At 42.3% G+C, this 72,089-nt stretch overlaps 4 protein-coding genes across 5 annotated transcripts in view; 2 read left to right on the plus strand and 2 right to left on the minus strand.

Moving 5' to 3' along the window:
• The window catches only part of sos1 (son of sevenless homolog 1 (Drosophila)), a 38,046-nt gene extending 17,685 nt beyond the window's left edge, over nucleotides 1-20,361 (minus strand). For both annotated transcript variants that reach the window (XM_028456626.1, XM_028455861.1), the window contains exons 1-8: nucleotides 19,934-20,361; nucleotides 19,572-19,697; nucleotides 19,377-19,508; nucleotides 14,466-14,630; nucleotides 13,995-14,204; nucleotides 8,635-8,778; nucleotides 2,119-2,229; nucleotides 1,735-1,833 (exon numbers count right to left, since the gene is read on the minus strand). In XM_028456626.1, coding sequence (XP_028312427.1) covers nucleotides 1,735-1,833; nucleotides 2,119-2,229; nucleotides 8,635-8,778; nucleotides 13,995-14,204; nucleotides 14,466-14,630; nucleotides 19,377-19,508; nucleotides 19,572-19,697; nucleotides 19,934-20,020 — 1,074 coding nt within the window. In that variant the 5' untranslated portion in view covers nucleotides 20,021-20,361. The remainder of the gene's footprint in view (nucleotides 1-1,734; nucleotides 1,834-2,118; nucleotides 2,230-8,634; nucleotides 8,779-13,994; nucleotides 14,205-14,465; nucleotides 14,631-19,376; nucleotides 19,509-19,571; nucleotides 19,698-19,933) is intronic.
• A 16,645-nt stretch (nucleotides 20,362-37,006) lies between these two features.
• On the minus strand, nucleotides 37,007-39,579 carry tmem178a (transmembrane protein 178a). The gene is made up of 4 exons (XM_028435077.1): nucleotides 38,976-39,579; nucleotides 38,416-38,529; nucleotides 37,706-37,843; nucleotides 37,007-37,558 (listed from the first exon to the last, which is right to left on the minus strand). Exons 1-4 carry the CDS (start codon nucleotides 39,466-39,468, stop codon nucleotides 37,317-37,319), a joined length of 987 nt encoding a protein of 328 aa, XP_028290878.1. The 5' UTR covers nucleotides 39,469-39,579; the 3' UTR covers nucleotides 37,007-37,316.
• A 12,108-nt stretch (nucleotides 39,580-51,687) lies between these two features.
• Nucleotides 51,688-57,292, plus strand: LOC114459263 (uncharacterized protein CXorf40 homolog). Its single transcript, XM_028441786.1, has 3 exons — nucleotides 51,688-51,735; nucleotides 56,315-56,581; nucleotides 56,643-57,292. Exons 2-3 carry the CDS (start codon nucleotides 56,323-56,325, stop codon nucleotides 56,849-56,851), a joined length of 468 nt encoding a protein of 155 aa, XP_028297587.1. The 5' UTR covers nucleotides 51,688-51,735; nucleotides 56,315-56,322; the 3' UTR covers nucleotides 56,852-57,292.
• Nucleotides 57,293-59,657: 2,365 nt separating this feature from the next.
• aars2 (alanyl-tRNA synthetase 2, mitochondrial (putative)) overlaps nucleotides 59,658-72,089 on the plus strand; it is a 13,789-nt gene continuing 1,357 nt past the window's right edge. Inside the window, exons 1-16 of the mRNA XM_028457883.1 lie at nucleotides 59,658-60,041; nucleotides 60,606-60,794; nucleotides 61,058-61,203; nucleotides 61,270-61,461; nucleotides 61,537-61,681; nucleotides 61,749-61,894; nucleotides 61,973-62,081; nucleotides 62,166-62,204; nucleotides 62,274-62,388; nucleotides 62,467-62,594; nucleotides 62,657-62,789; nucleotides 62,855-63,024; nucleotides 63,242-63,355; nucleotides 63,430-63,567; nucleotides 70,745-70,882; nucleotides 71,981-72,084. Coding sequence (XP_028313684.1) covers nucleotides 59,835-60,041; nucleotides 60,606-60,794; nucleotides 61,058-61,203; nucleotides 61,270-61,461; nucleotides 61,537-61,681; nucleotides 61,749-61,894; nucleotides 61,973-62,081; nucleotides 62,166-62,204; nucleotides 62,274-62,388; nucleotides 62,467-62,594; nucleotides 62,657-62,789; nucleotides 62,855-63,024; nucleotides 63,242-63,355; nucleotides 63,430-63,567; nucleotides 70,745-70,882; nucleotides 71,981-72,084 — 2,213 coding nt within the window. The 5' untranslated portion in view covers nucleotides 59,658-59,834. The remainder of the gene's footprint in view (nucleotides 60,042-60,605; nucleotides 60,795-61,057; nucleotides 61,204-61,269; nucleotides 61,462-61,536; nucleotides 61,682-61,748; nucleotides 61,895-61,972; nucleotides 62,082-62,165; nucleotides 62,205-62,273; nucleotides 62,389-62,466; nucleotides 62,595-62,656; nucleotides 62,790-62,854; nucleotides 63,025-63,241; nucleotides 63,356-63,429; nucleotides 63,568-70,744; nucleotides 70,883-71,980; nucleotides 72,085-72,089) is intronic.

Consider the following 72,089-nt stretch of genomic DNA (forward strand, 5'->3'; position numbering starts at 1 on the left):
CTACGAGGTACAGACAAAAAGCTGGAATCAAAAGAACTAACAACACGGACTGAGTTATTCTTAGTTAGTCAGACACAACCGTTCGAATACTGAGCAGGTGAAGATGATTAAAGCTGATCACGTTTTCACGGAGCGCCGCTGCACTACACAAAAAACAGGCGGAGCTTTACAGGCACAGCAAAGTTTAACGGGCACTGGCGGCTCTGTATTTAGGAGTCAGTGATGATTTGCGTTGTTTTAAACGATGTTTGTGGTGATTTAAGATGAGTTTAATGCAGCCAAGGCAGGAGGAAGGAGGGCGGGGCACCTAAGCGGTCCCCGGAAACATTTCCCCATAAAAAAAAACGTTCTTTGCCCCACAATGACGGCGTTTCATGCCAATTTTGTCCATTTCCACGTTTAACTTTTTTTATTGGTTGATTCCTCACAGCGCCGCTGCATTGAAGACCATGCGGAGCCGAAAATCCCCTGGGGAATAACGAGGGCATTCAGGGCCTCGCCCTTCACGTTTGTCTGCTTTTACATGCAATGGCACGGGCGGTTTTACTGTCCTCATGTGATCAGACTTCTGCCCTGGAGGCTGGTACCACTTGATAAGCCTGTCTGCACTACGGGAGTTTCCATATCCCATAGCGAGACAACTCAAGAAATATTATTAAATAAAACTTTAGGTTATGTATATAACCCAAAGTTCTATGAGTAATATGAGTGAGATGTCCCACCAGGCTACCCTTCTTGCTCGAACAAGGAGAAGAGGTGCTTATTTTGAATGGTGCGCGTCTGTCCGTGTCCTCCTTTTAAAGGAGGTGGGTCTCCCCTAGTGGACGGACGTGCTTCACCGGCCAATGAGGATTAGCACTTTGAAATAAATGCTTCTGAGGAATGCAGACAGAGGTTGCATCCCATAGTGAGACATCTCACTCATATTACTCATAGAACTGGAGTTATATACATAACCTAAAGTTCTATAGGTATGTTTCATAGATCTATAAGTGTGTTTTATAGTTCTATGGGTGCGTTCTATAGGTAGGTTTTATAGTTCTATATGTTTGTTTTATACTTCTGTAGGTATGTTTTATAGTTCTATAGGTGTGTTGCACATGATGAGTCGATTGATGAACATAGTTATACTTTTTGGTCGCTTCATCTCTTCATCGCTACAGTGACATGACGACCAGTGAATAGTATAAATAGTATGAATGGTATGTGTCTGCAGCACTGAGAGGGTCGTGCATTTGCAGCACTTATCATTAAAGATTAAAGATTAAGATTAAATTGGGGCTTTCGCCTTTAATTGGCCATGTAATGTCCTCTGCATTTAACCCATCCCTGAGGAGCAGTGGGCCACAGTGATGGCCCAGGTGAGGCTTGAACCGGCAACCCTCCGATTACAAGCCCAGCGTCCTTAACCACTAGGCCACCACTCCACTGTACTTACTGTGTAAATGCTCTACTTACAGAGTTACTAAAGGATGAGTTCACTCACTCACTTTCATTTGGCCCCAGTAAGTTGGGGAAGTGTACAGTCCTCTCAGTGACGTAAAGAGAACTCATCACTGATGGATGGAGCAACACAGCGTCACTGGAATTGCGTGAATCGCATCTCTTGACAGCTGCATTACTGCAAAGCAAGCTGGAAAGCTTCACCAGGTGAACAAGGGACCAATCAGCCTGTGAGCTGAGTGACACACACACTTGTCAGCGTCAGTAAAACACACACACACACACACTGACCTTGAGTACTTCGAACAGGTGCAGGCAGTGATAAACTGGAGTGAGGAGCAGCCGAGGAAGAACGTACTGAACAGCTTCTTTAAAGCCTTCACAGATGGACTGAAGACACACAGAGATCATCATCATCATCATCATCATCATCATCATCATCATCATCATGATGCTATAATCAGAGGGTTGTTGGTTCTAATCCTGGTCCTAAACTCTAACTGATTGTGTTCTACATCACTTTATCTTCATCAGTCACCAGTTAGAATGAGGACCAAATGTAGTGCTACACCAGCAGGACTATTTTTTCCTCTACATTTGAACCTATGTCTCTACACATCTTTCCAGCATGTTGTTTTTCTCCTGTGACGTCACCGTAGAGGGGGTGGGGCTTACCTGCAGGTGAAAGGATGCTCCCGGTTTGGTCACTTGACCCAAGAAGTGCTCGTTAAACCCAGAGCGCATCACGTCCTGAGCGTACGCCTCGTAGGGGTCAAAGGCCAACTCCTACCAATGAGACCACACATGAGACACAAAAGACCCGCCTCTAACGTCCAACCCACCAATCAAAGGCAGGCCTTCAAACTAATGCTGAACGATTAACCTTAATCGATATTGAAGTTTTCACTCCTGCTATAACGTAACCTCAGACGCTGAGATTTTTTCTTCCGTCTCCATCATTTGAGTGATATATATGTTCAGTAGGGATGTAACGATTCACTCAACTCCCGATACGATTCGATTCACAATACTAGGTTCACGATACGATTTTCTCACGATTTATTTTACAAAATGGGACTGTTTTTTGGGGGAAAATACTGTACTATTTTCCTTTTATTTTTCATTGTCAAAAGAATCCCTTGATAAACTATGCAAAATGATGCAATTTAACTAAAAATAAATCTTGAATGAAATACATAAAGGAATAATACAAATGAAGAAGAAACCTATTAATTTAAATTCTGGTTCTATAGTAAACAATTCAAAACTGCATAATAGTTCTTTTTTTTTTAAAAGTGCAACTGAAAATGTATTTTGTGCCTTAACAATTGGACTTTAAAAAAAAAAAAAAACCCAGTCATTTTACTGTATTTACGTCAGATATTTGTTTAGACCAGCAGAGGGCGCTGGTAACCCAGTGGTCGGTTGGCATGCAGTTATTCCACCAGTGAAGAAGAGAAGCTATGCTAGCAGACAGAGCTAATAGAAAAACGTGACTTTTACAGATATTCACGTAATATTACAGATATTCTTTCGGTGCTAAAGGGGTAAAGAATCATTCATGAGCATGTTTAACAGTAAGAAAGAAAGTAAAGAAAGAAAATAGTAGCAGATTTCCGCCCCGTCATGTCCGCTTCTGGAAGGATTAATAAATAGCCCTCTGCTGTTTAAAAAAAGTACTGCGATTCAATTTTCAGAGCATCGATGTGAACCGTGGTACCTATGAATCGATTTTTAACTGCCTTACGATTAATCGTTACATCCCTAATGTTCAGCAATCAGAATCACCAAGAACTGCCTTCCAGGGCTGCTGGCCAATCAGAGATGGTTACAGGACACATGCTTGTATGCACTGCAGCGAGTCCCTGAGTGCGCTAACAACTACACTAGGGTCTATAAAATACACGTTAATGGAATCACGAAATTGACCAATGAAAACGGAATCTACCGCTGAACGTGGAAATGGATAGAATCGGGTTGAAATGCCGTCACCGTGAGGAAAAGGACGTTTTTTTATGGGGAAATGTTTCGGAGATTGCTTATTAGATGCACCGCCCTCCCCCCTCTCGTCCTGGCTGCTTCAAACACCGTCTGAACCACACTACACACTGTCTAAACTGCCAAAAATACTACGCAAATCATCACTGACTCCTAAATCAGAGCCAACCAGTGCCCGTTTAACTTTAAAATGTCTGTAAAAGCTCCGTCCGTTATGTAGCGCTGCAGCGCTACATGAATACATAAGTCAGCTTTAATCAAACAACATCTCATTTTAGCCATAGACATTATATACATAGACGCCGCATCGACTGTGGAGGGACGCATCTACAGCACCGCCATCTTAGAACGGTGCTGGTGGAGGCATCGGTGCATTGTTATAGCTCGGACAGTACGAACAGAACCATTGATGTTATGGATCTAGCGTTCCTATAGCAACAGCCTGGTACACAGAAAAAAAACACTTACTTCAGTAATCGATGGGTTAGAAAGAATACAGCATCTATTAGAGCTAATAATAGGCCTAATAAAAGATGGAATTATTTTTGTTGTAGACTTTATCTCTGGCTACATTGCTCACATGTTTAAGGTTTCCCATAGACATTAGTTTAAGGAGACAATGGGAACTGGCAGTGATGACTTTAACAGGACAGGCTGAGACAGGAAGTCAAATACTAAATACTCTAGTTAGGGATGTAACGATTAATCGTAAGGCAGTTAAAAATCGATTCATAGGTACAACGATTCACATCGATGCTGTGAAAATTGAATCGCAGTACTTTTTTTAACCAGCAGAGGGCGCTACCCAGAAGTGTTGGCAGCGAGCGAAATCTGCTAATACTTTCTTTCTGGCTGCCTTCTACTCCTAAACATATTCATAAATGATTCCTTACCCGTTTAGCGCCGAACGAATATCTGTAATATTACTTGAATAACTAAAAGCCACGTTTTTCTATTAGCTCTGTCTGCTAGCATAGCATCTCTTCTTCACTGCAAAATATCTGCATGCCTCCCGACCACTGGGTTACCAGCGCCCTCTGCTGGTTCAAACAAATATCTGACAAATCAGTGAAATGACTTTTTTTTTTTAAGTCCAATTGTTAAGGCACAAAATACATTTTAGTTGCACTTTTAAAAAGAAAAATAACTATTATGCAGTTTTGTATTGCTTACTATCAAACCAGAATTTAAATAATAAGCTTCTTCTTCATTTGTATTATTCCTTTATTTATTTCATTCAAGATTTATTTTTAGTTAAATTGCATTGTTTTGAATAGTTTATCAAGGAATTCTTTTGACAATGAAAAATAGTATAGTATTTTCCCAAAAAAATAAAGGAATATTTTTCAGTCATTTATATACAGTCCCATTTTGTAAAATAAATTGTGAGAGAATCGTATCGTGAACCCAGTATCGTGAATCGAATCGTATCGGGAGTTGAGTGAATCGTCACATCCCTAATTCTAGTACATAGTTTAGTTTATGTTCTTGTTCCCTGAATATATCAGTTCTTTGGCTACAATAATAAAAAAGATGAAGATGATGATAGAATATAATATTAATAGTGACAGTAATAAAAGTAATGTTATAATAATAATAGCAATAACAAAATAATATAATAAAAATCCAGTAACTATAATACAATAATATTGACAATAAACAATATTTCATAATAATAATAATAATAATAATAATAATAATAAGGCAATATATCCATCCATTCATCCATTTTCTTCCGCTTTTATCCGGGGCCGGGTCACGGAGGCAGCAGTCTCAGCAGAGATGCCCAGACCTCCCGATCCATGCACACCTCCTCCAGCTGTTCTGGGGGGACCCCGAGGTGACACCAGGCCAGCTCAGAGACATAGTCCCTCCAGCGTGTCCTGGGCCACCAGGAGGCATCCAAAACAAATGCCCGAGCCACCTCAGCTGGCTCCTTTCAACGTGAAGGAGCAGCGACTCTACTCCGAGCTCCTCCCGAATAAGGTAATATAATAATATAGCAATAATAATAAAATGAGAATACCAGTAATTATAATATCAAATATTAATAATATAAAATTATAATACGATAATATAATAATTATAAGACTAGCACTAACAATAATACAATACAATAGTACAATTTTACAATAACAATAATTGTCAAATGCAATGTACAGCCTTAAGCAATGTTGTCAATAAAAACCTGAGCACATCTGAACGTTTTCTGGATTATTTTCGTTCTATTTCTGTCTGTCTGTGTATCTGTGTCTGTCTGTCTGTCTGTGTGTCTGTGTATCTGTCTGTCTGTGTATCTGTCTGTCTGTGTATCTGTGTGTCTGTCTGTCTGTGTAACTGTGTCTGTGTAACTGTGTGTCTGTCTGTGTATCTGTCTGTCTGTTTGTCTGTCTGTGTATCTGTGTGTCTGTCTGTCTGTGTGTCTGTCTGTCTGTGTATCTGTCTGTTTGTGTAACTGTGTCTGTGTAACTGTGTGTCTGTCTGTGTATCTGTCTGTCTGTTTGTCTGTCTGTGTATCTGTGTGTCTGTCTGTCTGTGTATCTGTGTGTCTGTCTGTCTGTCTGTGTATCTGTGTCTGTCTGTCTGTCTGTGTAACTGTGTGTCTGTCTGTGTGTCTGTGTATCTGTCTGTCTGTGTATCTGTGTGTCTGTCTGTGTGTGTGTGTATCTGTCTGTCTGTGTAACTGTGTGTCTGTCTGTGTATCTGTCTGTCTGTGTAACTGTGTGTGTATCTGTCTGTCTGTGTAACTGTGTGTGTGTCTGTTTGTCTGTCTGTGTGTCTGTCTGTGTATCTGTCTGTCTGTCTGTGTGTCTGTCTGTGTATCTGTGTGTCTGTCTGTCTGTGTATCTGTGTGTCTGTCTGTCTGTCTGTCTGTCTGTGTATCTGTCTGTCTGTCTGTCTATCTGTGTGTCTGTCTGTCTGTGTATCTGTCTGTCTGTTTGTCTGTCTGTGTATCTGTGTGTCTGTCTGTTTGTCTGTCTGTGTAACTGTGTGTCTGTCTGTCTGTGTGTCTGTCTGTGTATCTGTGTGTCTGTGTATCTGTGTGTCTGTCTGTTTGTCTGTCTGTCTGTGTATCTGTGTGTCTGTCTGTGTGTCTATCCAGTGCTTTCTAAGCCTGGGGGGCCACCAGGCTTTTCTTTCCCCTCCGTGAGGCAAAGCGTCACTTGTTTATTTATTTGAAATAGGGTTTTTTATGGTTCGATCATTGTTTTCAAGCTGTGAATGTCAAGCTTATTTTCTTCAATGCTTGTCCAACTTGAAAGGACAGAAGTAAGACACGAGGTCACCTCAGCTTTTAAAATGTATTCAGTTTTGTAGCAGGTTGAAAACCTTAAAAGGTGGAAAAACAGAGAAAGGAAGAATGAGCTCTATTCAAATGTTTTTAAACAATTAACCACCTGAGCTTCTCCTATTTTAAATAATTTATTCATTAAATAAGTGAAGCTTCTGCAATTTAATATTTAATGTTTTTAAATCAACCTACAATGTTTAACTTTTTCTTGTCATGTGCTTTGGTGTACGTATTTTAACCGTTTTAATTAAAAATTAACAATGTATTTTACCCATAAACTTATTTATTCATTTTAGTATTTACAGTAATTTAAGGGCTATAAAACACACTCTTTTATTGGCCACATTACAATAATTTATCAATTTAAGAAAAATCCACATGAATGCCACGTTGAAACATAGGCCACACCCTGTTGGCTGATGAGGGTGCCCTTCAGACAACTTGGCCAATCAAAACGGGCAGGTAGGCGGGCTGCTATACTCATGTTAGGTTGCAGTGAAATGTCTGTGTTTCAACTGATAAGTTTCCTTTATTACATGAAGTCTCCTCCTCACTGCTCCACGTCTACATATCAGTACATTTACAGTTTTTTATGGTCATTTTTACTGTAACCACTGATAAACCACTTCATCTGCTCTTACCGTGAACTACCACAGAGTAATCACAGAGAGTCAGACTGAGTCAGAATACAGACGTCATCACTTCTGAACAAATCCAACGTGGTGATTTGGTAACTTCATGCTGTTATGTTATTACAAACTGTCTGACTTTTACTGTAGATGGAGATCAGAACATCCATATATCCATATATCCAGGATGTTCTGATCTCTGCTCAGTCTGTCTGTCCTCCTTATGGAAGCGTCTCCATCAGCCTCAGAGTCCAGGGGGCTCATTTATAAAAGTGTGCCTAGTTGGAATGTAACGATTAATCGTAAGGCAGTTAAAAATCGATTCATCACGGTTCATATCGATACTCTGAAAATTGAATCGCAGTACTTTTTTCTATTTATCCATTTATCCTTCTCTTGTCCAGAAGCGTAGGCGGCGGGCGGAATTGCCTACTACTCTTAAACATGTTCATAAATGATTCCTTAGCCCTTTAGCACCGAAAGAATATCTGTAATATTACGTGAATATCTGCAAAAGTCACGTTTTTCTATTAGCTCTGTCTGCTAGCGTAGCATCACTTCTTCACTGCTAGAATAAATGCATGCCAACCAACCACTGGGTTATCAGCGCCCTCTGCTGGTCCAAACAAATATCTGATGTAAATACAGTGAAATGACTGTTTCAAAAAAAAAAAAAAAAAAAAAAAACTCACTGTCCAATTGTTTAAAAAGAAAATGAACTATTATGTAGTTTTGCATTATTTACTATAGAACCAGAATTCAAATTAATAGGCTTCTTCTTCATTTGTATTATTCCTTTATTTATTTCATTCAAGATTTATTTTTAGTTAAATTGCATTGTTTTGAATAGTTTATCAAGGGATTCTTTTGACAAAGAAAAATAAAAGGAAAATAATACAGTATTTTCTAGTTTTTTTTCCCCAAAAAAAATAAAGGAATATTTTTCAGTCATCATTTGTCTACAGTCCCATTTTGTAAAATAAATCGTGAGAGAATCGTATCGTGAACCCAGTATCGTGAATCGTATCGGGAGTTGAGTGAATCGATATATCCCTAGTTTCCTCACTTGAGGTAAAAACTATTATTTTCTGAAAAAAATGATTAATATTTCTAAAAAAAAATTAACATGGAAAACACGGAATTTGGGAAAAAAAACAAACGCATATGCATTTAGTTGTATGAACTATTTTTAAGAATAGTAAATCAAATCGCAATATGTCAGAAAAATCGCAATTAGGTTTTTTCTCAAAATCGTGCAGCCCTACTTCAAACCTCAGCTAGGTCCTCAAAGCAGCTCCCAACCAATGGGTGAGGACTTCCATCATCTGTCATCTCCACGGTGTCCTCCATCAGACCAATCAGCTTCACCGTCACCTCGTGTACATCCACAATACGACTGAAGATACTGTCCAGGTCCTAAGGGACACACAGACAGACAGCTTCTTAAAGGGACAGACAGACACACAGACAGACAGGTTATTAAAGAGACAGACAGGTACAGCCAGGTATGTAAAGACAGAGCTCTACACTAACTTTTCCAGTGGTGGCACCTTTTTTTGAGATGGTGGGGGTGTACATCATAGACATACATGCTGATGAATAGCTGACTAAACTGGCGTACTGTAGTTTTGTATGAAGTAAAGATTGACAATGACTTGAGATATATTTGCAAAATGTTTTCATGCTTTAGTGTCAATATTAAGTTTTTCTGCAACAAACGGTGGCTGATTTAAGTATTATGTCAATGTACAGTCATGGTTAAGGTCTATAGATATTGTTTTGAGAATCACACCACAGAATATTTTGTTATGCGTTTTTCAAGGTAAATGTACACACTTTGATATTATTATCCTGCTGGGTAAAATGTCTACTTTTAAAGCTAAAACTATATCAAATGTATGTATAAAACACTTTTAGAATAGTTTATCATTAGTATATGTTAGAAACAATTATAGCAACAAAATAACTGAGCATGAAAAAAAATGAATTGTTTACTTACTTAAGTTACAGATATAGTTATTAGGTGGACTTTCTTAAAGGTGTGCCATTTGTTAAGTTATAAATGTTTTGGTATTTTTTGTTGTATTTATTTTATTGATTTTTGATTAGTGTTATTGATTTTATTTTATTTTTCTGTTATGTTATCAGAATCAGAATTCTTTTATTAATCCCAGGGGAAAATTGCTTTTGTTACAGCCACTTTATGAAAACTAAAATCACAAATAAAAGAATAAAACGTACATTTTTGTTTACTTTGTGCTCCATTATTTATTTCTATTTTGCTTTCCTGTCACAACACTATGAATGTGTGGATGATTGTGGTATGACTGTCTGGGGGAGGGGTTGGGGTGGGATGTTTGGCTGGAAGCCTGTTTTGTTATTTTATTCTATAAATAAATAAGAATAAAAAAATAAAAAAACACAAAAAAGCAGTGGCTGAAATAACAGGTCATTTATTTTATATAATTTTAGACATAACAATTTTTTTTAAATAACAGTAGATCATAACAACAGGTTACATTTATTCTGTTTTTTATTTTACAGAAATGCTGTACATGAATTAAGTTAACAGTAACATAACCAACTTATCAGGGTCCAGCTCTGATAGTGGGGTCTCCTAACCATCTTCCCCTGGAGAACCACAGCTGAACATCTGGCCTGGCATCATAGTCCATCATTTGTGGCCCCTTGATGTTGGTTCTGATGAGGTCCTCCACAGTATACGGCCCTCATATCTGACTTCATCCCATTTTGTGTTGAGAAGCCTCTCATGTAGACTGCAGCTGATATTGGGTGGAATCATGTATGCGCTGTGCATGTACGCTCTATCACTCCGCCCCCCGCCCACTATCCCAGGTCTGATAAGTGCGCCCCACATGCGCTCCGCTCAGAGCGCTCTGTAAAGCCTGATTTAAGGTTCTGCGTAAAATCCTCCGCCGTAGACGTACGTAGGCCTAGACCCCCGCCCTTGTGACCTTACATGCACCTCCCAAAAATCCTGACTACCCGTCAAAGCACTGTGATTGGTCAGCTCCAAACCTCAGCCCTGGTCACTGCCTTTTCCAGTCACACCGCCATGTTTCACCTTTTAGCGTAGCGATACAAAAGGTGTGTGTTTCCTGTTATTATCACTGTGTGTGTGTGTGTGTTACATGAACAGTAAACAATGACTAACATGCTGTAGAGGCTGATAGACATGACGTTATGTTTAAAGTGATCTATACAACGCTGTCCCACTCCAACTCTCCACTTCCCGTGACCGTAGACCAGGTTACCTCGCTGCTCTCTCTCCGCTCTACGGGGGGTCGTGGTCTCCTCACCCCCGATGAGACTGTTGACCAGAGCAGTCGACAGTCCACTAGATACACTTTTATAGTTTGTTTACGAGTTTCTTATGTCTATATTGAAAATAAAGTGCCCGTTTTGAAACCGTTGTTGTAATGTTTGTGTCCAACTAAACACACATAGTTAGGTACAGTAGGTCAGTAATAATCCAGAAATAAATTACATTTTAAGATGCTTAAAAAACATAAAACATGTTTTTCTGACTGGAAGAAATTTAAAACGAACTTTTGTTTTTTTCCAGAGAGTCACTACAGCTGCTGATGTCAACTTCTGGATGTCCCAATGGGGTAATGACATCATCTGGTCCTCACATGGCACAGAAAAGTCAGCTGGAGTTACTACATTGAAAGATACATTTGGAGGTATTGTTCTACACTCAAACAGCGACTCTGTAGGTCACTACACTTATCTTGTGATAGACTTTAATCACTCAATATTTATCATTATTAATTTATATGGCTACAATACAAAACCTGAAAACGTTAAACAATTAGATTCTATAGAAACTAAATTATGCTTTTGGCTCTATAAATATATAACTTCAACTCTTTTAATTGGGGGGACTTTAATGTTACTTTAAATATGGTAATAGATAGATGGCCCCCAAGAAAAAGCTCAACATTAAATACAAGATTGAGGGAATTAATGGGTGAAGAATACAGTGCGCAGCATCGACTAGCGGCTAACAGGTAAAGCTAATGCAAACCGCGGTGTGAAATGGCCGACTTGGAAGTGAGTCTGAGTGAAGTGAGAGGATTTCAACAAGAGAACAAAGAGCAGCTTGAGAAAATAAAAGAAAAAATCAAAAAGGTGAATGTCTGACTGGACGAGACAAGAAAGCAGAGGAACGGATCCTAAACATGGAGGAGGTTATCACGGCAATGCTAAAGCTGCACACCCACATGAATATACGGGGTAACGGAGGGAGCCGAGAAGGAATCCACGATGCTTGCCTCATTTGTGATTTATTTACTCTGCAAAAGTCTATGACTGACCGATGACATGCCCGACCTGCAGACTGAACAAGCACAGAGGTCGACTAGTCCGCAGCCGCTGGACTACATTATAGTGAAGTTTCTACGCTGTGACAACCATCACACCTCCAGGGACGCTCATGAAGCATACTTCCAATGGGCACTGTACTAGTTGATTTAATGACAATGAAGTTGACAACAATAGATCTCGGGGGTCGCTCCGGGTGGTGGTTTCTTACCGAAGCTACGGTTACGCTCGTTGGATGTGTAGTTCAAAGCCCTTCGGTTGCACGAGCTCCCTACGCAGGAGCCCCTCCTCTAATGTTGGCACAGTTTCTTTGTCCTGTTTGACCACGTTATAAATCCTTAAGTTCCACCGTCTTCCGTGTCCCTCCACTTTCAAGTGGATGAGAGATTGTCTTGGTAACTCTACTTTTTAACAGCAGTGGGGTACTGATGTCTTACTCTGAATTTTTAACCACTCGTCAATTTCCAGTTACACCCAAACAATACACTGTACTTTTCCATCCAATCCCTGCTTCACCCTGTATAAAAGTATAAAAGTGTACAGTTGCCTTCACAAGTATCTGTTTTTCTCCCCTATGCACTTAATTCGGAAATAGGGAAAATATGTTTTGCTCATTATAAAAATTGTAATAAATATACTTGTGCTTTATTACAGAAAGATCTTGAATCTATTCCTCATATTGTATCCTACTGGACTCACTTTGTACAGAATATTTTATGGGAAAATGTTTAGACACTTCCCAACAAATTTCTGATAACAAAGTGAAAGAAGTTTCATACAAAATCTTCCATAAACATTATCCTGTTTATCATTTTATGACAAAATTCAAAAGGGATATTGATATGAGCTGTTCTTTTTGCAGAGATCATCCAGAGACAATACAACACCTGTTTTAGAAATGTTCTTAATCAAAGTATTTCTGGAAGGATTTCTGCAGCTTCGTAATTTGAAATCTATACAAAGACTTTATCTTAAAATGGGAAATTATTATACTTTGTTTCTTCAGAAGGAAAAGTTATGAAGACATATTTAATTATTCATTTATTATTAATTTTTTTGCAAAAATGGTATCTTCATAAATGCAAATACTCCAAACAGAAACCTAATTTTACACTTTTTTATAGTGATACTCTCTTATATGAAGATTATGGAAGACTCTAATAACAAAAAGGCTCAATATTTGTTCAAAATACATCATATTTGAAATTGTATAATCATGCGATTTATATTGTAATCTAACCCCTGGCATATTTGTATACATCTGTATACTTGTTGTTGTTAATAAAAGAAAAGAATAGAAAAAAAAGGTCCTGATGCCAAACCTTAAACCAGGCTTAAGGAAGTGGGTGTGGTCATAGTGCTGCTGTTTCTCAAGCCAAACAGAAAAAAACATCATATCCCATGAGCCAAGCAGTATCAAAACAAACATGGCGGCCAACACGGAGAAGACATTCGGAGCTGCGCTCTGCTCTGTTTTAAAAGACCTGGATGTTTTGTTGAAACCACAACAGGAAGAGGCTTTAAAAGTCTGCACCGTACTGCAACACTGTATTCATCTGCTGGCTCTGTTTAGGGAAAAAGAAATACGCTTGTTGCGCTATTCTCGTCAGGTCCACTCATCGTTTGATTGGTTAATCTGCGCGCGGACTCGGGCGGAGCAGGCCTTTCCACCGACACCTCAAACTCATAACATTCATTTATTTCTGTTTTACACGGACTTTAAACATCCATGATCAACTTTTGTGCTTCATTAAAATGTGCTTGTGTTAGATATATTATGAATATTAATGTGCATTGATAAAACTAAATATATAACCATAATCAACTACAATCAAACCACATATAAATGATGTAAATCATACAGATATGTTCCAGTACCAGACAGCATTCTACAGAGGACTACTAACAGACCACACCCCCATACTACTGCTATATTATACGTTGGTACATTTTACACTGGGAAGAGGTAAACTGATAATGATGCTCAATTCTTTGTCATCATTACCATGGATACCAGATTTTAACTTGTAAATGCATCACGCAAATAAAAAATAGGTGAGAAAATACATCATGCTAATAAAAGTACCAAAAATCACCATATAGCATCATTTTTGCAAAATTTTCTGGGGGGGCCTGCCCCCAACCCCAGTAGTTGTTTTTGCGCGCCATCGGCCCGCAGTAGCAGCATTGCCGCGGTGATTTCTCGCCGTCGATTGGACAGGTTCTTAAAGAGACAGACCGACAGACAAACAGACAAGTTGTAAAAGGGACAAACAGAGACGTACGTGCTGGGAGAACAGCAGGGGGCAGCAGACGAACGGCTCCCTGAACACTTTGATGATGAGGTTCAACTGTCTGAGGTACTGACGACCGTCAGCCATGATGCTCCTCACAACCTCGTAATAACTCTGGTCCTCATTGGCCAACGGCTCCTCGTCCGTCAGAGGAAAACCACTGATGTCATCCTCATCCTGGTGGAACATGTCTTTCAACACCTGAAGTCAGACGGGCAGGTTAGTTAACTAACTAACTATCTACCTATCGACCTACCTGACTAGGTAACGAGCTAACTAACTAGCTACCGAACATACTAATGAACTAACTAGCTAACTAATGAAATATCTAGCTAACTAACTAACAAACTGACTATCTAATTGACTACCTACCTACCTAGCTGGCTAGCTAACTAACTATTTACCTAACAATCTTACTAAAAGAGAGAGTGTATGTGTGTGTGTGTGTGTGTGTGTGTGTACCTTGTCTGCACACATGGCCACAGTGATATCCTGCTGAGAGATCTCATAGTGTCGGATGTTTCTCACATAGTTTCCCGCCAGTTTCAGAATATCAGCTGAGATGTACTCCAACACGGCCACGATGTAGACCGACACCATATGGTCAACCTTATAGCCCAGAACTTCCTGAGAGGACCATAACATCACATAACATCACGGTAACGTCACATAACATCACGGTAATGTCACGTAACATCACGGTAACGTCACGTAACATCACGGTAACAACATGTAACATCACGGTAACGTCACATAACATCACGGTAACGTCACGTAACATCACGGTAACGTCACGTAACATCACGGTAACAACATGTAACATCACGGTAACGTCACGATCACGCAACATCGCGGTAACATCACGTAACATCACGGTAACAACATGTAACATCACGGTAACGTCACACAACATCGCGGTAACGTCACGTAACATCGCTGTAACGTTGCGTAACATCACAACACATAACATCACAGTAACGTCATATGACATCACGGTAATGTCACATAACGTCAAATAACATCACGGTAACATCATAGTAACGTCACATAACATGACGGTAACGTTACATATCACGATAACATCATGTAACGTCATAACGTCACGGTAACATCACAGTAATGTCACATAACGTCACAGTAACGTCACAACAACATCACAGTAATGCCACATAATGTCACGGTAACATCACAGTAACGTCACATAACATCACGGTAACCTCAAAGTAATGTCACATAACATCACGGTAAAATCACAGTAATGTCACATAACGTCACAGAACATCACGGTAACATCACAGTAATGTCACATAATGTCAAATAACATCACGGTAACATCACATAAAGTCACAGTAACATCACATAAAGTCACACTGAAATCACGGTAACGTCACGTAACATCACGACAACATCATAGTAACGTCACATAACATCACGGTAATGTCACATAACATCACGTAACGTCACATAACATCACGATAACGTCACGTAACATCACTGTTACGTCACGTAACATCAACGGTAACATTACATAACATCACAGTAACGGCACGTAACATCACAGTAACGGCACATAACATCACGGTAATATCACAGTAACATCACAGTAACGACACATAACATCACAGTAACGTCACATAACATCACAGTAACGTCACAACAACATCACAGTAATGCCACATAATGTCACGGTAACATCACAGTAACATCACATAACATCACGGTAACCTCAAAGTAATGTCACATAACGTCACATAACATCACGGTAAAATCACAGTAATGTCACATAATGTCAAATAACATCACGGTAACATCACAGTAACGTCACATAACATCACAGTAACGTCACGGCAACAACACAGTAACGCCACATAATGTCACGGTAACATCACGGTAACATTACAGTAATGTCACATAACATCACGGTAACATCACAGTAACGTCATATGACATCACGGTAATGTCACATAACGTCAAATAACATCACGGTAACATCATAGTAACGTCAAGTAACGTCACATAACATGACGGTAACGTTACATATCACGATAACATCATGTAACGTCATAACATCAGGGTAACATCACAGTAATGTCACGTAACGTCATAACATCAGGGTAACATCACAGTAATGTCACATAATGTCAAATAACATCACGGTAACATCACATAAAGTCACAGTAACATCACGTAACATAACTGTAACATCACATAAAGTCACACTGACATCACGGTAACATCACTGTAACATCATAGTAACGTCACATAACATCACGGTAATGTCACATAACATCACGTAACGTCACGTAACATCACTGTTACGTCACGTAACATCAACGGTAACATTACATAACATCACAGTAAGGGCACGTAACATCACAGTAACGGCACATAACATCACGGTAATATCACAGTAACATCACAGTAACGACACATAACATCACAGTAACGTCACATAACATGACAGTAATGTCACGACAACATCACAGTAATGCCACATAATGTCACGGTAACATCACAGTAACGTCACATAACATCACGGTAACCTCAAAGTAATGTCACATAACGTCACATAACATCACGGTAAAATCACAGTAATGTCACATAATGTCAAATAACATCACGGTAACATCACAGTAACGTCACATAACATCACGGTAATATCACAGTAACGTCACATAACATCACAGTAACGTCACATAACATCACAGTAACGTCACATAACATCACAGTAACGTCACAAAACATCACAGTAACGTCACATAACATCACATAACATCACAGTAACGTCACGGCAACAACACAGTAACGCCACATAATGTCACGGTAACATCACGGTAACATTACAGTAATGTCACATAACATCACGGTAACATCACAGTAATGTCACATAACATCAAGGTAACATCACAGTAATGTCACATAACGTAACATAACATCACGGTAACATCACAGTAACGTCACATAACGTCATGGTAACATCACATAAAGTCACAGGAACGTCACATAACATCACATAAAGTCAGAGTAACGTCACGTAACATCACATAAAGTCACACTGACATCACGGTAGCGTCACGTAACATCACGGTAATGTCACATAACATCACAGTAACGTCACATAACATCACGATAATGTCACAAAGTCACGTAACATCAATGGTAACATTACATAACATCACATAACGTCACGGTAACATTACAGTAACGTCACATAACATCACGGTAACATCACAAAACATCACGATAATATCACAGTAACGTCACATAACATCACAGTAACGTCACATAACATCACGGTAACATCACATAACGTCACGGTAACATCACAATAACGTCACATAACATCACAATAACGTCACGGTAACGTCACATAACATCACGGTAATGTCACATAACATCACGATAACGTCACATAACATCACAGTAACGTAACATCACAATAACGTCACATAACATCACGGTAATGTCACAGTAACATCACAGTAACGACACATAACATCACAGTAACGTCACATAACATCACAGTAATGTCACATAACATCACGGTAACATCACATAACATCACAGTAACATCACAGTAACGTCACATAACATCACAGTAACGCCACATGTCACGGTAACATCACAGTAACATCACATAACATCACAGTAACGCCACATAACATCACGATAACGTCACATAACATCACGGTAACATCACGATAACGTCACGGTAACGTCACAATAACGTCACATAACATCACAGTAACGCCACATAACGTCACGGTAACATCACGGTAACGTCACGGTAACATCACGGTAACATCACAGTAACGTCACGGTAACGTCACGGTAACGTCACATAACATCACAGTAATGTCACATAACATCATGATAACGTCACATAACATCACGGTAACATCACAGTAACGTCACATAACATCACAGTAACGTCACATAACATCACAGTGACGCCACATAACGTCACGGTAACATCACAGTAACGTCACATAACATCACGGTAACATCACGGTAACGTCACAGTAACATCACAGTAACGTCACATAACATCACGGTAACATCACAATAACGTCACATAGCATCACGGTAACATCACAATAACATCACTGTAACGTCACGGTAACATCACATAACATCACGGTAACATCACAGTAATGTCACAGTAACATCACATAACATCACGGTAACATCACAGTAACGTCACATAACATCACGGTAACATCACAATAACATCACTGTAACGTCACGGTAACATCACATAACATCACGGTAACATCACAGTAATGTCACAGTAACATCACATAACATCACGGTAACATCACAGTAACGTCACATAACATCACGGTAACATCACAATAACGTCACATAGCATCACGGTAACGTCACGGTAACGTCACGGTAACGTCACGGTAACGTCACATAACATCACAGTAATGTCACATAACATCATGATAACGTCACATAACATCACGGTAACATCACAGTAACGTCACATAACATCACGGTAACATCACAGTAACGTCACATAACATCACAGTAATGTCACAGAACATCATGATAACGTCGCATAACATCACGGTAACATCACAGTAACGTCACATAACATCACGGTAACATCACAATAACGTCACAGAACATCACGGTAACATCACAATAACATCACGGTAACATCACAATAACGTCACATAACATCACGGTAACATCACAATGACATCACGGTAACGTCACGGTAACATCACAATAACGTCACGGTAACGTCACATAACATCACAGTAATGTCACATAACATCACGGTAACATCACATAACATCACGGTAACATCACGGTAACGTCACATAACATCACGGTAACATCACGGTAACGTCACATAACATCACGGTAACATCACAGTAACGTTACATAACATCACGATAACGTCACATAACATCACGGTAACGTCACATAACATCACGGTAACATCACATAACATCACGGTAACATCACGGTAACGTCACATAACATCACGGTAACATCACGGTAACGTCACATAACATCACGGTAACATCACAGTAACGTTACATAACATCACGATAACGTCACATAACATCACGGTAACGTCACATAACATCACGGTAACATCACATAACATCACGGTAACATCACGGTAACGTCACATAACATCACGGTAACATCACAGTAACGTTACATAACATCACGGTAACGTCACATAACATCACATAAAGTCACGGTAATGTCACAGTAACAATCTCAGATTCATGTTCCTATGAATCAGGAAAAAGTTGATCATGGGTTGATGAATGTGATAGATGCGTTGGATGTGATGGATGCGTTGGGTGTGTTGGATGCACTGGATGTGATGGATGCGTTGGATACCTTGAGCAGAGGGTGGATCTTATCCACAGGCAGAGCTAATGGGTTCCTCCTCTTCCTCTTATCAATGGCAGCCTGAGCATCAGCGATAGCCCACTTATCAATAGGATGAGGAAAACTCTTCTGGACACGTTCCTGAAACACACACACACTCAGCTACTGTGTGTGTGTTTGTGTGAGAGTGTGTGTGTGTGTTACCTCCACATCCAGCACAGTGCGAGGCTGACTCTGACACAACATGCTGAGCAGCAGCAGAATCAGCTCCTCTATGTACTGCAGCGCCTCCTGCTGGGAGACCAGGTTAGGATGGACCTGCTTTAGCACCTGTAACACACACACACACACACACACACACACACACACATCAGGACCTGCCACTTAGAGAAAAATCAGCCACACAGTGTGTGTACAGTAAACACACACTGTGTTGTTCTGTTTGACCCACAAACTCTGTATGTGTGTGTGTGTATGTGTATGTGTATGTGTGTGTGTGTGTGTGTGTGTATGTGTGTGTGTGTGTGTGTGTGTGTGTGTGTGTGTGTGTGTGTGTGTATGTGTACCTTCTCTAATGAGGGGACCAACAGGCCCCTCCATTTCGGAGCGTTGTCCGCGGTGAAGAAGTCGTACTGTAGCGGCACCGCCTGCATGTCTGTCGGTCTGTGTGTCTCGGTCAGTCCGCTTCACAGGGACGTGATCCGGGGGGGCGGAGCCTGAGAGCCGGGCCGGTCCTCCGGAGCGACCATCGTCGGCCTCCCTCCGCGGTGAGCCTCACCGTCACCGGGAGCAGAGCATGGTGCTCCAGCAGCTCAGCGGCTCTCCTCCATCAGCGGCCCCGGGAGGACCGGAGCTCTGTGTCCGCCTTCTGAGCGCCTCACAGCGGCCTCTCACTGCGGGAGTCCCGCTAACGTGACCGGGAAAAACCGACCGAGCCCGGACACACGGACACTCAGCGCCGGTTGTTGTGGTTTTGGTGACGGTGTAGGGCCTGCGCATGCGCAACCGGCAGCAAATGACGTAGTTTACGCGGTGTTTCTGACGTCACGTTCTTTCTTTCCTTTTTTTTTCAAGCAACAAACAGAAAGTAATGCAAGTGTTTTCAGTAATCAGATTCCTTTAGAACAAAGTTTATTACGTGTAATGGAAGCCCATTCCTATGAGACAGTTAGGAACATTATTCAGAAAAAGCTAGCTCTCACACACATATGAAAGTGCTTATGCACATAAACAGTCTCCTCCAAAAGGATTGAACAACAAGGTCAATTCCTTTGTTTTTGTTGTTGACTGAAGATATTTAGGTTTCAGATCAAAACATGAATATGAGACAAAAGTTCAGAATTCCAGCTTTTATTACATGGTATTTACATCTAGATGTGTTAAACAACTCAGGACAGAACACATTTTATTGATGATGTCACTCATGATGGTAGCAGCAGAATGAATTCTGAAGTCTACAAAACCATTTTGTCTGGACATTTACAGAAAAATACATCCAAACTAATCAGGAGAAGTTTAATCATGAAACAAGTCAAAGACCTTAAACACACTGTCAACACTACAAAGGACTTCATCAAAGGGAAAAGTAGAAGGTCTTAGACTGACCGATCACTGGACCTTCACCCAATAGAACATTTTAGCTCCTGAAGAGGAGAAACCTCCAGAAACAAAGAAGTTAAAGAGGCTGTGGTAAAGGTCTGGAAAAGCATTTCACATGAAGAACGCAACAGTCTGGTGACGTCAATGGGTCACAGGCTTGATGCATTTATTGCAAGTATGGGTTATGCCACCAAATATGAAATGTTATTCTTTTTAAGTTAATTTAGTAATGTCTGTTAGAATACTTTTGCTCACTTGAAAAAGTGGGTGTGGTCAAACCAAAGGTGTTCTGTCCTGAATTGTTTAACACGTCTAGATGTAAATACCATGAAATAAGAACTAGAATTCTGAACTTTTGTCTTATGTTCATGTTTTGATCTGAAAACCAATGTCTTCAGTATAAAACACAAGCAAAGGAAATGACCTTGTTCTAATACTTTTGGAGGAGACTGTATGTAAGGCAAGACAAATGTATTTGTATAGAACATTTCATACACAATGTGCTTTACATGATCAAAACGTGCAACAGAAAACATTCAACAGCTTAAAATCTACAAGAACATTAAAGTCAGTAAAAAAAAAATTAAATCATTAGTAAAATCATCAACAAACACATGACATCATCAACATGACCATAAATCTCTCTCTCAATCATATGCAGTAGATAAAAAAGTTCCTTTAACTTTGATTTAAAAATGTTCACATGTGATGCTGACTTCAGCTCTGCTGCAGTTTGTTCCACTTCTTTGCAGCATAACAACTAAACACAGCATCACCATGGTTACTGTGAGCTCTGGGCTCCACTATCTGACCTGTGTCCATAGATCTCAGAGACCTGCTGGGTTCATACCTGACTAACATCTCACTGATGTATTCTGGACCAAACCCATTCACACATTTATAACCAGCAGCAGAACTTTACAGTCTCCTCTGAGGCTGACTGGGAGCCAGTGTAATGTGTTCTGACCTCTTTGTTCTGGTTCAGACCTGAGCTGCAGCGTTCTGAACCAGCTGTAGATGTTTGATGAAGACCATTACAATAGTCCAGTCTGCTGGAGATAAAAGCATGGACCAGTTTCTCCTGATCTTTCTGAGTCATTAAACCTTTCACTCTGGAGATGTTCTTTAGGTGGTAGAAGATGTTTTTGTGATAGATTTGATCTGATGCTGAATGTCAGATCTGAGTCAATCAGAACACCAAGGTTTTTGACTTGGTCTTTATCTTCTAAAGATCCAGACTCAGATACTTGCTGACAGCAGTCCTCTTTTCCTTGTTACCAAAGACAATCACCTCCATCTTGTCATGGTTTAGTTGAAGGAAGTTTTCACTCATCCAGCAGTTTACTTTTTCTAAACAGTCACACAACACCTCAATGGGACCATAGTCATCTGGGTTCAGTGATAGATATAGTTGTGTGTCATCTGCGTAGCTCTGATAATCAGAATCAGAATCAGTTTTATTTACTAGGTAAAAGCCACTGTCTGCAGAAATTTCTTGGTGATAAGAGATGAATAATAATAATAATAACAACAATAATAATAATAATAATAATACATTTTATTTGTAATGCACTTTACATTTGATGCCAAACCTCAAAGTGCTACAGGATTAAAACAATAAAACAACATATATTAAAAGACAGGACTAAAAGAGGAATTAACTGTTAAAATAAGTTTCTGTAAAAAGGTGATATTTAAGTTTTTTCTTAAAAATGTCCACCGTTTGTGGGGCCCTGAGGTGGTCTGGGAGGGCGTTCCACAGGCAGGGGTCAGTGGCTTCAAAGGCCCTGTTGCCCATGGTTTTGAGCCGTGTCCTGGGTGTGACCAGACGGTGCTGTTGGCCTGACCAGGTCTTGGTTGACGTGTGTGGTGTGAGCAGTTCAGTGAGGTAAGTGGGGGCTGCACCGTGCAGACAGTGATGGGAGTGCAGGAGGGTCTTATATTCTATGTGGGACTGAATGGGAGCCAGTGCAGTGTACGGAGGATGGGGGTGATGAGCTCGCGTTTTCGCACCCTCATCAGGACCCTGGCAGCACTGTTCTGAACATACTGGAGCTTTTGGAGGCTCCTGCCAGGGTTCCTGATGAGGAGTGTGTTACAGTAGTCCAGCCTGGAGGAGACAAAGGCGTGGACGAGCTTCTCTGCAGCAGGAAGGGAGAGGGAGGGGCACAGTTTGGAAATAATACAGAAGTGAAGGAATAAAGTTTTGCAAATGGAGGTGACATGATTGTCAAAGGAAAGGTAGGGGTCTAACCATTGAAGGGCGGAGCCAGAGAGACCTGTGTAGTGCTGAAGTCGGTGCAGGAGGAAGTGGTCTACAGTGTCAAACGCAGCAGAGAGGTTGAGAAGAAGGAGGAGGGATGAGGAACCCGAATCAGAAGCCATCAGCAGGTCGCTGGTGACTCTGATGAGTAGGGTTGGGCATCGTTTGGATTTAAATGATTCTGACTCTGATTTCGATTCTCAATTTTGATTCCTGTTCTAAACGATTCTCGATTCTGATTCTTTGAGTTGTGCAGGTCAATAGGTCACAGATTTCACAGGATATTTTTTTTATTTGAAAAAGCCTTTACACAGGCCAGTTTTATTAATTCATTTAGTTGATACAGTTTCCAGGTTTCCAACTGTAACTGTGAAAGTGAAACTTTCTGAAATACAACTACAAACAAGTTGTCATCAGTGTAAAAAACATAGATCTACAGGTAGATGTGAAACTAAATAAAACAAACTCAAACCCTGGAAAAGTCATGTGACAAATCAATCAATAGTTCTTGTTGAGAATTATTATCATTATTCTGGATACAGTGGAAACAGAAACTATAAAAAACAATTATATTATGAACATGTTTATATTGTAGGGAACATATTATATACATACATGTAATTGGAGTCTAAAGACACAAAAACACCACTTTAAAAAGAAAATAGACTAATATAAGACCTCTTTACAGTTATTTGGGTCATTCTGCGCTTGCGTGACTTGTGGCGATGACGCGCTGGTGACGACATAACCCAAGATGGCGGCGGCCCGGACTACAGCCGACATTATGTAATAAAGCCTTAAAAGACATGGATATAATGAAAAGAATGGACAGATGCATAAACATGTAGACTTTCACACAGACACACACAGACTTATTAAACACACACGGACCTTGGTAAACGGAACAGGCTTCATCGACTGGCAGGCACTAGGACTATATATATATATATATATATATATATATTATGGCAAGCAGTTCAGGAAATAACTATATATATGAAAGTCTGAACATATATAAGAAAAGTTTATATATGTATGACAGTGTATTTATATATATATGAAGATTTTCTTTAAAGATAGGATACAGGGTTTTCCGACGTTCGTTTATTTCTTGAGGGAATTGATCATTCATGTAAAATTGCGTACCTTTAAGTTCCCGACCTTTACTTTTAACCTGGATTTTCTGTTGAAAGTGTTCAAATTTGTCAATGATAGGGCGTGGGTGGATTACCTCTACGTAGACCGAGAGATGGACACGGCGAAAGGTGATGTTTTTCACGGTTTCTGCCGATATCTTTTTTTTTTTTTTTTTTTTTCCTCTTGTCTGCACATTCTGTCGAAGGTTAACACTACAAGAAGTGCAATCTTTTAACAGCAATGCATATTTTGTTATTGCAATTAAATAAATTTATTTATTTCATTGCATAATTGTGACCATCACCAGCCCTCCCTAGGGAAGGGTAAGAAATACTTTATTAAAGGGAGGATGTAAAAAAAGAGAGGGCAGTGTTACACCAAGGTGAGGGGTTGGAGAGGGGTGGGGAAGTTAACAGGGAAGAGGAATACAAGATAGGAAATGGAATGGGTGGGGAGTAGTCGATAGATTTCAAGTGATGCGATGTGAAATTGTGGTTGTGTATATTGTGCTTATTGTTGAGTTATCAAGCCAGTTTGGTGACCTGTGTGCGGCTTAGGAATAATGGTGGTGGCTGTGAGCAGAGGAAGAAGTGAGTGGAAATTCCATAAAACAGGTATTTGGGAACAACGTGTCTGTGGTTGAGCCCAGTATGAGTGTTATCCCACAGCCCAAGGCCAGTGCATCCATGACAAATGTATTTCCAAGAACCGCCACTGCAAAACCCACGAGCCGCCCCCGGGCCCCGGAAGCAGCCAGGCCAGCAGCAAGAGCGGGCAACCCGGGGGCTCCCGGCGACCACCACACGGCCAAGCAGCCCCCCGAACGCCCCCAAGATCCCAAACCGAGAGGCAACCATCGCCCCCCCCCCATACACACCCGAGAAAGCCCCAAGGAGCCAAGGACCCAGCGCACCACGCCACCAATCCAACCCCCAACCCCCAGACCCCCCACCCCATCCCCCCCCACCCCCCCCACACCCCCGCGCCCAACCCCCCGAGGGGAGGGCCCAGAGAGCTCCCCGCCCGAGACCCCAGCGGAGGAGCCGAAGCCCACGCCCAGCAGACGACCAGAGCCACGCCGAACGGGCAGCCGGCGGGCACCCGCCGCCGGGCCCAGAGCTAGCAGGGACCCGACCCCAGGCCAGAGGGACCCGGAATGAACGCAGCACCAGGAGCAGCCCGCCCAGGGAGGACGACCACACCCCAAGCCGCATAAGGCACCAGGGGGCCGCCGGGAGTCTCCCCGTCGGCCCCCAGGCACCCCAACCTAGCCCCCCATGGCGCCCCAAATCACCTATTGTTGATGTCGCCCGCGCCACGGGCTTTAGTTTTTTTTTATTTTTTATTTATTTTTTTTTTTAAAAGCCAGGGCCCCCTCCAAGGGCCAAGCCAGACCGCCTTGTGCATCCCCAGCACCCTGCCTCACGGGGCACTGCCCAAGCAGGGGCCGTACCATTAGGTATGCAAGGGCGCGGCACGCGGCACCCGCCCCGAAAGACCCCCGCCAGGACCGGCCCGGCCAGCCAGCCAATCACCCCGGGCCCCAGGAGCACCCCCCGGGACCAGGACCCCCCAAGGGCAAGTCCCCGGGCCAAGCCCCCCGGGACGCACCCCCCACCCCCGCCCAGGACCCGGCCACAGCCCAGCAGGACCGCACAGCCCCGGACAGCCCAAGGCCAGCAGCCCAGGGCCCGCCGCCCCCCGGGCAGCGCCAGCCACGGAGCAGCGCCACCCACCGGCCCGCGAGCAACCGGCGATCCCCACCGCGGGGACGGAGGCACCCCAAAGGCACACATCAAGTGCGGAACCGCAGCCCCGAGCCAAAGATGCCCCGGACCCACCCACCAGTCCGCAGATGGCAGGACAGACCCACCAGGCGGCCGACAGCAACCTCCACCACCGGAACAGCTAGCGCCGCCCCCCAGTAAACAGCATCGCTCCGAGGCACCTAGCAACCCCGCCCCAACCCCGGTGAGGACACCAGCACACCCCCAGCACACCCACCCCCCAAACCGGCGAGGCAGGCCGCCCCAGGCCCGCACACCGCGGGGCCCGCCCCCAAGGCCACCAGCCGACGAAACAAGCACCAAGCCCCACCCAAGGGGAGGAAGCGTCCCCGCGCTCCACCAGGCCGACACCGCCCGGAAAGACCCCGCAAGGAGAGACCCCAGCAAAGCCCCCCCGAGACCCACCGCCACGCCCGACCACACCATCCTGATGTATTTTCACTCTATGTAGTGGCCCAGCCACCAACAGAGGGGCCAGGCCCCCACCGGAGAGGCCCAAATATGTGAGCCAACCCACCACCCTGTTATGGTGCCTCTCCATTCCCCAATGGAGAGGCACTTCCCTATCCCCTGTGTGAGTGTGTGTGTTCAGTGAATGTATGGGGTGTAATTAAAAGAAGGGGGATGGAGGGGAGCGGTGCTCCCCATCCTACCTCTGTGGATATACGTGTATGTGGTGTAATAGGCCGGAGGGTGTAAGTGAGGGTACACCCTCCGGGGGGTGGCATGTTGAGGTGTGATTAAAATTGGAGGGATTAGTAGGGTAACTAGAGGTGGGAGTGCCGCCCCCACGCCACTACATAGTGACACAGGTGGCGGCCCCCTCCACCCCCAGTCCCACCATCCAGCCCCCCAAGGGTTGGGTATGGGTGTGTGGTGCATATTGTGAATGGGCCAGACCAGCTGGGAGTGAGGTGAAGTGTACATGTAGGAGGACTGTCCGGTGCGAGCCGGGCCCGTCCGCGTGGCGGGCCACGCGAGATGGTAGAAGGTGCAGACGGGCAAGCGGCACTGTGGGCGCCGGAGCAGCAAAGCCGGAGACCCCCCCCACGGCACCCCCCAGACTGCGACGGCCCCGCGGAGCACAGCGGCACCCCCCACCCCCGGGCGCAGCCAGGCACCAACCCCGTCCCCCGGTGCCCCAGGGAGCGACCCCCGCCGCACGCCGGCCCAGAGCGACGCCCCTCCGCCGCCAAGGAGAGCGGCCGAGCAGGGGGAGGCCCGTGCCCGCACCAGGGCCAGCACAGGCCCACCCGGCGCCACGACACAACACCCTCCACCAGAAGGCGGCCCCGGCCCCCCCCGACGAAAGAGGACACCATCCACCGCCAAGCAGGGCCACCCCGCCAGCCATGGACCGGCAAGCCCGAGTACCGAAGCACCCCCAGCCCGGTACCGCCATCCCACACCAACGGCGCCAGAAGAGCCCCCCCCCCCCCACGGAGGGGACCCCCGACGACCCACGCACCGGCACGAGACACCCCCCCGACGCCAGCGCACCCCGGACGACAGCGGGCCCCAGGCCACCAGCCCCGCCCCACCCAAGGCTGCGCAGCGCGCCCACGAGCCGCGGCCGGTCCCCGGGCAGATGACAGGAGAGCACGCCCCCGGACACCCAGACCACGGATCCACCCCCGGGACACCCCCGCCCCGGAATGGCGCCCACGGCGCCCGGTGCGCCCAGCCAGCAGACCAGCCAATCCCGACGCGGATCCACCAGGCCAAGAGCCACGCGCCGCGCCCCCGCACACCCACCCAACACGACCCCCGGGGAGGCCCCATAGCACCCCCCACCCCACACCCCCAGCCGTACTGGCCACACCGGAGGGGGGCCCCGCCCGGCCCGTCACGCAAGCGACATCCCTGGCGAAGGCGCGCCCCAGGGAGCCAAGCCGAGGACCCGCAAGGGCCGACGGAGCAACCCACGGCCACACCCCGCCACCCAGCAACCCAGGAGGCAATCGCCGACCCCGGGCAGCAGCCACCCCCAAAGCCGCCCACACCCCGGATCCCCCCGGACCGGAGCCACGGACCCCACCACCCCAGGCCCCCCAACGGGACCACCCCCCAGCCAACCCATCCGGCACGGCACCGCCCGCCCCCCAGGCGGGAGCAACAGCCCCCCCACCAGCCCCCAGGCAAACGGGAGCCCCCCAAACCCAGCCCAACCGGATGGCGGGCACAAGAGCAAAGGAGGAGGGGGGGGAGGACGAGACAGGGGGACAGGGAGCAAGGGGAAGGAGCGGCAGAGGAGCACGCAGGGCCCCAGCCCCAGAGGCCAACCAGATGCGCATGCAAGGGGCAACAGCGCCAAATCGAACAGCCCTGGGACCCTGTGAACACCCAGAAGGAATGCACACCCGCGCCGAGGCAGCCAGGCACCCCGGGAAACCCTCCCCAGCCAACCCGGCCAGGACTACCCCAGAGGCCCAAGGGCGGCCCAGGCCTACAGTTGGACTAGTGCGTTAGTAAAAAGTGGTGCTGGCAGTCGCTTGCAGGCTAGATCATGAGGCTTTAAAAATTTAGATTTAATGCAATTAAAAAAGGAGTCCAACGCTCCTCAAAGCACATTATTTTTTTTTGTTTTCTGAGAGCAGACATCTTTTCCATGGAGATAAATTCTGTGAGGAGATTTTGCCATTGGTTTATGTTTAAGGATTTTTTGTCTTTCCAATTTAGTAATATTGTTTTTTTTGCTATGGCTAGTGCCGCAAGGATTGATTGTGATCGGTTTGCGGGAAGTTGAAGCATTGTCAGGTCTCCTATCAGACAAAGATTTAGAGATAAAGGAATTCTGCAGTCCAAAATGGAGGACAGTTTTTCAGTAACTAGAATCCAAAAGTGTTGCACTGGGGAGCAAAGCCATAAGGCATGTAAATAGGAATCCGCTGTATTCTGGGTGCACTGAGAGCAGATGTCTGTTGGGGAGAAGCCCATTTTATGCATTTTCTGTTGGGTAATGTGGGATCTGTGGAGGACCTTGTATTGAATTAGCTGAAGATTTGTGTTTTTCGTCATCTTAAAAGTATTACGACAAATTTCTGTCCAGAAATCAATGCTCGGGGTGATTGAGAGTTCGGCCTCCCACTTAGCGATTGGTAAGTAATTACAGTTGGTGATCGAGAGAGCTCTGTATATTTTTGAGAGTTTTTTTGATTTTGTTGAGATTTTTTTCATATATATAGCCAGTTCTGGAGGTTGTAAAGTAGTTAAGTCTAGTGGAGTAGTTTTCTTTATTGTTTCTGTTACTTGTAAGTACTGTAGAAAGTTACATTTATTTATACCGAAAGCTTGGGTTAGATTATTATATGTCCTAAGCTTGTCATTTTCAAAGAGGTCTTGGAGATGAGTGATTCCACTCTCTTCCCATGTCTTCAGATAAAGTGGTGTTTTTTTATTTTTAAAGTCGGGGTTGTGCCAGATTGGAGACAGTATACTAGTTTTTAATTGAACATTTGTGATGTCCAGGGCTTTCCACCATGCAGTCAGTGTGGAGGCAATTAGTGGGTTTTTAAAGCAGTTGTGATGTTTGAGGGTCGCAGTGATAAAAGGGAGATCAGAGAGTTTAATGTGTTTGCAGTCTAACTGTTCTATTTCTAGCCAGGTGTTGTAGTAATCTTTTGGTTTTAGCCATTCTGTTAAATATAATATTTGGTTTGCTAAGTAATAATGCATGAAATTAGGGGCTTCTAAACCACCCTCGTCTTTGTTTTTTTGAAGGGTTGAAAGGCTTATTTTAGGTTTTTTATTTCTAGCATAGAATTTTGTAGTTGCAGAGTCTAGTCTTTGAAACCATTGTTTTGGTGGTTTTAGTGGTATCATTGAGAACAGGTAGTTTATTTTAGGTAAGATTTTCATTTTAACTGAGGCTATCCTGCCAAGTAGTGAGATGGGGAGATTGTTCCATCTCCGCAGATCTTCTGTGACTTTGTCCAACATCGGATCATGATTTAGTTTAATTAATTCATTTAAGTTTGGTGATATATTTAAGCCTAGATATCTAATTGTATTTGTGGTGGAGGGGTGTTGTGGATTTTGGTTTGCAGGATTCCATGAATTTTTTGTCAAAGGGAGGATTGATGATTTTGTCCAGTTAATGGAATAGTCTGATAATTTAGAGAAGCTGTTTATTAGATTAAATACTTCCTCCAAAGAGGATTGTGGTTCTTCCAAATAGAGTAAGATGTCATCCGCGTAAAGATTAATTTTGTGTTCTGAGATGGATGAGTGGATTCCTTTAATAACAGAGTTCTGACGTACAGCTGCTGCGAGAGGTTCAACGAATATTGCAAAAAGCAAAGGTGAGAGTGGGCAGCCTTGTCTGGTTCCCCTCTGCAGTGTGAAGCTTTGGGATGTTATTTTGTTTGTGGTTACTGAAGCCTTAGGTTTATTGTACAGGGTGGAGATCCATTGGATGAATGATTCTCCGAAGCCAAATTTGCCAAGGACAGCTAGGAGGAACGACCAGTTGACTCTATCAAATGCTTTTTCTGCATCGAGTGACAAGATTATTTTTTTCCTTTTAGAGTTCTGTGCCATGTTGATCACATTAAACAGTCTTCTCACATTGTCTGTGGAGTGTCTATTTTTAATAAATCCTGTCTGGTCTTGGTGTATAATTGACTGTACTACTTTCTCTAACCTGGATGTGAGTGCTTTGGAAATAATTTTTAAGTCTGTGTTAATAAGTGAGATGGGACGATAGCTTGAGGGTAATATGGGGTTTTTGTCTGGTTTAAGTAACAATTTAATGTTCGCTGTATTCATGTGACCTCCTACATGCCCTTTATTTTTGATCTCTGTTACTACTCTGAAAAATAGTGGAGCCAGCATTGACCAGAAATGTTTTAGGAATTCAGCAGGGAACCCATCTGGACCTGGTGCTTTGCCTGTTGACATGCTGTCTAAAGCATTTTGTAATTCTTGTAAGGTTAATGGTGAGTCTAAGGTGGTTTTCTGATCTATAGTGAGCTGTGGTAGGTTTAGTTTATTAAGAAAGGTTTTAATATCTTCCGGGTCAGGGTTTAAATTTGATGAGTATAAGTTTTGATAATAATCATGAAAAATGTTATTAATGTCCTGAGGTAGGTTTAAAGTTTGACCTGCATTATCAGAAATTGCTGCTATAAAGGAATTTTCTTTATTGTGTTTGAGCTGATTTGCTAAATATTTGCCTGATTTATTATTGTAGTCAAAGTTTTTGTATCTTAATTGTTGCAAAATGAAGTCGGTTTTTTTAGATAAGATGATATCCAGATTAAGTTTTGTATTTTGGAGTTTTTCCCATAAAAGTTCAGACGGGTTAGCTGCGTATTCTTCCGTAAGTTTTTTGATCTTTTCTTCAATCGTTTTTTCTGCTATCTGTTCCTGTTTTTTCTTAAAAGAAGAGTATGATATAATCTTCCCTCTAATGACAGCCTTGCCAGTTTCCCAGAGTAAGGACGGTGATATTTCCGGGGAGTCGTTTGTCAATAGAAAGTCCTCCCATTCTTTTCTTATAATTTTTTCAAATTTACTGTCATTAAGTAATGAGGTGTTAAAGCGCCATAGAGAGGATACTTTCTGATTAGAGTCACACTGCAGGGAGAGGGATATTGGGGCATGATCGCTAATAATTATAGGATGTATTTTAGAGGACATCTTATGTACGATGGAATTATTTGAAAGAAAAAAGTCAATTCGGGAGAAGGATTTATGCACGGGGGAGAAGAAGGTATATTCTTTTTTAGTTGGGTTATTCAGTCTCCATACATCTCCTATTCCAAGATCTTCCATGTAATCCATTAATACTTTAGCGGATCGAGATGGTTTTGTATTTGAGCACTTACTAGATCTGTCCAATGATGTGTTGAGCACCAGATTGAAGTCACCTCCGATGATTAAAGATGAGTCTGCAGAAAGGTCTGAAAGCTCTGAGAAAATTCTATGGAAAAAATCAGGGTCATCATTATTGGGGGCATATATATTTAGAATTGTGAAACATTTGTTATAGATTACTACTTTGATAATAATATATCTACCCTCTGGGTCTATGACGGAGTTGATTATGTTAACGGGTAACCTTTTGTTGAGAAGAACCGAGACTCCTCTTTGTCTGGAATTGAAACATGAATTATATATCTTGTTAAAATTTGAATCTGTCAGGGATTTTTTCTTCTGATTTAAGTAAGTGAGTTTCTTGAAAGAAGACAATGTCTGCATTTAATCTTGATACATAGTCAAATATCTTAATCTTTTTAGCCTGCGAGCGAATGCCACGCACATTCCAAGAAGCTACTGTAAACTGATACATAGTATAAGGTGAGTGTTAGTCCATACAGGTGTGAGCATAAGTGAGAATCTGTGAGCATTTGTGCACTGTGTTGTAAAAAGCTTGGATGCAAGGAAAGAAAGAAGAGGAGACACATTTATCATGCGATAGCACCACGGGGTAAAGGACTGGATCGAATAGGTTAGTGAAAAGCACAAACATACAATGACAACATCCAATATCAAAAGAGTAAAAGGAGCAAGGGGTAATTATAGGAGGTATAGGAGGTGGGGGGTGTTGTGGGTGTTGAGTGAGTATGAAACAAAAAAAAGAGTGAGGGGTTCGAGACGAGTGAGTTGACATGAGGGTAGAGAGTGTCCTGTGAGAGAGTACGTGCCAAAAAGTGTTTACCAAAATCTAAGCCAATATGTAGCATACATACAAACATACATACACATACGTGTCTATATATACCTATCCATGTTTTTATTTTAGTGTTATTATTATCTTTATGTATTTATTTATTTTAATTATTATTATTGTTATATATATATTTATTTATTTATTTTTTATTTTTGGAGTTATCATTATTTTATATTTATTTCCTCTATTTTTATATATATATATATATATATATATGCATACATATACACATATACATACACATACATATACAAACATATACATACATACACATATGCATACATATACATACATACACACATGCATACATATACATACATACACACATGCATACATATACATACATACACACATCTACATACACATATAAACACACACATATATATATATACATATATATACATATACACATACACATATATATATATATATATACATATATATACACACACACATACATATACATACACATACACACACATCTAGACACACTTTTTTTTTTTTTTTTTTTTTTTTTTTTTTTTTAAATGTATTTATTGTTTTTATTTGCTTTTTTTTTTTTAATGTACGGATATATATATATACATACACACACATACAACATATATATTTATTTAAACTTTTTTTTTTTTTTTTTTTTTTTTAAATAATGCTACCTTAGCTTCACCATAAGTGGAGAATTATCCTTTCAATGTTAACTCACATAACACCTGTTTTTTTTTTTGTTTTTTTTTTTACTTCATTATTATTATTATTTTTAGATTTGTCTTTCTCAGTAGAGCCAGGGGGTGATGTTTAAGTCCCTAAACAGTTGGCCATCTATGTAAAGCTTGTCTACGACCAGTTTGGAATTTTTGCCTTTCTGTCGGTTTTCTTTAAAGATAGGATACAGGGTTTTTCGACGTTCGTTTATTTCCCGAGGGAATTGATCGTTCATGCCGAATTGCGTACCTTTAAGTTCCCGACCTTTACTTTTAACCTGGATCTTCTGTTGAAAGTGCTCAAATTTGGCAATGATGGGACGTGGACGGTTTCCTCTGCCGATATCTTAAGTGCAGACGACATGAAGTTTTTCAGCTGAGCCTCTGGGTCGTCATTGAGGGTTTCTTGAATACCTGAGAAGATCACGTTGTCTCGCATACTGCAAGATTGAATATCCAGGACTGTCTCTTTAAGAAGCTTGTTTTCATTTTTCAGTTCTTTTACCTCCGAGGTCACCACAGATAAAGCCAAATGGATATCTTGATTGTCTTTTTGTAAGTCCTGATTTGTTGGTATGCAAATTCCAGGCTGGTCTTCATTTCCTGAAAGTCTTGGTGCAGTAAATCGACCACACCCAGCCTCTTATTAATGGATTTTAGAATCTCTGTCTGAGATTCTGCCTCCAGATCTGACGTATCCATCGACGATTAATTTTTTCAGCGTTTTGCTGACTTACCTGATGTGCTCGCGGCTTTAGGTCCGGTTTCCATCATGTACTTGGCGTAATATCGGTCGATGAACTCTTCGGGGTCCTCCACTCTGGCTGGTGAGAGGGTGCGTGGTCGGCTCTCGTTTGTGGCGTGGATTTAACGGTAAGAAGCATTAATGTTCAAGTAAACAGAGTTGGTAAGCTAGTCAAAGCAGCGAGCCGCCCTGTTGAATTTTCACAGACTGTCATGTGACTCTCAGAACATCTTGCGTGACTTACCTCTCTCCCTACCTACGGCCCCTCTGTTGGGGGAAGTTCTGATGTACAGCTGTGTGTCATCAGCATAACAATGAAATGACAAATTGTGTCTGCTAATGACACAACCGAGTGGAAGCATGTATGTTATGAAAAGGTTAAGGCCCCGGACTGATCCCTGAGGAACACCGTACGTAACACTGAGGGATCTTGACTTGCAGGCTCCCAGCAAAACACATTCGGTCCTCTCAGAGAGGTAAGATATCGCGGAGGTGGTCGAGGAGGATAGTATGGTCTACGGTGTGGAAGGCTACCGACAGGTCGAGGAGAATCAGAATTGATGGTGATCAATGTCATCTGCCATCAGCAAGTCATTTGTTACCCTAAGCAATACTGTTTCCATGCTATGCTTGGAATTCTCCGCATTTTTACTGATAAGGTTGAAGTAGAATTTAGAGTGCATATCCAATGATTTAGCGTAAGCCCTCTGCTGGTCATGAAATGTGAGCTTATGCACAGTGAGTCCAGTATGTTTGAAATGACGTTCAAGGACTTAGCTGGCCGTTTTCATAATAAATACATAGCTAATCAAAGAAACATATACATCACTGCTGTTCTGCTCAAATTGGTGTCTGTGTTAACTGATGGCTGCATTTTGAGCACAGTCTCAATCACCAGGTAACACGACTACCAGCTGCTTTAAAACACCTCTTGAGTTATTCAGCAGCAGTTTCACTCCCAGCTACTCCAAACAGGTCCGTACTCAACAGCAGACTGTGGATCAACACTGACAAACATGCTGTACATTGATCCTGTGACGTCAGAGAGATGCTGTGATTGGTCACAGGTCTTTCCATCAGGGCCTTAGAGCAGACTTAGAGCCACAGGTTGGACACAGTGAGACAAACCAAACACAGAGCAGCCACTTTAATGTTCTTCATAAATATAGGAAACAGATTCTGTCTGAGAAAGTTTATAGACTATATGCACAGTGAGACGTGACATATTTCCAGTTGAAAATAAGACCTATTAAGTCATTCCTGTTAACAGTCAAAACAGTGGAGAAGTGGAACGTGTTTTTCACAGTTTGGTTTTATTGTGCCTGTTTGTGTGGTTGTGTGTCTACACAACCACACAAACAGTTTACCTTCCAAACAAGAGGAGATAGGGATGCAGCAGTGGTATCTGGATGTTCTAAGTGTACAGCTTCAGCTAGATGTAGTTCTGCTTGGACTTTTTTACGTTCCCACAAGAGGAGGAGCTGCAAAATTAGGTCATCAACATCTGGAGAGATAAACCCTAAACCCTAACCCTGACATGAAGGAGCAATCAAATACACAAGGGCGTCGATGGAGCTGTCCTTGTTCTTTTTTAATGGAATAATTAGTCTTTCTACACCTCGTCCTGGTGTTTTGGGAGCAAAGAGAGTGACTAGACTTTCCCTCTGAGGAGCCCCAGGAGGAAATGGATGTACCATGTCCTGACCACAACTACTGCTCCTGTGCTGAGCTGCGTGCATTGGACTTAGCCCTCAGTGTTATAGAGGAGGTCCGGCCAGAGAACGCTGCTCTGGAGACGGTTGGAGGAGATGGATCAGCAACAAGTTTGGTTTGGAACAGTTTGCTGCTTCAGATGAGGACATTAGGTTTTATACAAGGTAAGAAATGCTATCAAAACATAGCTGTCGCTAATAAAGTGGCATCAGCGTCTAGCTAAACATAAAACAAGAGGAGCAACTCTGAATAAATGGGAAAAACTGTCAGTGAAAGGCCAGTAGATTATGAAATGTATAAGATGTCCTCTGCTATTTACTGCTGTTGTTGAGTTGTGTGAGATTAATATGAAAACTATAGTCATTAGTAATAATACAGTAGGGTTAGGAACCAGAAGTTCTTTCATGGTCTTCACTCAAATGCAGAAGTGAAACGTGCATATAGCCCATTATTTACAGCTGAACACTAACACTGTGAGACAGTCCCCCGTCTTTCACAGACTCTGAGACATCAGGATGCATTTACAGTATATCCACATCTGTACATCATCCACAAACAGCTGCACGCCTACATCAGCATCTGGTCACTCCACAAGAAGGATAATGTACTTTTATTTTGAAGGGCATTTATCTATGCACAATTAGACACTTGTTTTTTTTAACTAAAGCACACTTTTGATTTATGGGTGTGGTTTGTATTGTTATAGTCTCACCCTGAGCCAATCAGTATCCTGTGTGTGTGTGTGTGTGTGCACTGAGTGCCTGGCATGATCCGAACACACGCTCATCAAAGCACTGAAAGCTCCTGAAACAGCCCCCATGTAGCACTCTGAGCAGCTGCTGTTAGAGTCATTGTGTTATCTTGTGATGGATTCTAAGCACAATCGTAATAAAAGCTGTAAATTAGCGCAGAGCTTTTCACATTAATGTAAAACACTGAGTGACAGCACTAAAGAGTCACCACTTCTCTATTCTGAAGTATACAAAAAGTTTTAATGAGTGTTGGATTGCAGCTCTGTGTGTGTGTGTGTGTGTGTGTGTGTGTGTGTGTGTGTGTGTGTGTGAGCGCAGGTTAACACTGACTATTGATGCAGAATAATAATATCATATGTATACCAGCTGTTTTCTGTCCAATATCAAATGCCCCGCCCCCCGTAATGACGTCATTGTCGTGTATGATGTCATCAGTAACTCAGTCCATGGCACAAACACAAGCATCCAGCAGGTGGCGCCACAGTGTGATACGTCCAGGTCTAACTTTACAGAAACAACACAAAGATTATTGAAGCCTTATTCTGAATCAGGCCCCGCCCCCTGCGTGTGATAGGTGGCTCAGACGGAGGAGGCGTGGCTGGCTTTGGCCCGGAGCGCTCGGTTCTGACCCAGGCAGGGGAAGACGGTGCCGAGGAGGCCGGCGCTGACGGTCAGACTCAGACTGAGGCCAGCACAGAACAGAGACCAACCAAAGCCGTGGTCCACGTCCCCAGGAAGGCCGTAGATGAAGGGCGGAGTTCTGGAGAGGTCATAGGTCACACTGGCTGCATATGTGCAGAGAGAGATGCTGCAGAAGATACCTACACACACACACACACACATAAACCATCAGAAGAGCAAACATGTGACGTGCTGTACACACATCACTGATACATTAGTGAGTGTGTCCTAGCTTATCTTAGATCAGATCAGATCAATGTGATGATGATGATGATGATGAAGATTACCGGCCATGAGGAAGAGCAGGCCTGAGACGTGCTGAGTCAGACTTTCCTCCCAGAAGAATCCAACGGACGCTACGATGCTCCCACACAGCAGCACAGCCACCGCCATGCCCAGGAACCCTGCTGTGATCCTACGCAGGTCTGACACACACACACACACACACACACACACACAGTGAGTGATTCATGTTTTCAACCCTTTGCTCTGCGCTAACAGATTGTTAGCATCAGGCTAACAGGAAGTGTTTGTCTCAACATTAACAGAAGTCACAGCCTGTGTCCCAATATTCCTTCCTATCTCCTTTCCTATCCACTTGTCTTCAGTGGTTAGAGGGACAGTGGTAGAAATTTAGCTTTTAGTCCATTTTAGGAAATGCAAAGTTTTATCACCACGATTATTATTGTTATTATGTCAACTAGTGGAAGTGTGTCTGACTGTCTAAATAATGTGATGGCCTTTCCTTAACTCCTTTTGAAAGTCTTCGCCCTAACACCTTTCTGTGACCTCATCCACAGCAGGGTTAAGGAAAAGAGATAGGAGGGAATATTAGGACAGCCATAATGTTGTGGCCGACTCTGTGTTTGTCCATGGTCACCATGGTAATGGTCAGTGACAGGCTTATGTAAGAGGCGGTTACCATGGCAACGTCTATTCATCCTCATACTAAACACTCCAGACTGTAGTGTGTGTGTGTGTGTGTGTGTGTACTAACGGAGTAGGTGCCACTCGTCCTGCTGAATGGTCCTGGTCAGGTTCAGAGGGATGTTCCTCAATCTGATTGGCTGAGAGAAATGATACTTTACCGCGGTGCAGCGATCAGCAATTCCTGCACACACACACAGGTGATGGTTTGTACACACTGAGTTACAGTACCTATATTGATTTATACCGTTAAATAATGTTTTGATGATAAACATGGTGTGATAGCAGTGAGGGTAAATGTTCCACAGATGGCCCAGGTGAGGTTTGAACCAGCAACCCTCCAATTACAAGCTCATTTCTTTAACCATTAGGTCACCGTTAGAGTGACTGGGTGTGTCTATACTACTCCAGAAGCCCCGCCCATAACCAGCCTACACTCCACGTTAACAGTATGAGGAACACGTGAAGGTAAACAACATGTTTGTGTATACATTTGAGTGTGTATTAATGTGTGTGTGCCCCTCTGAATGAGCCGGTCTATATCTGGGTCCAGGTGGATGTATGAATGTATATTAATGTTAATATATATATATAATGTGTGTGTGTGTGTGTGTGTGTGTGTGTGTCTACCCTTGTCAATGAGCCGGTCTATATCTGGGTCCAGGTCGGTGTAGTAGCACTTCCTCCACAGCCCAGAGTGAGTAGAGAACAGAGGTCGTCCACACTCAGTCTCTAATATACCCATTCCGAGGATCGCTCTCCAGTTCTCCAGTAGCTCCTCCTCTCTGCTGCCCACGTGCACAGGCTTCATCAGGGACACGTCCCGGTGCCGCGCGGCCCCGGGCCCGGTGTCCACCAGGGGCAGGTGGTAGATGGGCATGTCCCGGTTCTTCTGGCCGTTAGAGTCGGAGCCTGCCCGGTCACAGTTGAGCTGGTGGCGGCGGGTGTCGGTCCGGTACCAGTGGTCGGTGGAGATGGAGGTGATGAGCAGCACCAGGGACACGGAGCTCAGAGCCAGACTCACCGCGGACACCGTCACCGTCACCGGACGCGCTCTCTGCAGGCCCGACCCCCCAGACCCGGTACCGGTACCGGAGCCGGTGCTGATCCCGCTACACGGCATCTTCCGTTGCCATCCTCGCGCCAGCTCGTCGTTCCCCGTTCGCCCCCCAGACCGAGATGATGATGATGATGATGATGATGTGACATGAAGCACCGAGCTCCTTCACAATAAAAGTCTGAACACACGCACACACACACACACACACACACACACACAGTATTTATAATAAAAAAATATACTAAATGAGTAAAATAAAACAAAAAACTAAACAATATTTATACAAAAAGTACACAAAACGACAACAAAAATGTACAAAAATATACAAAAAGACTAAAAAACACACAAGATGACTCCAAAAAAAACATACATTACAGAAAAATACTCCAAACAACAACAAAAATACACAAAGGAGGTGTTCAACGGTACTCGTCTGAGCATTTTATCTCAATTTGTGGCCAAGTTATAGGTGAAAAAGTATATATATACATATATATATATATATATATATATATATATATATATATATATATATATATATATATAATACACATATATAGATACTTTTTCACATTGATTCTTGTTTAGGGATGGACAGTCAACATGTGTATCAAATATGAGGCAGTTTAAACTTTGTATATTAGAGTTATATGCATTTTTCTTTAATAGCATGCACCATGAACTTTGACACCTACTCATCGTTTACTGGTAGGTCGTACAGCTTCAGTCCAACTATATAAAATACTCCACTTGAGATGAGATTTTCAGAAATGTAAACATTAAACTTGTACAATAAATATGCGTAGAAATATGGACAATTTTGAATTTTGACTCTTGACGCGACCTTGACCTTGACATTTTGGCGCAAAAAAGGTCAAATCAAATCAAATCTTGATTTGATTTGATTTGAAAAAGGTTGACTGCACATCCTTGACATTGCCCCTATGAGATGACATGTGTCATTAGTGCTGCATTAATCACCTATTTTTCCATCAGAACAAAAACAGAACGTGAGCATCACACACAGGGGCGGAGCTACAGGAGGTAGGACTTAAGGGAGGCGGGTCTCTACCATGGCTCAGGGGAGCTGGAGAAGGCGGGCCCTCCATGACATACAGAGTATGTGTACGGGTACGTCAGTCACGTGACCCGCTCATTCTCTAAGTTAAAACATATTAAAACCATATGAGGAGCACAGTGGGACATTAGAGACTGATGGACTTACCATGATGTCTATAGAGAATGACAGAACAAAGAAAATGAACGTAGATCATCATGGACTAGTTCACAGAGCGTATAGTAGTGACTATGTCTATAGTACTTATATTAAATAGTGTTAGTGAACATGTGGGTCACTGTGTTAGTTTGACTAAACTTTATATCTACTGATACAGGCTCTGAGGTGAAATGGTTAAAGTGGATGTCAAAATAAAACACTGAGATGTTTTGAAGTCGTGTTAGTGACCATCCTGATGTTTTTATTGTTCTATGGTTTTGTTAAACTTCATGTCTGTTTGATGGACTTCATAATGACATAGTCGTTCTCTGTGGTGTTGAAGCGTGTAAGCTGCTGTTGTGGTCGTGTGTATGTTGTAAAATTATGTTATTATGAGCTTTATTATTTGGGTTATTTGGGTCATTTGCCCCGCCCCCTGCCCCGCCTCTGATTTGTTCCCTAAATTACAGACAATATTAATTAATATGGTTCATTAAACAAACTACATCAAAATGATAGTGTAATTATAATTTCATTAAAAAATATATTTTTATAATAAATTAAACACTATTCCTCCTGCTATAGTCTCTTATTTTGAAAGGCTGATAACAGCAGTGATGTCATGAGAGCTAACTTCAGGGCGCGTGCTGAGCTGGATGTGGACCAATCAGCAGTGAGGAGGCTGCAGTTTCCATGGACACACACACACACACTTATTATTTCAGACACTGATTGTTGCAGAAAAACTTTATATTGACATTAAAACATTTAGCAAATATATCTGGAGTTATTGTCAATCTTTACTTCATACAAAACTACAGTACGTTAGTTAAGTCAATTATTCATCAGCATGTATGTCTATGCTGTACTCTACCCACCCCTGCTCAAAGGAAAAAAGGGTGTGACCAACTGATTGTGTTCAAGTGCTCATTTTTCTGTGAACTTTGTTTTAAATAAATTATTTGAGGTTGAAAAATGGGATTTTACGCCATATATGACGATGATTGACAGCAGTAGATCTTACGTAGCTCTCTCTCTGAATAGCAGTTACGTTGTGGAGGAAAGCTGAGACATTATTAAACTTTTTCGTTCAGTTTTTTCATCTTTCATGAGCTCCTAGTTCTAGTTCTAACCTCTATGATCTGAACAAGTGGTAGAATTTCCAGTGGGAAAGATACATATGTTTGTGGTGTAGCTGGACTGTGTAACTCATCAGGACAGTATGGGCGTGGTGTGTTACCAGGGCTCCTCCCATTGGACCTTACTGCGCAGACTCTGGCTCCAAATGATGTTAAATTTGCAAAATGGCAGCGCCCCTAAGTGCCGTGTTTTGGCTTTAAGAATGTGGAGTGGGAGGAGCTACAGCACACTAACCTTGCCTGAACTTGTACTGTTCCCGCCTTTGTCTTTCGAACATGAACCAAACCGGTTTGAACCAATCATGAGGCAGTGTTGTGGTTTAGGGCAGGATATCCTGGTTGCGGGGAGAGGAACTAGCTGGGCTACCGCTATTAGCATAACTCCGAATTAAAACAGAAAGATGTCGACGCAGCAGAATAAACGTGTGGAAGCTGCTATAAACTGAGTTTGCATTTTTGGGCGATAAAGATGGAGCCTTGATGATGCATGCCGATGATGATATCATCATTTGTTACCGTGTGATTGGCTAAAACAATTCATGGTGGACAGACGCTTCGCCCAATCAGCTTCAAGCACTGTTCATGTCCCTCCCTGGTTCCGAAAGGATTCGCCTGACACAGACCCAGAATGATGTGGAGAACTGGAGTTAGAGGCTCCAGAGCCACAGCAGCTGCTGGTGATTGGAGGACGAGGGTCATGTGACTGTGTTGGAGGTGACTGTGAATGTTTGGATGGGGGCAGAGCCCCGTGGCCTCATGGGAAATCTCAGGTGACGCCCGCTGAAAAAATGAAAGCTGGTCCATTAAGTCATCAATAATTCAGCCTCACCACCACTTCCTGTAAGATGACCTTCAGCTTTAGAACACCATCACCTGGGACCTTCAAAATAAAAGCTGAGAAGGTCAGGTGAAGTCCTTCAGGTTTCAAACTAAAGCTTGTTTAATGGAGATTTGAAGTAAGTGTGTGTGTGTGTGTGTGTGTGTGTGTGTGTGTGTGTGTGTGTGTGTGTGTGTGTGTGTGTGTGTGTGTGTGTGTGTGTGTGTGCAATTAGCATTGTTTGCTTCACCCTCAGAGGTTATTGATCGCCGTCCTGAAGCTCCATCAGCTTGTATCGACCGACAGCCCTCGCCCCTTCTGTGTGTGTGTGTGTGTGTGTGTGTGAGCTGGGTTTTAATTAACACTGGCTCTGAGGTGTGAATGTAAGCACTGTGTTGAGGTGCTGAATAGTGATGATGATGATGATGATGATGATGATGAAGGTCATGATGCCTGCCTGTCCTGTATCAGGTCCCTGAAGTCACCTTCCCACTCGGCACCAAGACCTTCAAAATAAAACCAACACTGAGGGCAGCTGAGAACAACTCTGCCTGTAAATAACACACACACACACACACACACACACACACACACACACACACACACACACACACACACACACACACACACACACACACACACACACACACACAACTATATGTAACATTGTAATATTACAGTGAAGTGTGTGACTGTTGTGTAGTACTGTAATGATGTAGCGCCATCAGCAGATCTGTGTGTGTGTGCGTGTGTGTGCGCGCATGTGTGTGTGTGTGTGTGCGTGTGTGTGTGTGTGTGCGTGCGTGTGTGTGTGTGTGGAATCCTAATTGGTCACACACACAGAATCAGTGAGAGGTTGGCACGCAGTGGTCCTGATGCTGCTGTTGCTATGGTAACTGTTTCTGCAGGTTGCTTCTTCTGTCTGTGTGTGTGTGTGTGTGTGTGTGTGTGTGTGTGTGTGTGTGTGTGTGTGTGTGTGTGTGTGTGTGTGGGTGTGTGTGTGTGTGTGTGTGTGTGTGTGTGTGTGTGTGTGTGTGTGTGTGTGTGTGTGTGTGTGTGTGTTGTAGCAGGAGTTTCAGATGATGAAAGGCCTTTAGCACTCCCTCCAACACTACTTGGCCTAACCGTTACTGTAGCAACAGCAGCATCAGGACCACTGCATGCATCCCATCCTCTCTCACTTAGTGTGTGTGTGTGTGTGTGTGTGTGTGTGTGTGTGTGTGTGTGTGTGTGTGTGTGTGTGTGTGTGTGTGTGTGTGTGTGTGTGTGTGTGTGTGGTACAGGTACTAAGGTGTGTTCTGTTTGGACTTAACAGTGAAGACTTCCTCTCTCCACACTTCCCGTCACCATGACGACACCTACGCTCTCTTCATCTCGGTGCTCATTAGGCATTAACCGAGCGCCGACCGCTCATTAAATTTCAGAGAGCGACTGTGGCCCTATGAAGCTCCACCCCATGCTGAGAGTGAGGGGGTGGAGCTTCACAGAGGCTGATGGTGAAAAGTTTTAACTGCTGCTGTGTGTGTGTGTGTGTGTGTGTGTGTGTGTGTGTGTGTGTGTGTGTGTGTGTGTGTGTGTGTGTGTGTGTGTGTGTGTGTGTGTGTGTGTGTGTGTGTGAATAATTGATGCCCTCAGAGGAGATGATGATGAAAGTTTAAAGAGCTGCAGCTCTGCTAACGTTCAGCTCTCAGAGCAGCTCTGACCTTTGACCTCAGGATGCTTTAACCTTCCTGATCACAGATGAAGGTTGTCCTGCTCTAATTGATGATGATGATGATGATGACGTAACTATTGAAACATCATTCAGCAGGTGATGAATGATGTAGAGGGTGAAAAGGATCAAATGCACAATAAGAGAAATAACAGGACTCATGAAACATGTTGAAAATGCTGAAAAGGTTCGATCATGCCTTTAAAATGTGTCCAGTTTGTTCAATGAGGCCAGCCAGCTCCATGATAAGGTTATTCCAATGGTTCCTGCTGAAGAACGAGAAAAACAAAATGCTTGGTTTGACAACGTTGAACAACATAAATCTGCTTTTGTGGAGGAGGCAAATAAATGGCTGTTGGAGCTGCCAAAGGATGTTGATTCACATCAGAGCTCAGCAGAGGGCGCTGTTGGTCAGGCTGGTGTCCTAACTGAAGAGTCAGCTTTCAATAACAAAACAACATCATGTATTTTGAAAACAGTGATGGATTTGAAAAGTGCACCAGTGGATATTGGACCAAGTGACAGTGTTTCAAATACATCTAAAAGAAAAACAAGAGAACACAGCACTGTCGTATGAATCTGTTGTGTCAGCACCACTTCAGCCCAATTAAAGGCAGAGGCTGAAACTGCTGCTCTTATGGTTCGTCAGAAAATACTCAAAGAGAAACATGCTACACAGGAGCAACAGGAACAACTGCGACGCAAAATGGAAGAGCAGCAAGAACAGATGAGGAAAACATGGACATAGAGTTGGACTCTTTTATAGCTAAAGTGAATGTGTTAAAAGCCTCAGAAGGTTCTAGTTTCTCTGTCAAATCAGATGGAATGAACTCTTATTTACAAAAGAGTAAAAATATGCTGTTAAATGTGGATGCTGCTCCATTTATTCCTGCATTCACTGCACAACCATCACCAACAAAGCTCATAAGGGACGCCGTGTCTTTAAGTGGTGCTGCTGTGAGGCCCAAAGTGAGTCACCAAAATCAGTTTCATACTGCAGTGATGGAGGTTGGCCTGCCAGCATTACCAACTGATGGAACACTGCATCAAACCATTCATTCATCCAGTGTGATCAAACTGAACCTACAACAAAGAACACATCTGATCAACATCTGATAACAGTTCTGGAGAAGCAGAATAAAATTACATCTTTACTGGTTGAACAACAGTCTCTTTTCCTTCTACCCAAACAAGACCTGCACATTTTTGACAAAGATCCATTGCAACATCAAACCTTCATAAGAGCCTTTGAGCATGTCAGGGCAAAAATTGTTAGTTATGTTTATTAACATATTTACTCATAGACCTTATTCTTTTTAAGGCTTTAAGTTGAGACTTTTCATTTCTGCTGTCTCATGTTTTCTGCTCTCTTCTCAAGGTCAGCTTCCCAAAACACATCTTATCCCTCAGACACAGAGGCATCACACACTCACATGCCTACACACACTCACATAGTCACACATACACACAATACACATCCATTCATACACACAAACACCATACACGCACACACCTCCAACACGTTTTGACCTAAAGAAGAAACTGTCTCTTTTCACCCTCTTCTTTCACCTCCTCTGTCCTCTTTATCTCCTGGGGGGAGGAGGGAGGGGGACTGAGGGGGAATATACGTGATGAGTTAGAACTGTGGGCCACTCGATCATGGGACGTCCGCCCGGGGCGGTCACTAATGTTGTCCATCTTTGTACTCTTTTTTATTTAGTTTTATAATAAACCTTTTTTTTTTATAAAATCATCAATGCCTCACCTGGACTCCATCACTCAACCAGAGCAATAAATCATGTCTCCAAATGAGGTCAACCACAAATTTGCCGTGACAAGCACAACATTGAAGACAGAGCTCCAAGCCACAATGACTGTTTGTATTATCTCAAACAGTATACCAGAGGCCAGTCCCGTGATTTAGTTAAAATCTGTCAGCACCTGCCACCTGCTCGTGGTTACATTAAGGCAAAAGCTTTGTTAGGAGAACATTTTGGAGATCCATTCAAAATTGCCTCTGCCTACATGGATAAGGTGCTCTCATGGCCTTTGGTGAAAGGTGAAGATATCAATGCACTGCAGGCCTACAGTCTATTGTCATTGGAGTGCTGTAACGCTATGGGAGACTCTGTGAGTGATCTAAACGTGCCCACCACGACATTCAAGACGCACCTGGAACTGGAAAAAAAGAGTCAAAATATGGGATGTCTCGGAGTGATACAAAACCACAAGATGAAAACATGTATTTTTTGAAGGAACACAGGATGTGCTTTGGTTGTTTGTGCATTGGACACAGAAGTAGAGATTGCAAAAGACGTCTCACATGCAGAGTATGCATTCTGAAGCATCCCACGTTGTGGCATGTCCACTCCAAAACAAAAAAAAACAAGTTCCACTCAGGCTATTGATGGCTCAGAAGGGGCCAGGGATGGTGCTGTGGTGTCTGTTCAGTTCAATGGCTTAACTGGGGCCGGCAAGCAGGACTGTACGTTGTCAATACTGCCTGTCCAGGTGAAGTCCAAAAGAAGTCAAGAGACTGATCACTTATGCATTATTGGATCCTGGGAGCCCTGCTTTGTTCTGCACCAAACGGCTCATGAACTGGATTAAAGGTGCAGTCCGCGACTCCCAGATAGCTCCCTCCCCCTCCCTCCCCGCTGCTCTCTTGCCCCGCCTCCAAACTCTCCAAAGTCCCTCCCTCAGAGGAGCTAACAAGCTAACGTTAGTCCGACAGCAACATCACAGTGCATGGTCTGTTATAAGCATATTACTGCAGTGCTTCTCTCTCTCAATGTGCAAATACCTCAGGAGCAGCAAAAACACAATGTCACTTACAGCAGCCCACACGGAGGCTGCTGCGCTCACACAAACAACACATGCACTACAGAGTTCTAGTGTAACAATTACAAATCAAACAATGTAAATCAAGCAGCAGTTACCTTTCAAGCAGAAAAGAAAAGTCGCTAATTCCATGTTCTAGTCCTCCAGACCATATACTGTAAAAAAGATGGCGCTACAGCCAAGGGGCGGGGCCTGTGAACAACAGCTGTCAGACAGCCCATCAAACACAATCCTGGCTCTGATTGGTTGTTTTTGCTCGGTTGCGGTTCTGGCAATCTGCCAGACTGCACCTTGCAGACTGCAAAACTTGGGATTCTCCTCAGAATGATGGGGTAGGAAAAAGTCATGGACAGTTACATGTTGACTGATTTGGAAGTGTCTGGGCTGAAATCTAACAACTTTTGTGACTCGCCAGAGATTTTCACGCAAAGGAACATGCCTGTCCACCAAGGAAACATTCCACAAACAAAAAACCTTCAGCAATGGCCGCATCTGAGGCACATACAGATACCTGAGGTTGAAACAGATGTGGATCTCCTCATTGGCACCAATGTACCTCAGGCGCTGGAGCCCTGGGAGGTGGTTCGTGCAGTAGGCGGGGGCCCTTATGCCATCAAGACCATCCAGGGCTGGCCGGTGAACGGTCCGCTCAGAGGATTGCCGAATAGTCAATCCATGTTTTAAACCTAATGTCACAGTAAACCGCATCTCGGTGGCAAAACTGGATGAGCTTTGGGAGAAGCAGCTGAAGGTGGATTTCCCTGAAACACAACAGGATGAGCAACATGGATTATCAAAAGAAGTTCAGTCAAGCTCATCAATGGGCACTACAACTTTGGTTTGCCAAAAAAACAGAGATACCTCAAAATACCAAATAATAAGACAGTTGCAGAACAACGTGCATTAGGTCTCAAGAAACGCCTGTCCAAAGATCCATCTTTTTGCTCAGATTACATTACATTCATGTCTGAGATGCTTAAGAATGGAAATGCAGAGAGAGTTCCAACCAAGCAGTTGATATGCTGGGACGGAAGGGTGTGGTGCATACCTCACTATGGTGTGTACCACCCTACAAAGAAAAAACTGCTGGGCCCCATTCCTAGGGACTTCCTTAAACTCCCAGCTTCTTCAAGGACCTGATCTAACAAGCCAGCTCGTTGGTGTCCTGACCAGATTCTGCAAAGAACCACTGGTGCTCATGGTAGATGTTGAGGCTATGTTTCATCAGGTCAAGGTGCCACCTGAAGATTGCGACCTGTTAAGAGTCCTGTGGTGGCCTGGCGGAAAGTTTGAAGAAGATCTAGTTGAGTACAGAATGGTGGCGCACCTGTTTGGCGCTACGTCCAGTCCAAGCTGTGCCTGTTTTGCCCTTCAAAAGTGTGCTGAGTACAATCATAACTACTTCAGTCATGAAGCAGTCATCACCCTGCTTCACCATTTCTATGTCGATGGCTCTCTGGTGTCTGTCAACTCTGAAAATGATACTATGTCCCTATGTAAGGAGCTCAAAGAACTATGTGCCAAAGGCGGTTTTAAGCAAACAACATGGATCAGTAACTGCAGGACAGTCCTCGCTGCTATTCATCCTGAGGAGAGGGCCAAGGATGTAAAAAAGACTTTGATCTGTACAGTGATGTCTTACCTGTGGAGCGAGCTTTGGGCGTGCAGTGGCATGTGCAGTCGGACACATTCAAATTTAAGATCACACTCAAGAACTGTCCACTCACAAGAAGAGGAATCTTGTCAATAGTCAGTTCGATTTACGATCCAGATGAACCCCCCTTCAGTCATATTAGCTTAGATTGTTTTGGGCCATTTGAAGTGAAGCATGGGCGTGCTTTGGTCAAGAGGTATGGGCTCATTTTCACATGCCTGGCTATACGAGCAATACATCTCAAAGTACTGTCTTTTCTAGACACGGATTCCTTCATCAATGGACTCAGAAGGTTTATTGCCAGACGTGGTCAAGTCCTGGAAATCCGTTCAGATAATGGTACAAACTTTGTTGGCGCTGAACGTGAGTTAAGAGAGGCCATTGACAAGTTGAATCACAACCTCATGAATGGGATGCTGCTGCAAAAAGGAGTAAAATGGATGTTCAATACACCAGCTGCATCTCACCATGGAGGTGCATGGGAGAGGTTGATCCGGTCAGTCCACAAGGTCCTGAACTCAGTTCTCAAAACACAATCATTGGATGAAGAAGGCTTGGTGACGGTGTTCTGTGACAACAGCTGAGCAATAACACAGGCATCAAGAGATCTCAACGATTTGGAGGCGTTAACTCCCAATCATTTATTGCTACTCAAATCTCAGCCGTCATTACCACCTGGATTGTTCGTAAAGGCTGACATCTAGGCTCGTCGTTGCTGGAAACAAGTGCAGTACATGTCTAACCTGTACTATATTCAATCAATCAATCAATCAATCAATCAATCAATCAATCAATCAATCAATCAATCAATCTTTATTTGTATAGCGCCAAATCATAACCAATGGTATCTCAAGGCACTTTACAGTAGAGCAGTCTTAAGGACGGACTCTTCATTTTATGGATACACACATATGCATATATACGTATATACACATACATATGTATCCCACACCCAACATGAATTCATCATGGCGGCAAGGAAAACCTTCTGTTAAGCAGCAGGAACCTTGTGTGGATCCCATTCCTATGATGAACAGCCATCCACGTTATGCTGTGTTGGGTGTGTGCAGAGGAAAGGGTGGAGACAGAGTTGTTGAGACTCTGTAACTCCACACTGAGGATCCCACGGACCTGCAAGACAAAAGCCAGAAGGAGAACAGGAGCAAACACACAAGGGAAGAAGCAGACATAGAGGGAGTGTTAGAGAGAGGAATGGGACCCTCTCCGGTCCCTCTCTAACCTAAATGACCTCTCTCTTAACGCCTCTCCAACCTCTCTCCAACCGAGCATTGTACTATATATATATATATAAATACTGTAGTTATTTATTATATACTGTAGTTATTTATTATATACTGTAGTTATTATTATGTACGTAGTTATTTATTATATACTGTAGTTATTTATTATGTACTATAGTTGTTTATATATACTGTAGTTATTTATTATATACTGTAGTTATTTATTATGTACTGTAGTTATTTATTATATACTGTAGTTATTTGTTATGTACTATAGTGTTTATTATATACTGTAGTTATTTATTATATACTGTAGTTATTATTATATACTGTAATTATTTATTATGTACTGTAGTTATTATTATGTACTGTAGTTATTTATTTATATACTGTAGTTATTTATTATGTACTATAGTGTTTATTATATACTGTAGTATTATTATTATATACTGTAGTTATTTATTATGTACTATAGTGTTTTATTATATACTGTAGTTATTTATTATATACTGTAGTTATTTATTATGTACTGTAGTTATTTATTATATACTGTAGTTATTTGTTATGTACTATAGTGTTTTATTATATACTGTAGTTATTTATTATATACTGTAGTTATTTATTATATACTGTAATTATTTATTATGTACTGTAGTTATTTATTATGTACTGTAGTTATTTATTATATACTGTAGTTATTTATTATGTACTATAGTGTTTTATTATATACTGTAGTTATTTATTATATACTGTAGTTATTTATTATGTACTATAGTGTTTTATTATATACTGTAGTTATTTATTATATACTGTAGTTATTTATTATATACTGTAGTTATTTATTATGTACTATAGTGTTTTATTATATACTGTAGTTATTTATTATATACTGTAGTTATTTATTATATACTGTAGTTATTTATTATGTACTGTAGTTATTTATTATATACTGTAGTTATTTATTATGTACTATAGTGTTTTATTATATACTGTAGTTATTTATTATATACTGTAGTTATTTATTATGTACTATAGTGTTTTATTATATACTGTAGTTATTTATTATATACTGTAGTTATTTATTATATACTATAGTTATTTATTATGTACTGTAGTTATTTATTATATACTGTAGTTATTTATTATGTACTGTAGTGTTTTATTATATACTGTAGTTATTTATTATATACTGTAGTTATTTATTATATACTGTAGTTATTTATTATGTACTGTAGTTATTTATTATATACTGTAGTTATTTATTATGTACTGTAGTTATTTATTATATACTGTAGTTATTTATTATGTACTATAGTGTTTTATTATATACTGTAGTTATTTATTATATACTATAGTTATTTATTATGTACTGTAGTTATTTATTATATACTGTAGTTATTTATTATGTACTATAGTGTTTTATTATATACTGTAGTTATTTATTATATACTGTAGTTATTTATTATATACTGTAGTTATTTATTATGTACTATAGTTATTTATTATATACTGTAGTTATTTATTGTGTAGTTCCCGCTGTGAACGCTAGGAGCAGAAGAGCTAACCTTTAGGTTCCAAGAAGAAGAAGAAGAAGAAGAAGAAGAAGAAGAAGAAGAAGAAGAAGAAGAAGAAGAAGAAGAAGAAGAAGAAGAAGAAGAAGAAGAAGAAGAAGAAGAAGAAGAAGAAGAAGAAGAAGAAAAGACCGTTTTAGGTAAAACTTCACACTTTTCACATCATCAACTAATTCTGTGACAATAAGAAATGTTTGTACTAAAATAATCACAGTTTCACTGAGTTTCTCATGATCTGTGTGTTTTTATCTCCGTTAATAAACTTTATATTTAGTGTTTGTCAGTCTGACTCTATAGTGAAAGAAGTGATTTTAAACAGTTTAAACAACAGAATAAATCACTTATAAACAAACACTTCAACACAAATGTTCAGCTGATGAAACTCTGTCTGTACCTTAATATCGTCCTATAGGGGCTACGTCATGTTTTTATATTTTACATCATAAATATATAAATCAATCAATCAATCAATCAATCAATCTTTATTTGTATAGCGCCAAATCATAACCAATGGTATCTCAAGGCACTTTACAGTAGAGCAGTCTTAAGGACGGACTCTTCATTTTATGGATACACACACACATAAAGATTCATCAGGAAATGTTTGAGAAAAACGATGCTAAAGGTGAACATTTAGAAAAACGGTAAAATATATAAAAATGCTGAATCAGCACTTGAAGTACAAAATAAAGCATTTTGAAATGTGTGATATAATAATGCATTACTATACCTGAAGTTGTTTTCTAGGAACAGTCAACATGATAAAATGATCAATAAAACTTCTACTGTAGCTTTAACATCACCATTACTTCTCATTATTATTATTATTCTAATTCAAAGGTTATATTTGAGGTAAAATCTGAATAACAAATAAATTTAAGCTAAAATATAATGTATTAAAAAACACTTTTTCAAAATAATACATTTAATGGTGAATTGTTAATTTGCATACATGAGCAGTAACTGCACTACATGTACATATTCACAGGAGTGATTATTATAAACAAGATTTAATGTATATTTATTCATATTACATATATATGTCCTATATTACATTTATTATCATATACACATCACTAAATATCAATATCACTGTCCTCACTATCAGATTGACATGAATCACTATAATCAGTTGATCTCACATTGTCAGTAGGTCAGTGTCTGTAGGAAGTATGTATTACTATAGAAAAGTGGGAGGGGCCAGTAGCTTTTTCATGGATGGTTAAATGAGGTTGTGTTTGAAGGTGTGACGTCAGGAACATTTAGGTTTGTTGTGAAATGTGTAGAGTGATAATTATTGTTTTCATAGATTTAAATGAATAAATGTGAAAAATCAACACATCAGCATAAAGTTGTGTGTGAGAAAGTCACGTTTAGTGCTGCAGATATCAGACAGATGAATCAGATCATTTATCTGATTAATCCATCGATTAATCAGATAAATTACACTTTTGTGTTTGTAAACAACGATATCAATAGTGTGTCATGAAATATGAAAGACCTTAAAATAAACAAGCAATTGTCAGTTATTACATAAAATTTTATTCAAAATTATTTTTCAACATTTCAACTTAACAGTAAATAAATGCCAGGGCAAAAAAATAAATAAATATACAACCTATTTCCTTAGGTTTATCATAATAAAAAAAGAGCTAAAATGGGTGGAGCCACTGCTATAACCATGTGGTCAAACCTACAGCTTCCTCCACGGTACATGAGGGGCGTGTCCACATAAAGATGTTCATTATGTCCATGTGATGTAACAAAAAACACTCATAACTAAATCTAGTCACAATAAACACATTAACATAGGTCAGTGCAGGACCATTACTCAATATTGTGATTTAATATGTCATTATTTTTTCAAGTAATAAATTAATTTGTTTCATAATAAACCATTTCTTATTTATTTAAAGTTTAAATAAATATAAAATATACATTTTAAAGCACAGATTACAACAATAAATCAAACAAATCTGTGGCTTTACCTCTTCAACATATCTAAATAACTTCATGTTTTATGAAACATGTAAACATGTGGACTGTATTTCTTAAACACTCTCAACTTAACAAGTCAAAAGTCAAATAAAAATGCAGCTTTTGTGATTAGAAAATTGTGTTTCATGATATTGCACTAATATCGCAAATGCAATTAATCGTTCAGCCCTAGTCAGAATGCTCTCATCTGATTTAATTTGAGCTGACTCATGAAGAAGTTCTACATTCTAAACCCAGTTGGTAAAATATTAGCATAACATTCAACCTTAAAGTTTCTGTAAATGTATTTCTGGTGTCAAGTCGTGGAATGATCTAAACTCACGCTAAGTCCAAATATCAACCAGTTCAGAAAATATACAAACACAGGTTATTTAGTGGCTATTATTGATTATTATAATGATTATTATTTATTGATTGATGTGGTATGGTGATGAGAGGTAGAGAATGTGAATGTGTAGAATTATGTACAGTATGTGTGTATATATATGAGTGTATGTATATATATATATACTGTATATATACACACACACACATTAGTGGTGAGTATTGGCAAGGATGTTACAATACAATACGTATCGCGATACTTGGGTCACGATACGGTATCATGATATATCACAATATTCTACTCAGTTAATATCAACATTAAACGTAGAGATGATAAATCTAGTTGCTGTATATGTTCATCAGAAGATATTGATCATTCAGACAAATTGAGTCAAAACTATTTGTTTTAAAACATCCTGTTTATTATTTATTATTAGTGTTTTTACACATTTTCACTGAAAAAAAGAAAATACAGTATAACACACTGTCATCATAAAATAAAGTGCAACAAGTTTATTTTCACTGAAACTATTGTGTAGAAGTCTCAAAGTAACCATGACAACATAATGACATCATTGTAACAACTGTAAGTGAGAACATTAATGATAAATCACCCTGAGCTACTGATAATGTATAAAAATAAGAAATAATAATTTATCCTATTGTATCAGTTTAAACACTGATCTGAACACATTGTAACCACCACTGAAATATGGTACAAATACACAAAAATATTGATTACATTTTCCTGAAAAAAATATTTTTTTAAATTTATTTTTTAAATTGAAAAATTTAAATCGGCAGCACCCAAAAAAAAAATCGAAATTCATCGTGAAATCTTTTTTTTTTTTATACCAAAATACACATACACATTTACATGCATTACATTAATTTTATTTAGATAAAAGGGTGAGAGCTATCAAGCTAGGCTTCTTCTCACTCCTTTTCAAATATGTCATTAATTTATTTATTTTTATGATTCATTTTTTATTTTGATTTCTCAAAATCTTCATTTCTATATTATGTTGTGCTATTAATTTGTTAAAAAGTAAACAGGAAGCCTTGTACTATTTGCATATTTGGAATAAATAAATAAAAGTGAGTAAACATACTGTATATGCTCTTTAATCGTTGTTTTATCTGAACACGTTTATGCGCAAGTCAATAAAACGCTGATGTCAGACTGGGTTTGTCCAACATGTTGATTAGCAATAGCTACCGTAGCTACGTACTGTTCCATGTTTGGAAACATTCTTTTGCACATTGCTTGATTTTTTCCCGTCAGACTTTGGTGAAGTGCTGAGGACCTTTAACACCATCTTACAAACACTACTTTATATTAATTATGATCAAAAACAAGAACGTACATGTGAAGTGTTCATTATATCCAGGAGTGAAGACTTTGTCCACATCTGTTGTAAACAACTATAATTTAATGAAACAACGACACACACGTCTAAAAAATATGAATTATTTGACATATATTAACTTTTTTTTTTTAATAGTAACACAAATAGTTACTTTCCTTGGTAATGAGTTACTTTTATTATTATAGAGTAATTCAGTTACTAACTCAGTTACTTTTTGGAACAAGTAGTGATTAATTATAACTAATGACTTTATTAAAATAACGTTACCAACACTGCTTAGAAGTAACCAACGCTCCTTTGATCTTCATTAATTCATCATTTCATTCTTCGCTAAAAAGCAAAACATCAAATATGTTGGTTAACAAATGTATGTGACCACCAACCATTGCCTTATGTTTTAGAGATTAGACAAATGACAGAAACAAAAACATTTCATGCTCACTGGACTTTAAAAATACATGCAGATGTACTTGTCAATAAAAAACTATTGTGATTCTGATATTTTACCAATGCTGTGATTTAACGTCACAGAGGATGGTGGTCTGATATGTTTGTTAAGATCTGTATATTTCATGTAATACACTAAAGAGACACCCAGAATTTAACCAACATTTTTTATGGTTACAGGTTAGCTGTAGAGGCTAAATCACCATGGTTACAGGTTAGCTGTAGAGGCTAAATCACCATGGTTACAGGTTAGCTGTAGAGGCTAAATCACCATGGTTACAGGTTAGCTGTAGATATGACTAAAAGCACAAGTAAAAGAGGCTCATTGCTTCCTTGATAACCTCCTTTATCCTAGGAAATATCCTTTACCAAAGGAGACTAGAGTGTGTGTGTGTGTGTGTGTGTGTCAGACTCCAGTGTGAAAGGCTAAACCTACAATTAAAACCTATTTTTCTCATACATGACATAAATGACATATTGAGGTTAGTTTTAGTGATAAACCTGCTTTTATGAACAGCAGGGGGGGAATTAAACTCTGGACTGGTTTTCATGTGAAATGACTGGTGTGTTGGTGTTCCAGTCCCTCAGATGGAGCTGACCGTGCCCTGCCTGTCCTTCAGACAGCCGTACGCTGGCCTGGTTCTGGATGGGATGAAGACGCTGGAGACGCGCTGGAGGCCGCTGCTGTCCAACCTACAGAACCGGACCCTGGGGGTCCACGTGGCTCAGAGGGACTGGGAGGGGGATGAGTGGAGGGAGGTTCTGATGGAGCGCGTTGGGATGAATGAGGTCCAGATCAGAGCACTGATGGAGTCCGGGGAGCGCTATGGACGAGGCGTAGTAGCAGGCATGAGCTTTTGATTTTCTACTTTAAATGATGACATCAATCACTCTTTGATCTGTTCCAGGGTTGGTGGATGTGGGCAGGACTTGGCTATGCCCCGCCTTCCTGCATGGGGCGGAGCTTGAGCGTTTTCAGCGTTCAGCTCTCCTGATTGGTCTGCAGGAGAAGCACGTGACCGAGTTGTCCAATCCGCGCTGGCTGAGGGCGCCACTCGCTGTACGCGGTGGTCGAGACCTTTGGACGGTGGAGATTCCCGCTGAGCTGTTACCATGACGACGTCATCAGTAATTTGCAACAATTGTATAAGCCAGTTGTCCAACCTGTTGATGGCGATCGATGGTAGATGTTTGAAACATTCCCTGTAGATCTTCTCCTGTGTATGAAAGTGTGTGATTGCTGGGACACCTCATCCACACAGTAGCTGTGGTCAGAGAGCACACAGCTACAGCATCACAACAACTGTTCATTAGTTCACTGATGGAAAGGAGAAACCATGTGATCACATGATATTTTCCTCATGAACGCCCAACATCCAAAAAAAAAGTGTTTATGTTTTCTAAAATGTGGTATTAGCGGACAGGTTTTATTCTCCAGAGTCTGAAATGAGCCCGTTGGAGGTCCAGGAAGGTCGGTGTTTTCCCCCTTGAACACGTAGTATTTTATTTTGAAAATAATTTGGGTATTTTATTGTGTCTTTGTACTACTTCCTGTCCCGCACGGCCTTATGTTTGTTAACTTACTGCAGCACAGCTCCAGCGTCCAGTAGAAATAGAAGTGCAGCGTATTTTCTGCAGAGGGCAGCAGCATGACTCAGCAGTTACGGTGCTGCGCTAGAGCAGATTACCATGCAGTGGAAATTGACACATTGACTTTAATGTAAACCTATCAGCTGTGTTGCTGTTTAGCAGCAGTTACGGTGACAGAGAATATTATCACCCGTACATTCTGCGGTCAGGACCCCTTAGCGGCCAAACACAACGGTGTAAAAAACCATAGCTGTCCGTTTAGATGCCTGAACAAAACTACCGGAAACAGGAAATGTATAATAATCACATAAAACAAACAAAAATAACACAAATACATTATGGCTGATTAATGTTTCTGTCGATCCAGTCCTTGTATTTTTTCAGCGTAACAGACATTAAATTGACCAATAGGATCAAATGATGTGAACAGTTTAATATGCTAGTTACAGATAGCATTTTTGGTTCATTATTTTTGAATGTTGGACCAAAGCATTTCATGTAATTCAAATAAAGTTATCCTGAATAAAAGTGTGAAAGTAAAATCTATTTGGGTAGATCTCTGACGTCACCAAGGTGGACGTCAGAGATCTTGGGCTTGAAAAAGTTGGAGACCACTGTTCCATTGACCAACAACATGAAGGTGAAATGAGGTCAAAAGACATAACAATCAGAATATTATGAAGCCATAATGACTTCTTGAAATTACATAGTTTTAAAGAGTCCTTCAGAGATATTAGTTAATTTAGAAACAATAAAAGCAGCTTTAGTGTCACCAAATTTACATTTGTGTACAAAGAATTTTGTCATAATGATAGATTAACTGTAAATAGTTTTTTCTTGTTCTCCAAAATAGCTCAGAATTTAACATCAGTTTAAGTCATAAGTAATTCTAAATTATTATATAAAACCCATTAAAAAATCTGACCCAGAAAATGTTTGTATAAACACAAGTAAAGAACAGATGTTCTTCAGTTTCTATGTTGTTAATACAAAACAGTCAATTTTCACCAATATTACATTTGGAGTGTAAAAAGTCTTTACAGTGATAAATATTGTTCATTGTTTTAAAATGCACTTCTTTAGCTTTAGGTGGAATAGGACATTTAAGATTAATTACATCTAATATTTTTAACGTTTTAACTGGTGAATCTTTACTAAATTTCATCTCATTTCTTGTCCACAAAGGGGCAGTAGTGGACCAGTGTATAGCAGAGAACCTTTTACAGTGCAAATAACAGCTTGTGATGCTGCATTAATAACATCAGAAAATTGTTGGATTGTACAAGCAATATTGTATTTATGCTTGAAATCGGCAAAATGAAGTAAAACATTTACACAATCTCAGCATTTTTTAAATGTCGCCCCCTAGTGGCAGGTCAGCACCAACCAGTGGGTTTAGTTACTCTTTGTTTTTATGGCGGTGACTCACTGACCGGATGTACACATTTATGAACCCATACAAGCTTCATTTTGTAACATTTAGTTTTTTAATGTCATTTTTATAATTTTGTAAATATATATTGTATATATTCTCTGTTCTTGCGCTGAAACGTTATGAGTCCAAATATAATTTTGTCAAACTGATGCAAGACAATAAAGATTATGATTAAGTTTCATTTCTAACCTTAATTGAAACCCTGAGTTGTTTTAAAAGCTTTAATAATTCCATGTTTCATCAATATGAGAGCAAGAAAAATAACAGATAATTGAATAAATATAATATTTTATTTAATTAATACATGTCACTGCTTTCTGGAGCTCGAGTTATTGAGTGGAGTAGCTTTATTGATCCTAAAGTAGGGAGATGTACTTATTGATCCAGAGCTTCTTCTGTGTCTCACTGAGTTTGATGAGAAAAGTAAAGGTTGATGAGCCACGAACCAAACTGAAGATAAAAAGTGTTTGTGTTTTGTGTTAGGCTTTTTGTTTCACTTGATAAAGTTTTAAAGTTGAATTACATCCAAAAGCCTTTTGCTTAAATAATTCTTTATTTCAAAGTGTTTATGTATGAATCTATTGTAAAAGTCAACTTTAATCCTTTAGCGCTGATTCGTTAATTATCCTGTGAGCATGGATTTATTATAATTAATATACGTAAATGTGAACGTGTTAGTTAAAAGCAGTGGCTGTCGTTACACGGTGTGACCAGCAGGAGGAGCTGTTATTAATGTTCAGCAGAAGAAGAAACTACGGCTGCTGTTATGTAAATAGACGGTAGAGGGCGCTAATGTTTGGTATTAAACCAAACGTCGACACTGATCAAAGTGTTAAACATGTTTGATTTTATCAAGTGCAGCGATTGGAATTTTTATACATATCTCTGAAATACAGATGTTGATCTGGAGACCGCCCCAGGAGCAGGACTATAATGTTAAAGTTCTGAGCCCCGTGGAGCCGAGTCGGCCGGAAATCACACGAAGAAGAAGAAACTACGACTCTGCGCGTGCGCCGACTAGTAGCGTCAGTTCCGGGGAAGTTTTACTGGTGGTTTTGGTTCTGGTCCGGTTTCGATGCTCCGGCTGCTGCTCCGGAAGCCTGGGCCTCTCGGCGGCTCTGTGGCCGCCCTAAGGCGCGCCCTGAGCGGCCTGCCCGCCGCGGAGGTCCGCAGAGTCTTCCTGGACTTCTTCAGCACACAGCGACACTTGCTGGTTCCGTCCAGTCCGGTCCGTCCTCGAGGAGACCCGAGCCTGCTCTTCGTCAACGCCGGAATGAACCAGGTCAGTCCAAACACCCGTCCTTTCACAATAAGAGTCGTCCTTCAAGGGAAGGTTATCAGTTTTTTTTTTTTTTTTTTGGTCCCAAATTATTAAAATAATAATAATAAATTGATCAGTACATGACAAAAAAATAAATGAACAATTTCCCATCGAAACAAAAAGAGAAAAATAACAATTAGAGAAGCTCAACACTCATTTAATTACAGCTGAGCCTTCATTAAATCCCTTTGATAATGAAGATATTTAACTTCAATGACTGCTGTTCGATTAATCCAGACATTATTATGCTGAGGGTGAACTTTCTCCTTCCTCTGGGTTTGGATGGAGTCACACACACACTTTGAATCTTTCATCTATTCTGGAACAACCTATGGAGATCCTGAGGGTCAGACTCTTTTTCCTGCTTTTAACATTGTTCATATAATTACATATATATATAACTACCTTTTTACTTTCACCACTTCCAGTTCTAGTCTCACAACAGTCCTAAACCAGTCCCAGATGGAGACTACAGTATCCAACTGAACTATATAACTGCTGTGTATGACATCATCTCTCTCCTAGTTTAAGCCCCTCCTCCTGGGCACGGTTGACCCTCGCAGTGAGATGGCGTCGTACCGCCGCGTTGCTAACAGTCAGAAGTGCGTACGAGCGGGCGGTAAACACAACGACTTGGACGACGTTGGCCGTGACGGACACCACCACACCTTCTTTGAGATGCTCGGCAGCTGGTCCTTTGGAGACTACTTTAAGGTACACAGAGTACAGACCAGTATACGGACCATCTGTACCATAGACTGTAAAAAGAATGGACGGGACACGCTTCACTGCTGTTCTGATCAAACTAGTGTCTGTGTTAACTGATGACTAATACCAGTTAACACGATCACCAGCTGCTAAGTGTGTGTGTGTGTGTGTGTGTGTGTGTGTGTGTGTGTGTGTGTGTGTGTGTGCGTGTGCGTGTGTGTGTGTGTGCGTGTGTGTGTGTGTGCGTGTGCGTGCGTGTGTGTGTGTAGGAGGAGGCATGTCACATGGCGTGGTCGCTCCTCACAGAGCATTATGGGATACCTGCAGACAGACTCTATGTGTCTTATTTTGGCGGGGAGGCAGCGTTGGGTCTTCCTGCGGATGTGCAGACCCGGGACATCTGGATGGAGATCGGGTAACACACAGCGAACACTGGGTGGGCGTGTGTTGGTGGTTCTGAGCGTGCTCTGTTCGTCCTCAGACTTCCTGCAGGGCGGGTGCTGCCGTTCGGCCTGAAGCAGAACTTCTGGGAGATGGGCGACATCGGGCCGTGTGGACCGTGTTCTGAGGTCCACTACGATCACGTGGGGGGGCGGGACGCAGCGCCGCTTGTCAACAGAGACCATCCTGAGGTGGTGGAGATCTGGAACCTGGTCTTCATGCAGTACAACAGGTGAGGGTTCACACGGCCTGGATGGTGATCAGGTTCAGCGAGTTCAAATGGTTGTGATGGTGGGCGTGGCCTCAGGGAGGTGGACGGCGGTCTGCGTGTGCTGCCTCAGCTCAGCGTGGACACGGGGATGGGTTTGGAGCGCCTGGCCAGCGTCCTGCAGGGAAAACGCTCCAACTACGACACGGACTTGTTCGCGCCACTGCTCAGCGCCATCCACCAGGTACAGGCCCTGCCGCCAGGTGTGTCTGATTAAACACTGCTGTCGTCATGGTAATGCCTGTCCCCAGAGATCCGGCGTGGCGGAGTACGGCGGCAGCATGGAGGCCGGTGACTGCGGGCGGTTGGACATGGCGTACCGGGTGGTGGCGGACCACGTGAGAACGTTGTCTGTCTGCATCGCCGACGGTATTCACCCGGGCATGTCGGGGGCAGAGTGAGTAATGTCCAATCAGCTGTCAGAGTGCTGGTATCGCCACTGTCATGTGACCTCTGTGGTTTGGGGGCGTGGCAGGTTGGTGCTGCGGAGGATCCTACGACGGGCAGTGCGCTTCTGTGCCGAGGTTCTAAAGGCTCCTCGGGGAACGCTGGGGAGCTTGGTTCCCAGTGTGGGCCTCCTGCTGGTAGCTTCACTACACTGCACCTCATGTAGGACACACACACATTCACACACACCTGTCACACACACACCTGTCTGTTTCCCACAGGGTGATGTCTACCCTGAGCTGCTCCGAGAGCAGGAGAGGGTGAGCCTGCGTTCCCTGACACTAGGTGAGTCATGTCACAGGAAATAGTCATCATCAGCTGCTCCTCAGGTGATGGACGTCATCAATGAGAACGAGTTCCACTTCCTGTCGTCGCTGCAGCAGGGCAGCCGCCTGATTGGACGGACCCTCAAACGGATGGATGGAGAACACGGCATCTTCCCAGGTCAGTGCTGCGTTCACTGACCTACTGTAAACTCTGGTGCTGCGTTCACTGACCTACTCTGGTGCTGTGACTCTCCAGCTGCCGTGGCTTGGTCTCTGCACAGGGACCTGGGATTCCCTCTGGACCTGGTGGACCTGATCCTGGAGGAGAACAAGGTTCACGTGGACCACCAGGAGCTGCACCGACTAATGGCTGAGAGCCAGAGGGTGAGATCCACCCCATAATGACTTCATAATGACCCTACAGTAACCCTTGCGTGTCTGTTCAGGTCATGTCTGAGTCCTCCTCTGAAGCTCCGCCCCTCCTGGATGTGCTTAGTCTATCAGAGCTGCAGCGTGCAGGAGTCCCTCCCACTGATGACAGTCTGAAGTACCGCTACCACCTGGAGCAGGACCGCTATGGTACTGCCTCACCTGCACAGGTAATGCTCTGGCTCTGCCCACACTCACAGGCTCCTCCCCACCAGTGTTCCCAACATGCCGAGCGACGGTCCTGGCCCTGTACGATGGGCGGAGCCTAGTGTCTGCGGTCACTGAGGGTCAGCCCTGCGCCGTCATCCTGGATCGAACTGTGTTCTACGCCCAGCAGGGGGGACAGTCACATGACCGTGGATACTTCACCAGGATTGGCCAGCAGGTCAGGAAGTGACATCATTCTGTGTGTGCGTGTGTTTGAGTTTGTTTTATTAAAAACAGAGAGAATATATATTAATGAACATATACATGTGATTATGTAAGATTATATCCAACGGCTAAATTCCATCTTTAGTCCCTTCAGCAGGTTGATGTCAACAACAACATAATAAACAACATTAACTATAAGTAAAACTGTGTGTGTGTCATCTCTCTCACAGGATGTTGTGTATCCAGTGGAGGGCGTGGCCACAGCAGGGGGGTTCGTGGTTCATCATGTGACCGCCAATGACACGCTGAGGACTGGCGACCAGGTGCAGCTACACTTGGATCAGGTAACCATGGTAACTAGGGGGAACGCCACACAGGACAGAAACCTCACTCGTGTGTGTGTGTGTGTGTGTGTCAGACCCACAGACTGTCTCTGATGGTGAATCACACGTCGACCCACGTGTTAAACCTGGTTCTGATGAAACTGTTTGGATCTGTTCATCAGAGAGGATCTAACGTCTCTGCTCAGCGACTACGCTTTGACTTCTCCATCAAGGTCTGAGTTTGTTAACTAGTGAGTTAATTTGTTAACTCGTGAGTTAACTAGTGGGTTAGTTAACTAGTGCGTTTGTTAACTAATTAGTTAACTAGTGAGTTAGTTAACTAGTTAGTTTGTTAGTTAACTAGTGCGTTAGTTAACTAGTGAGTTAGTTAACTAGTTAGTTATTTGTTAACTAGTTAATTTGTTAACTAGTTAGTTAATTTGTTAACTAGTGAGTTAGTTTAACTAGTGAGTTAACTAGTTAGCTAACTAGCTAGTTAACTAAATAACTAGTTAACTATCTAGTTATTTAGTTAGCTAACTAGTTATTTAGTTAACTAGTGTGTTGTTAACTAGTTAGTTTGTTAGTTAGCTAGTTATTTTTTTGGGTAACTAGTTAGTTAACTAGTGAGTTAGTTAATTAGTGAGTCAGTTAACTAGTGAGTTAGTTAATGAGTGAGTTAGTCAGCTAGTTAGTTAACTAGTTAGTCAATTAATTAGTTAACTAGTGAGGTAGTAAGTTAACTAGTGAGTTAGTTAACTAGTGAGTTAGTTAACTAGTGAGTTAGTTAACTAGTGAGTTTGTTAACTTGTTAGTTTAACTAGTGAGTTTAACTAGTGAGTATAACTAGTGAGTTTGTTAACTAGTTAGTTAATTAGTTTAATAACTAATTAACTAACTAATTATCTCCTTTGAATATATGTCATTCTTACTGAAGGGTGATTCAAGAGTTCTGTTTTTAGTCGTTTATAGACCCCCAAAATATTCTGGAGAATTCATGGATGAGTTTGCTGAACTGCTGTCAGTTGTATGCACTGAATACAACTTTTTAATAATAACAGGTGACTTAAATATTCATGTAGACAATAACATGGACAATACTGCCAAAGAACTGTATGCTTTAATGGATACTTTTGGTCTTACACAACATGTGACTGGTCCGACACACACTCAAGGTCACACTTTGGATCTGGTTATCTCTAAAGGTGTTGATATCTCTGCTGTTGATGTAAGAGACTTAGCTCTATCTGATCATTTCTGTCTTTTTTGACCTAGAGACTGTAACATCTGTTCCCCCTAGTTATGTGTGTTTAAAGAAAAGGTACATAAATGAGAACATGTGCACAGTTTATGGAAGCCATAGCAATGACACCAACATTGAGTGCTGAGACAGTTGATGATCTTTTGGATGAGTTTAATACAAAATTATATGATGTCATAGATGTGGTGGCTCCAATCAAAACTAAGAGAAAACCAAACACACAGAAAACACCTTGGAGGAGGACTGAGATAATGCAGAAATTGAAATCTGACTGTAGAAGAGCTGAGCGTAAATGGAGATCAACAAAACTCCAAATTCATCTAGAACTGTACAAAATAAGTCTGTGTAAATTCAATGATGGCTTGTTCAAAGCAAGGCTGCAATACTTTTCTGAAATTATTTCCAAAAATGTAAACAACTCTCGCACGTTGTTTGCTGTAATTGAAAAGCTCACAACCCCCCCAGATCAGATAGCCCCTGAATTACTGTCAGCTGGAAAATGCAATGAATTTGCTGTAAATTTCAATAAAAAAATACAATCATTAAGGTCAAACATCAGAACAAACCAGCAAAATAACAAAAAGCTTGAACAGCTTCAACCACTGAGGGAGGAGTCAACTACAATGTTAGAGTTTATTACAGTGAACCCAAAAACAATAGAGGAAACTGTTCAGCAGCTGAATCCATCAACGTGTTGCCTTGACACAAAACCCTCAAACTTCTTTAAAACTGTTGTAAAGTCATTTATCACTGATTAGTATCAGATAATTAACTGATCATTCCAATCAGGCACCGTACCAAAATCCCTGAAAGTAGCTGCTGTTAAACCTCTGTTAAAAAAGAGAACACTGGATGCCTCTATACTGGCTAACTATAGACCAATCAGAACCTTCCATTCATGGCCAAGATCATTGAGAAGGTGGTCTTCAACCAACTGAGTCAATTCTTAGCATTCAACAAAATATTTGATAAATTTCAGTCAGGTTTTGGTTCTCATCACAGCACAGAAACTGATCTGATCAAAGTGATCAATGACATAAGGTTGAACACTGATTCAGGAAAAGTATCTGTTCTCATTCTATTGATCTAAGTCTGCATTTGACACTGTAGATCATACAATTTTGTTGCACAGATTGCAAACATGGGTTGGACTAAATGTTAAAGTAATGGTTTAAGTTCTACTTGGAGGATCAAAGTTATTTTGTAAACATTGTAAACTTTGAATCTGACAGATTACCAATGTCCTGTGGGGTTCCTCAGGGATCTGTTCTTGGACCTCTTCTGTATAGCCTTTATATGCTTCCTTTAGGACACATTTTACACAACTGTAAGGTTGATTATCAGAGCTACGCAGATGACACACAACTATATCTATCACTGAACCCAGATGACTATGGTCCCATTGAGGTGTTGTGTGACTGCTTAGAAAAAATAAACTGATGGATGAGTGAAAACTTCCTTCAACTAAACCATGACAAGATGGAGGTGATTGTCTTTGGTAACAAGGAAAAGAGGACTGCTGTCAGCAAGTATCTGAGTCTGGATCTTTAGAAGATAAAGACCAAGTCAAAAACCTTGGTGTTCTGATTGACTCAGATCTGACATTCAGCATCAGATCAAATCTATCACAAAAACATCTTCTACCACCTAAAGAACATCTCCAGAGTGAAAGGTTTAATGACTCAGAAAGATCAGGAGAAACTGGTCCATGCTTTTATCTCCAGCAGACTGGACTATTGTAATGGTCTTCATCAAACATCTACAGCTGGTTCAGAACGCTGCAGCTCAGGTCTGAACCAGAACAAAGAGGTCAGAACACATTACACTGGCTCCCAGTCAGCCTCAGAGGAGACTGTAAAGTTCTGCTGCTGGTTATAAATGTGTGAATGGGTTTGGTCCAGAATACATCGGTGAGATGTTAGTCAGGTATGAACCCAGCAGGTCTCTGAGATCTATGGACACAGGTCAGATAGTGGAGCCCAGAGCTCACAGTAAACATGGTGATGCTGTGTTTAGTTGTTATGCTGCAAAGAAGTGGAACAAACTGCAGCAGAGCTGAAGTCAGCATCACATGTGAACATTTTTAAATCAAAGTTAAAGGAACTTTTTTCTCTACTGTATATGATTGAGAGAGAGTTCTATTTCATCCCTGCTGACCGCCAGAGGCGGTGCTTTAAGCACTGAATATTCCCCTTCGCGCATGTGCAGTGCGAGTATGTATACCAACAATGTCACCCGTGACCCCTGGATGACCCAGAGGAAGTTTATATCTTCCGGTGTCACTCCACGGTACTTCCCTTTTTTTTTTCTCGCGCTCGGTTTCTGGAATACTGTGCATACAGCTGCCGTCGCTAGTAACTCCGTGACCGTGGTAGGTCGGAGCAGCGTGCATTCGCCTTCCAGGAGCTGCGACGGTGAGTGTTTGGGTAGCGGTAGCTTCACCCATTAGCAACCCCTGTTGGCACAGGCCGCGTTAGTGCCGCCTCCCCCCAGCATATGGTTTGTGTTTGGTCACGACGACACACGCTGACAAGGTAAGTAGCCGCTTATTTGGCAGATCAACGGTTGTCTTTATAAAAATGAAAGAATTGGTCGGTGAAGGCTGCATTTGAGCAGCCTACTCCCGAAATTTAAGTTAGCCGACTTTGTTTGCTGGTGGGTTGTGTGCGCACGCCCGGAGCCCAGCGTGGATTTGTTTACATTAGCATCATCGGCTAAGCTAGTGTCATCTTCTGTTAAAGAGCCCAGTCTGGGTGAGGACCACAGTACAGTGGTTGTTTTTTGTTTAGTATATTGGGCCTCTACTGTGCAGGCAGCGTGCGCGCTCCCTTCCCCAGTATACGGTCCCTATACTCGCCCAACCTACGGCGTCCGCGCTCAGGCTAAGCCGAGGAGTGCAGGGTGATACCAGACAGGCGGCGTGCGCGCCCCCTCCCTTTGTTGAATACCTGTGTTGAAATCAGTGACTTCTCAGTCAAGCTACGATGGATGGCTCACATATCTGCACATCTTGTGGGGTTTCTTTACAGCCAGAGGATGGCCACGACCTATGCCCCACATGCCTTGGCCCTGAGCACCTGGGGGAGGCGCTGTCAGGCAATCCCTGCATGAACTGCAGCTACTTGCCTCGGACGGCCAGGGTTGCCAGGTTGGCGGGGGTGGAAGGCTCAGTAGCCGTAGTCGACCTCCCCCCAGGCCAGCCACCTCCGACCCGTCAGACACGCTCCAAGAGGCGGGCAGAGGCTGCGGCAGCTGCCCCCTCCAGGAAGAGAACAAAGTCTGACCATAGTGGGTCATCATCTAAAGTTGAGCAGCTGTCTGCTGAATTGGCTCAGATGAGATCCCTGCTGGCCGACAGCCAGCCGGTTATTCCCCTGGTGGCTGATGCACACTCTCTCCCCCAATGCCAACGCTGCTGCCCGAGGAGGATACACTCTTTTTGGCTGCTTCGGCTAGCCATTTCTGTGATTATGGGGAGAATTTGGATGTCGGATCCCAGGTGTCTGAGCAGGGCTCCCACTCCTCGAATCACAGTTCGGGGGCCGAGGTGGAAGACAACTCCATGCTCGCTGACATGCGCCTGGCTCTACAGTGGCTGCACACAGTTGTCCCACAGCAGGCAGAGGCAGCATCTGCAAGCGCCTTCTTCAGGCGCAGGCCTGCCCCCACAGCTTTCGCTACTCCTCATTCAGAGGATTATCTGAGGGAGTTGCAGTCCTGTTGGAGGGACAGTAAGGCTTGCTCCCATCTCTCTGCAGATGGGCGGACCCTGGCAGCCATGCATGATGCAGCGGGGGCCGGCCTGGATCGCACTCCGCCCATCGAGCCTGCCACCAAGTGGCAAGGGAGCTCCTCACATGGGCAGCCCCCCGCGTGATCAGTATACGAGCAATGCATATACCGGGAGAGCAGAACCACTTGGCGGACTTCCTTTCCCGTCGGAAGCCTCCGTCAGGTGGGTGGCACCTCCACCCGGAGGTAACAAACATTATATGGAGCATATTCGGCAGGGCAGAGGTGGACCTCTTTGCTTTGGAGCAGTCGACCCACTGCCCTCTGTGGTTCTCCTTAGCCGAGACAACCAGTCCTCTTGGCCAGGACGCATTGGCTCATCCTTGGCCGGATGGCCTCCTGTATGCCTTCCCTCCGTTTCCTCTGATTCAGCTGGTACTCCACAGGGTCCTTCAGGAGGGCCACAGGATCCTGCTTGTAGCTCCCTTCTGGCTAGGAAGGAGCTGGTTCCCGCAGCTGCACAGCCTCTGTCACGGCGCACCGTGGCGCCTTCCCGACAGGAGGGATCTCCTGTCCCAACTGGCCGGGCGGATTTGGCACCCCAATCCGCAACTCCTTCAACTGTGAGTTTGGCCACTGGGGGGCCCGAGACGCTCCTGAGCGTCTGTGCCAACCCAGTTAGATATACTATAATGAATGCAAGAGCGCCGTCTACTCGCCTCCAGTATGAAAACAGATGGAAACTGTTTTCCGACTGGTGTACAAGGCGGGAGGTGGACCCTGTGCACTGCCCTGTGCCAGCTATTCTGGACTTTCTCCAGTCCCTTCTGGACAAAGGGCTTCTCATTCAACGCTGAGAGTCTATGTCGCAGCAATATCTTGCAGACATGTAATGGTCGACAATGGCACGATTGGTAGCCACAAGCTGGTGTCCCATTTTTTTGAGAGGAGCTTGGAGGTTGCATCCTCCGAGAGCCACAAGGACTCCAGCATGGGATCTTCCCCTGGTGCTGGAGGCATTGCGCCTTCCACCGTTTGAGCCCTTGGCACGAGCAGCGCTGAAGTGGGTTACCCTTAAGACTGCGTTCCTTCTGGCCATTTCCTCCGCAAAGCGTGTCGGTGAGCTGCACGCCCTGTCAATCAGCGACACATGTCTGAGGTGGAATTCGGACGGCTCGGGAGTCACTCTGTGGCCGAACACAGCTTTTCTCCCTAAAGTGCTGTCCCGCGCTCACCTCAACCAGCCCATTCGGCTGGCACGGTTCAACCCTTCTTCCGTGGAGCCAGAGGTTCAGTCTGACCTGTTGTGCCCAGTGCGCACCCTGGAAACCTACATTGCAGCTACTGTAGGTTTTCGGGGGTCTGATCAGCTCCTTCTTTGTTATGGTGGCCCTAACGGGTGGTGCTGTCTCCAAGCAGCGCCTGTCCAACTGGATTGTTGATGTGATTGCCCATGCATATCGGGCAAGTAACCATCTCATCCCATCTGGTGTGCGGTGCCACTCTACCAGGAGTGTTGCTACGTCATGGGCTGCCCTGAGGGGAGTGCCCCTGGAGGACATCTGTACTGCGGCCTCATGGGCGTCGCAAGGCACTTTCTCCAGATTCTACAGGGTGAATGTAGCCACACCCCATCCATTGGCTGTGGTCCTTCGGCCAGAGTCCTCTGACCCTACACACTGAAGGGTGGTAAGCAGGATTCTTCGTGACTTTTCTGGTATAAGTCATTCAGTGCTTAAAGCACCGCCTCTGGCGGTCAGCAGGGATGAAATAAAACGAAGAGTTACGAATGTAACTATGGTTCTATGAATCCCGAATGACCGCCAGAGCTCTTTGTCACTCAGAACCCTCGTGTGCTCACGAGAAGATTCTGTAGGAAAGTACCCTGGAGTGTTACCGGAAGATATAAACTTCCTCTGGGTCATCCAGGGGTCACGGGTGACATTGTTGGTATACATACTCGCACTGCGCATGCGCGAAGGGGAATATTCAGTGCTTAAAGCACCGCCTCTGGCGGTCTTTCGGGATTCATAGAACCATAGTTACATTCGTAACTCTTCGATTTATGGTCATGTTGATGATGTAATGTGTTTGATGATGATTTTAAATGTTCTTATTAATTTTAAACAATTGAATATTTTATTATGTAAAGTACATTGAGTTTCCTTGAGTATGAAATGTGCTATATAAATACATTTGCCTTGCTTTGCCTTAACTAGTGAGTTTTTTAGTTAGTTAACTAGTGAGTTAATTAGTGAGTTAGTTAGTTAGTTTATTAGTGAGTTAGTTAATTAGTGAGTTAGTTAACTATGTTTCTATCCTGTTGTTCATTGACAGCATTAAAGAGTCACCACTTATGATGATGACCAGTTGAAGTGATGCACTCAGCTGACTCTCTGACTGTCTGTCATCCTCAGGCGTCTCTAGATGTTTCTCAGCTGCAGCAGGTGGAGAGGTGTGTTTCTGACATCATCTCAGCCAATCAGAAGGTCTACACTCAAGAGGTTCCTCTGCAACGAGCGCTGAGCATCAGTGGACTGAGGACGGTGGATGAGGTAAGTCCTAATATTCCCTCTATCTCCTTTCCTATCCACTTTTCCTTGACCCTGGTAGTGTTTATGTGGCGGCCATGACAAGGAGCTTTCCAGTTCTCTTTGAGCTCAGGAAAAGAGACTCAATGCTTCCTTTATAACCTCCTTTAGCCTAGGAAACACTGATACATCCATTACCAAACGAGACTACATTATGATGACCAACAATTTATTTAAAGGGACACACTCATCAGAGTGTTCAGGGAAACTCACCATGACATAAAACAGACAATCAGTGGTTCTAGAAAAATTGATCATAGACATTTTTATCCACATGATGTTTTATCCAACATATTTCATTAATCTAGGAATGCTTTGTGTGGTTCTACATGTGTATGTCTACAACATTATGTAGACCTATAACTGGCATTAATGGAACTATTTCATAAAATCCTACTTATTTTGTATTAATGTTGATTAGTGAGTAGAAGGTGAGTGTGATCAACCATTCTCTATGTGATGTTTTTTAGTTTACCTTTAGTTCCTCGTTGCCATGGTAACCTCTTTTCTTTTGATTTACTTTCAAACCTGTGATTTATGACGTATCAGTGGAAAGTGTTAGAAATTAGCTTTTAGTCCATTTTAGGAAATGTGGAGTTTTTATTATTACGTCACCTAGTAGTGCATCGTGATGTCCTTTCCCTAACTCCTTTAGGAAGTCTCCTAACACCTTTCCTTAACCATGTGACCTCATCCACGGGGTTAAGGAAAAGAGATAGGAGGGATTAATAGGACACAGTCTGAGTCCAGGGCTGCGTCCGAAGAGCCCCTACTATCTCATCTCCTATTTACTGTTCTTTAACCCCCAGAAGTCTTTGAGTGTTGGCATGATAAAGAGTGTTTGAATTATCTGAGGAAAGGAGGCGTGGCCGTAGGATTATTACTTCACCTAGTGGAAGTGCGTCTGATCATCAAAACAAATGTGATGTCGTTTCCTAACTCCTGTCCTAACACCTTTCCTTAACCCCATGACGTCATCCACGGGGTTATGGAAAAGTGGATAAGAAAGGAGAGAGGAGGGACTATTCGGACGCAGCCCAGGTGTGTTTGCTCTCCCTTCAGGTGTACCCTGACCCAGTTCGTGTGGTGTCTTTGGGGGTTCCTGTCTCTGAGCTGATGGAGGGACAGACAGATGGGAGGACGTCTGTGGAGCTGTGCTGTGGAACGTGAG

The sequence above is a fragment of the Gouania willdenowi genome, chromosome 1 (assembly GCF_900634775.1).
Source record: "Gouania willdenowi chromosome 1, fGouWil2.1, whole genome shotgun sequence".
In the NCBI taxonomy this organism is placed as follows: domain Eukaryota; kingdom Metazoa; phylum Chordata; class Actinopteri; order Blenniiformes; family Gobiesocidae; genus Gouania; species Gouania willdenowi.

What these genes read in the sequence shown, in the direction of transcription:
- tmem178a (XM_028435077.1), bottom strand. Translation starts at nt 39,468, where the DNA reads ATGCCGTGTAGCGGGATCAGCACCGGCTCCGGTACCGGTACCGGGTCT. An exon ending in AGACCGGCTCATTGACAAGG is followed by an intron (nt 38,530 to 38,975) that starts GTAGACACACAC and finishes GTGTGTGTGCAG; the next exon opens with GAATTGCTGATCGCTGCACC. An exon ending in GGACGAGTGGCACCTACTCC is followed by an intron (nt 37,844 to 38,415) that starts GTTAGTACACAC and finishes TGTGTGTGTCAG; the next exon opens with ACCTGCGTAGGATCACAGCA.
- LOC114459263 (XM_028441786.1), top strand. Translation starts at nt 56,323, where the DNA reads ATGGAGCTGACCGTGCCCTGCCTGTCCTTCAGACAGCCGTACGCTGGC. An exon ending in TGGACGAGGCGTAGTAGCAG is followed by an intron (nt 56,582 to 56,642) that starts GCATGAGCTTTT and finishes GATCTGTTCCAG; the next exon opens with GGTTGGTGGATGTGGGCAGG.